Source organism: Heterodontus francisci, chromosome 5, assembly GCF_036365525.1.
Source record: "Heterodontus francisci isolate sHetFra1 chromosome 5, sHetFra1.hap1, whole genome shotgun sequence".
NCBI lineage: Eukaryota > Metazoa > Chordata > Chondrichthyes > Heterodontiformes > Heterodontidae > Heterodontus > Heterodontus francisci.
This window is the reverse complement of record NC_090375.1, coordinates 105,105,828-105,166,775: the sequence shown is the minus strand read 5'-3', so window position 1 is coordinate 105,166,775 and position 60,948 is coordinate 105,105,828. Positions and strand designations below refer to the sequence as shown.

Sequence of the window (60,948 nt, the reverse complement as noted above, 5' to 3'; positions counted from 1 at the left end):
ATCTGTTAGAGAGGGGGATGTCCACAGGGGACCCCTGCACTACCTGCCTGGTGGTCACCCATTCCCTTTCTGCCTTTGCAGCATTTGCCTGCAGTGTGACCACCTCACTGAATGTGCTATCCACGACGATCTCAGCATCGCGGATGCTCCACAGTGAATCCACCCGCAGCTCCAGCTCCGAGTATGTGGATAACCAGTAGCTGCAGATGGATACACTTCCTGCACACATGGTCGCCAGGGACACTGGAAGTGTCCCTGATTTCCCACATAGCACAGGAGGACTGTATCACAGGTGCAAACTCTCCTGCCATGACTTACCGTTAGATTACTTAGTTACTCCCTTTAATTAAAAAATACTAATTACGCTAGGCATCTTGTTCTACTCCAAACACTACCCATTACAGTTTAAAGTCCTTAATAAATCACATTAATGTTAAAAGTTTCTGGTCAATGGTAACTCCCAAGATGTTGATAGTGGGATTTCAGTGATGGTAATGCCATTGAACATCAAGGGGAGATGGTTAGATTCATTCTTGTTTGAGATATTCATTGCCTGGCACTTGTGTGGCACGAAATTTGCTTGGCACATATCAGCCCAAGTCTGGATGTTGTCCAGGTCTTGCTGCATCTAGACATGGGCTGCTTCATTATCAGAGGAGTCATGATTGGTGCTGAACATTGTGCAATCATCAGCAAAAATCACCACTTCTGACCTTATGATGGAGGGAAAGTCATTGATGAAGTAGCTGACGATGGTTGGACCGAGGACACTACCCTGAGGAACTCCTGAAGTGATGTTCTGGGACTGAGATGATTGACCTCCAACAACCACAACCATCTTCCTTTGTGCTAGGTATGACTTCAACCAGTGGAGAATATTCCCCCTGATTCCCATTGACTCCAGTTTTGCTAGGGTTCCTTGATGCCCTACTCGGTTAAATGCTGCCTTGATGTCAAGGGCAGTCACTGTCACCGCATCTTTGGAGTTCAGCTCTTTTGTCCATGTTTGGAGAAAGGCTCTAATGAGGTCAGGAGCTGAATGGCCCTGGCAGAACCCAAACTGGGCATCAGTGAGCAGGTTATGGCTGAGCAAGTGCCATTTGATAGCAGTGTCGATGACCTCTTCCATCACTTTGCTGATGATTGGCAGTAGTCTGATAGGGTGGTTATTGGCCGGGTTGGATTTGTCCTGCTTTTTGTGTACAGGACATACTTGAACAATTTTCCACATTGCCAGGTAGATGCCAGTGTTGTAGCTGTACTGGAACAGTTTGGCTCAGTGCACGGCAAGTTCTGGAGTACAAGCCTTCAGTACTATTGCCAGAATGTTGTCAGGGCCCAGAGCCTTTGCAGTATCCAGTGCCTTCAGCCGTTTCTTGATATCACATGGAGTGAATCGGATTGGCTGAAGACTGGCATCTGTGATGCTGGGGACCTCAGGAAAAGGGCGAGTTGGATTATCCACTCAGCACTTCTGGCTGAAGATGGATGCAAATGCTTCAGCCTTATCTTTTGCATTGATGTGTTGGGCTCCCCCATCATTGAGGGTGGGGATGTTTGTGGAGCCTCCTCCTTCTGTTTAGTTGCACACCATCATTCACGACTGGATGTGGTAGGACTGCAGAGCTTAGATTTGATCCATTGGTTGTGGGATCGCTTAGCCCTGTCAATTGCATGCTGCTTCCGCTGTTTGGCATACATCCTGTGCTGTAGCTTCACCAGGCTGACACCTCATTTTTAGCTAGGCCTGGTGCTGCTCCTTGCATGCCCTCCTGCACTCTTCATTGAACCAGGTTTGGTCCCCCGGCTTGCTGGTAATGGTAGAGTGGGAGATATGCCGGGCCATTAGGTTAATTACTCACCACTGACCAAGCTGGCCGAGTCCTAAAGGACATACCTTCTCGACATGGTCTGCGTCAGGTGGTGAGGGAACCAACAAGAGGGAAAAACCTACTTGACCTCATCCTCATCAATCTACCTGTCACAGATACATCTGCCCACGACAATATTGGTAGGAGTGATCACTGCATAGTCCTTGTGGAGACAAAGTCCCATCTTCACATTGAGGATACTACCATTGTGTTAAGTGGTATAGATTTCAAACAGATCTAGCAACTCAAAACTGGGCATCCATGAGGCGCTGTAGGCCATTAGCAGCAGCAGAATTGTCTTCACCTAATCGTAACAATCTTTTCTGGCTCTTCAAATCTCTCTCCTCCTTCAAGATGCTTCTTAAACCTTTTTAAGCAATTTTTTGTAGCCACCAGTCCCAATATTTCTTTTGGCTTGATGTTAAATTTTTATCTGATTACACTCCTGTGAAGTGCCTTAGGACGTTTTACTATGTTAAAGACAAGTTGTTGCAGATCAGTATTTCATTATTTTGATAGATTGTGCAATGAATTTTCATGAAATGGATTGCATTGTGATGCAGAGCGGCTTCAAGCCAATGTGAAACTGGTGTAAGACACACCCGAGCTTCCTTAACACACCTGTTGGAGCCTGAATGGTTTTGGCCACATGTAGCATTAGGAAAACCAGCCTGCCCCACCACCATCCAGTTTGTTCCTGCCAATTGTTCATATGTGCTTGCACTCCTGAAATCTGTGTTGGTTTTTTCCAGCAAATGCTGACAGGCACCAGGCACAAAACAACACTATCCATGTAAAATGTTGGCAAATGTAGTTTTAGTCTTCTGCCGCCTCTACTGATATGAAGGTGAAAATCAAGCAACCGCATCACCAACAGCACGAATTGGATATGGCTCAGTTGGTGGCACTCCAATCTGTGGATTCAAGTGCTTGGAGTTATGTACAATAATCTAGGTCGGGGTCAGCAACCCTTAATCTTTTACAGAGTAAAGCTCCTTCTGTACTGTCCTATCAAATATTCCCAGGGTTCTATACAGAGTAAAGCTCCCATCAAAAAAAAATCACCAACGGCATTTTGGAAAACCAATGAAAAGTTTAAATTTCTACATGTCCACCACTGCGCTTAAACCTGTAGCTTGCACAATTGGGCCACTGAGAGTCAATGAAGTGAAAGTCAAAGCAAGAATTCGAACTTTACCTTATCTGCCCAAGACAGGAGAATTGCAATACAACAGAGAGTGATTTATGACAGTATAAACTATCGTCGCCATTCAGCTGCTGCTGACGTGTTTCGAACAAAGGTCACTGGTTTCTCGCAGCATTTGCGCGAAGGGAGCGATTCGTGTGAAGGCGCAACTGGGTGCCAGTAAACAACGGAACAAAAATGAACTTCTTTCTGGAGACGCTTCGCATGCTGTTTCTGTCGCTGTACTACACTCTGGAAGCCCTAGTGCGATTGGTGGTGCCGGTGCGGAGGAAGAATGTGAGCGGGGAGATTGTGCTGGTGAGCGGGGCTGGCAGCGGCATCGGGCGGCTCATAGCACTCGAGTTCGCCCGTCTCCATGCTACGCTCGTGCTCTGGGACGTCAATGAGGAAGGCAACAATGAGACTGCCCGGCTGGCCCGAGAGAGAGGAGCATCCAGGGTCCACACCTACTTGTGTGACTGCAGCAAGAAGACATCTGTGTACGAAATAGCCGACCAGGTCAGGAAATTGCACTGCGACTGAAAGCTTGCATTATTTTCTAGAACGGGAGGAGGGGTTAAGGATAATGTACACGGGCGATAATATTCACCCTTTATTTGCCATTGTAACAAATACAAAAGTGCTGGAAATATTTGGCTTTAAGACCACTGTATTTGTGTACTTTTTTGATTTTAGTTTCGAAATCTGGCGTTTGTCACACCCCCGCCCGGAGAAAAAAGACATTTTAAAAGGAATAGTAGATCTGAACCGACGACTCTTCACCACTTATTTTCGGTCAACACCCAGATATCTGGTCATGTGAACCACAGCACTCGACTGCAAGTGGACTATTTCACAAATTGGTGTCGAGACCCAACCCTTTCCGTGCACTTCCAGCATGGTCTGTTTCAAAAGCACAGGGGGAATCATGGCCAATTTTCCATTCCTTTTTTTTCGTTTTTGCTTTTATTCCATTCCTTAACCCAGGATACCAAAGCCAATTTGTGAAATGCTCTCATGGGGAGAGTCCCTGCCCAATAGCTTCAGAAAAATAACTTGCATGTGCCCATTGCCAGCCTTTGCAAGAGGGATAAATAAAATCAGCTCAAATTCTTAAGACCTTTAGGGACTCAGACTTTGACCCCTAGATGCTTTTCAGCCTGTTGGTCACTGGCTCTCATACAGCATTCTAGCCCACTGTTTTTCTCCCAGGCTGAGGATAAGGAAACTCCTGCACTGGCTGTACCCTCTGTCTGCCCATGACCATGATGCAGAGGACCACAGAATCATAGAAAGTTTAAGGCACAGAAAGAGGCCACTTGGCCCATTGTGTGTGTGCCGGCTGAAAAACGATCCACCTCTTCTAATTCCACCTTCCAGCATTTGGTCCATAGCCCTGCAGATTACGGCACTTGAGAAGCATATCCAGACTCCTTTTGAATGAGTTGAGGGTTTCTGCCTCAACTACCCTTTCAGGCTGTGAGTTCCAGATCCCCACCACCCTCTGGATGAAAATATTTTTCCTCATCTCCCCTCTAAAAAACCAATCACTTTAAATTTATACCCTCTTGTCACTGACCTTTCTGCTAAGGTGAATAGACCCTTCACCTCCACTCTATCCAGGCCCCTCAAAATGTTGTACATTTCAATCAGATCTCCCCTCAGCCTTCTCTGTTCCAAGGAGAACAACCCAGCCGATTCAAACTTTCCTCATAGCTGCATTTTTCCAGTCCTGGCAACATCCTCATAAATCTCCTCTGTACCCTCTCTAGTGCAATTACATCCTTTCTGTAATGAGGTGACCAGAACTGCACACAGTACTCGAGTTGTGGCCTAACCAATGCGATATACATTTCCAGCATAATCTCCCTGCTCTTGTATTCTATACCTTGGCTAATAAAGGAAAGGATTCCATATGCCTTCTTAACCACCTTATCTAAAGTGAATGTTGGTCCCTTGGAGGATGTGACTGGGGAGTTAATAGTGGAGAACACAGAAATGGTGGAGACACTAAATCAGTATTTTGTCTCAGTTTTCATGGTGGAGGACACTAGTACCATCTCAATAGTAACAGGTAATGCAGAGGTTATAGAAAGGGAGGAACTTGGAACAATCATCATCACTAGGAAAATATTAATGAGCAAACTATTGGGATTGAAGGCAGACAAGTCCCCAGGGCCTGATGGCCTACATCCTAGGGTCTTAAAGGAAGTGGCAGTGGAGATAGTGGATCCAGTGGTTATAATATTCCAAAATTCCCTGGATGCGGGAAAGGTTCCAGTGGATTGGAAAAATGCTAATGTAATGCCCTTATTCAAAAAGGGAGGGAGGCAGAAAGTAGGAAACTATAGACCAGATAGTTTAACATCTGTCGTTGGGAAATTGTTGGAATCCATTAATAAGGAAGTAATAACAGGACATTTAGAAAGTCAAAACGCAATCCATCAGAGTCAGCATGGTTTTATGAATGGTAAATCATGTTTGGCTAATTTGCTAGAGTTCTTCGAAGCTGTAACAAGTAGAGTGAACAATGGGGATCCTGTAGATGTAGTATATCTGGACTTCCAGAAGGCATTTCATAAGGGTGGGGGTGGGGGGGGGGGTGTTAGTGTGTAAAAGAGGAGGTGGCATTGCACTGTTGATCAAGGAGTCAATTACAAAAGGTCCCTTGAGGGCCTTTGCTGTCAAAATCTGACACTCATGGGGTTCGCCCTGGTAGATTAAATTGTCCGCCAGGTACGTAGTAGTTCTTTTTCAGGAGATCATATAAAGGGGCTGCCTTTAAGGTAAATCCATCAATATAGTTCCTGCAATACCCAAGGAGGCCCAAAAATGATCTCAGACCCTTTAATATTTTGTGGTAGGGGAGTTCGAGGATTGTCTATACTCGCTTCTGCTCTATCTCATGCTTTCCCTGTGTTACTATTCCCAAATAGGAAACTTTTTCTTTCATTATCTGTGCCTTTTTAGGGTTAATTTTCACTCCGACCTTTTGCAGGAGTCGAAGGAGCTCCTCCTTACTCTGTGGCAACCGCTGGAGGGATATCGACGGACTATTATGAAATCCCTGGGAGTGACACGTCCAGGTGTATTGTCCCTGGAACGTAAACGCAAATTTATATTGACACCCTTGTGCCAGCGATATGGACCAGAACCCATTGCTAATATCCAACACAGTAAACCACTTCGACTGTTTTTTGTTTTTTTTTTTGTTTTCTAAAACTTTGGTTGTCCTCTAAAATGTCATATAAATTTCCCCTTGAGTGCTTTAAATAACCACTCATATCAATTAAATTTTGTTTATTGATTCTATTTTCTTATGCCCAGACTTGGTATTGCATTTTTTTTTACATTAAAGACAGAAGTGCTTGCAACTGTCTCTCCTTCTCAAGCATTTTGTCTCATTGATAAAGATGCTGTGACATTTGTTGTCTGCGGTTAAGTTCTTAAATTCTTGAAGCTGCTGGATCTCTTGCAGTGGTATCAGTTCTCTTGTGGCCTTGGAACCTACCCTCACTTGCTTAAAAAAACACAAAGAATCCATTGTGGCTTTGCCCCTGAGCCCAATGGGTTAATTTATTTAGAGATACAGCACTGAAACAGGCCCTTCGGCCCACCGAGTCTGTGCCGACCATCAATCACCCATTTATACTAATCCTACATTAATCTCATATTCTTACCACATCCCCACCTTCCCTCAATTCCCTTCCCCTAGGGGCAATTTATAAAATGGCCAATTTAGCTATCAACCTGCAAGTCTTTGGCTGTGGGAGGAAACCGGAGCACCCGGCGAAAACCCACGCGGTCACAGGGAGAACTTGCGAACTCCGCACAGGCAGTACCCAGAATCGAACCCGGGTCGCTGAAGCTGTGAGGCCCCAAATTTGTCAAATTATATCTGTCAATTTAGAAATTTGAAATTTAATGTCCAATATATATAAATTTTACTTTCAGCAATGCAAAAATTGTGTGGGGGATTAATTGGAAAAACGATAGCTGCAGCGGAGTTAATTTCTTTGCTTGTCTCCAAGGGGGTGGAGCAAAACCTCAGCTGCATCATTTTACGTAACTTTTTTTTCTGATCGAAAAGAATTACACTCCATTTTAAACTTTTTTTTCAATTCTTTTGGTATTCTTAGGGTTTTAAAAACAACAAAATCATTAGTAACATTATCAACTTCAAAGGAAAGCATCTCCATCAGGAAATACAGCATTTTAGATTAAACTCCAATTGCTTCCAAACTTTTAGCATCTTTTGTGAGAAGTTTCTAATCCAAGGATTTTTTTTATACAACAAAGATGATTCCGAATTCCAGTTCATGGCAATAAACGTTTAAAAATCAAAACTGCCAATGTTATATGAGCAAGTCTTATGACTGGAATTAAAGACTCCTTCAAAACTTGACATAATAAACTTGAAAGTTCATTGTGGCCACAAATGAAATTTCCAGTTTTTCAACTTAACAGGTCAGCTAACCTTAATAGTATAAACTTAGTTCAGACTTATTAACTTATAATACTTACTAACTACACACAGAACAGAGTAGCATTGTTCATTGCCTTTTCACAGTTGCAAAACCAACTTTTAAAATAAAAATAAAACTTTAACTTAAAATATAATTTATTTTTATACCCCATTCCTGGGTGCACAATCTTAAATTGAAATGAATACACTCAACAATCCCTTTTCACACTCATTCAATTCCAAACAACTTCGAAAATTGATTCCTGTAATGGGTTATGAATTCACAGTACCAAATTCTGTGTCAAATTCCCTGTTCCGATGCCAAGGAACACACAGGTTCAACTAGTTCACAAGTAAAACATGACTCAAGTTTCCCACGTGTAAAAATAGAACAAGTAACAGACTCAAGCTTTCAACATTAAGGCCAGATAACCAGAGTTAATGACTGTCAGTTCTACAGAACACAAGCTGCACATCTCAAGGATATTCATTTCATTTGTGGAAGCTTCCAACATTCTCACATTCGAATCAAAAGATGCAGTAACTTGGTTTTACTCAGTTGAAAGTTCACTAAAACATAGTCTTTTTATGTCACTCTGCCATAAACTTAGTCATTGAGCCCTCTGGCCCCCAGTTATTAATGGGCCATAGATAAGGCCAGGGTGAGGGCCGAAGGTTCGATTGGGGGTTCGGGGAGTGGTCATCCCAAGGACTGTAACCATCATCATGGTACTTACTGGCCTTATCTGCCAAGTCCGCCCGATTAAAGTCATCATTGTCATCATCCTCCCTATCCGCAAACGTGCATATTATACCCCTTTGCGCTGAGAGTTGAGACTGCAGTTTACTTTTCTCCTGCTGACATTTGGTATGATCTGCTGACTGGTACACCCACTCCGTCTGTGAGTGGTGCATAACTGTCATTGCTGTCTGTAAGTCAGAATATGTCTGTTCCGCTCTTGTGAGCTGTTCCTTCGCCTTGTCCGCTTCCGTCTCAGCCTTCTTGCGACTGGATTCAGCCTTTCCGGCCTGAGACTGGAATTGGCTTAAATGCACCACCTGTGTTGCACTACCTGTTTCTGCCTTCACGCCACTCATTTTTTTCTTTTTCTAACTTTTTTGCAACTCCTGCTTCAACCTTTCATTCTCCCTTTCCTTTTCATCCAATTCTTTCATACAAGATGCTATATTAGGTGCCCGTTTGGCTTGGATACGTGCATCCTCCCAATGCTGTACCCCAATGGACCCCTGGCCCATGTACTGCTTAACTACAAACTCTATCCATGAGGGCCACTTGCCTTTCAAATATATCCGGAGTTCCAACTTCCACTGTGGCCTGACCAGGGCCATAATTACTCAACCGTTGTCCTGTCTTATCTACTCAATTACGCAGTTACTCAACCGTTCACTAATCCGATCTGTCGATCTCATAACTTGGTTTATTAATTAGTTCAAACTCGGTGAGACTATTCAAAATAACTTTAAATAGCACTACAACTGAGTCCCTTTCGGGCACCAATTATGTTGTGCCTAATCCGCACTTACCCTTAAAGAATCCACGGAAGCTGATTGGTGAAAGGTATGTCAATATTTTATTCACACACTAAATCACCAAGTACAAGCTCTCACTACTTGCACAGTATACTACCCGTCAAGGCACGAGGTGATCAGTCTCGGCCTTGCGGCTGCTCTTCTGTTCTCTGAGCCGTTGGCTTGGGGTGTCTTCTCGAATGTTCTTCCCCGGGGTTCTCGTACCTTCCCTAGTTTCAGTCAGGGATTAAATCTTGTTTCCAAGACCCTCCCGTCTTACTCATAGGGGTCTGGTATAATGACATAATGATAATTCCTTATTTGGTTTGGTGAGAACCTGGTCAGCACTTTTTCATTTCTTTACAGTTTCCCATTGTCTGCTGGTGAGTCTAATTGTATCTCGTGTCCATGCTGACTCCTTTATCTGGTACATGCAAGGACAGTGACTGGAAACATCTTTCTGTAGAGCCTACAATTTCTTGGCCGTCTGTGTGCTGTTGCTCCTCTCTGCCAAGCCCCCCTATGTTTCAACACACTGTGTAATTATGTGTAACTAGCCCCTTTGTTTCAACAAAGTTCTTCTGTGTTTTTACTGGGTCTACACTAGTGATGTGCCACAAGGATCTGTGTTGGGGCCTCAACTATTTACTGTATTTATTAATGACTTAAATGACGGGATAAAAAGCCACCAATCCACATTTGCCGATGACACAAAGATAAGTGACATTGTAAACAGTCTAAATGGAAAAATAAAATTACAAAGAGATAGTGATAGATTAGGTGAATGGGCAAAACTGTGGCAAATGGATTTGGATGTAGTTAAATGTGAGGCCATCCACTTTAGATCTAAAAAATATAGAAGAAGGTAATTTCTAAATGGTGAAAGGCTAGAAAAAATGGATGTCCAAGGAGACTTGGGGGTCCAGGTACATAGATCATTAAAATGTCATGAACTGATACAGAAAATAATCAGAGGCTAATGGAATGCTGGCCTTTATATCTAGGGGACTGTAATACAAGGGAATAGAAGTCATGCTTCAGCTATCCAAAGCCCTGGTTAGACCACAGCTGGAGTATTTTGAGCCGTTCTGGGCATCACACCTTAGGAAGGATATATTAGCCTTGGAGGGAGTGCACCGTAGGTTTACCAGAATGAAACCTGGAATCCAAAGGTTAAATTACAAAGAGAGATTGCATAAACATTACCATTAACATTGTCTTTGCCTTTGTCACATGACATCTTTGTTATTTAATCTGTCCTGCCCTCTGCCATATCACACATATTCCCTTTTGTTGTCTTCCCGCCACCCCCCCCCCCCCCCCCCCACTTCACTGCTTTTAACCTATTACCTCTGCCAGTTCTGATGAAAGGTCACAGACCTGAAACATTAACTCTGCTTCTGTCTTCACAAATGCTGTCTGACCTGCTGAGTATTTCCAGCACTTTCGGTTTTTATTACATAAACTAGGGTTGTATTCCCTGGAAGTTAGAAGGTAAAGTTTTCAAGATATTTAGGGGAACAGATAGGGTACATAGAGAGCAACTGTTTCCCCTGGTTGGGGAGTCTAGGACTTGGGGGCATAATCTAAAAATTAGAGCCAGACCTTTTCAGGAATGAAATTAGGAAACACTTCTACACACACACAAAGTGATAGAAGTTTGGAACTCTCTTCCACAAATGGCAATTGATGCCAGGTCAATTGTAAGTTTTAAGTCTGTGATTGAAAGATATTTGTCATCTAAAGGGATATGGGGCAAAGGCAGGTAAATGGAGTTAGGTCTCAGATCAGCCATGATCACATTGCATTGCAGAACAGTCTTAAGAAGCTGAACTGGCCTACTCCTGTTTTTATGTTCATTTGTTCCTAAATCATATTTCAGCAAAGGTTTCATTTTTGTCTAATTCAAATACTTAACTTATTGCTGATGTCCAATGATTGGTGCAATATCCTGGATCGAAGATGATAAGCTGCTGAAGAATGGCTGTTTACTTAATTTTTATATTTTATGTTTCTGATTCTTCGTATACAAGATAATGTAATTGGAAGTATAATTAATGTTCTAAGCACTTCATAAACTATTGTGCAAATGAGTTAAAGAAACAGTGGAATAACCCTAGTCAATACAGGAAAATGCATTTTTATGTAAAGCTCTTGAAGTAGAGTTAGATGTATGTGTTGTTATTTAACTTTTTTTTTGACAGGTGAAAAGAGAGGTTGGAGATGTCAGTATTCTGATAAACAATGCAGGTATTGTTACTGGAAAGAAATTCACTGATTCACCAGATGCCTTGATGGAGAAAACCATGGAGGTGAACACACTTGCACATTTTTGGGTAAGTATTCCAATACTGCTAATTCGTGGACAATTTGAATCATAGTCTTAGAGTTATACAGCACAGAAACAGGCCCTTCTGCCCATCGTGTGTGTGCCGGCCATCAAGCACCTAACTATTCTAGTCCCATTTTCCAGCACTTGGCCCGTAGCCTTGTATGCTATGGCGTTTCAAGTGCTCATCTAAGTACGACTTAAATGTTGTGAGGGTTCCTGCCTCTACCACCTCTTCAGGCAGTGTATTCCAGATTCTAACCATCCTCTGGGTGAAAAACTTTTTCCTCAAATCCCCTCTAAACTTCCTGCCCCTTACTTTAAATCTATGCCCCCTGGTTATTGACCCCTCCACGAAAGGAAAAAGTCTCTTCCTATCTAACTTATCAATGCCCCTCATAATTTTGTATACCTCAATCAGGTCTCCCCTCAGCCTTCTCTGTTCTAAGGAAAACAACCCTAGCCTTTTCAGTCTCTTCATAGCTGAAATGCTCCAGCCCAGGCAACATCCTGGTGAATCTCCTCTGCACCCTCTCCAGTGTGTGATGCCCAGAACTGTACACAGTACTCCAGCTGTGGCCTAACAAGTGTTTTATGCAGCTCCATCATAACCTCCCTGCTCTTATATTCTATGCCTCGGCTAATAAAGGCGAGTATCCCATATGCCTTCCTAACCACCTTATCTACCTGTGCTGCTGCCTTCAGTGATCTATGGACAAGTACACCAAGGTACCTCTGACACTCTGTACTTCCTAGGGTCCTACCATCCATTGTATATTCCCTTGCCTTGTTAGTCCTCCCAAAATGCCTCACCTCACACTTCTCAGGATTAAATTCCATTTGCCACTGCTCTGCCCATCTTACCAGCCCATCTATATTGTCCTGTAATCTAAGGCTTTCCTCCTCACGATTTACAACACCACCAATTTTCGTGTCATCTGCAAACTTACTTATCATGCCTCCTATATTCATGTCTAAATCATTAATGTACACTACAAACAGTAAGGGTCCAAGCACTGATTACTGTGGTACACCACTGGTCACAGGCTTCCACTCGCAAAAACAACCCTCTACCATTACCCTATTTCCTGCCACCAAGCCAATTTTGGATCCAAATTGCCCTGGATCCCATGGGCTCTTACCTTCTTAATCAATCTCCCATGCGGGGCCTTACCAAAAACCTTACTGATGTCCATGTAGACTACATCAACTGCTTTACCCTCATCTACATATCTAGTCACCTCCTCAAAACTCAATCAAGTCAGTTAGACACGATCTCCCACTGACAAAGCCGTGCTGGCTTTCCCTGATTATTCCCTGCCTCTCCAAGTGGAGATTAATCCTGCCCCACAGTATTTTTTCAAATAGTTTCCCAACCACTGATGTTAGACTCACCGGCCTGTAATTAGCTGGTTTATCCCTGCTACCCTTCTTGAATAATGGTACCACATTCGCTGTCCTCTGGCACCTCTCCCGTGGCCAGAGAGGATCTGAAAATTTGTGTCAGTGCCCCTGCTATCAGCTCCCTTGCCTCACACAACAGCCTGGGATACATCTCATCTGGACCTGGGGATTTATCCACTTTTAAGGCCGCTGAAGCATCTAATACTTCCTCCCTTTCAATGTTATTATGTTCAAGTATATCACAATCCCCCCTCCCTGATCTCTACACCTACATCGTCGTTCTCCACAGTGAAAACAGATGAAAAGTAATAATTTAAGACCTCACCTATATCCTCCGGTTCCACACACAGATTGCCACTTTGGTCCCTAATGGGCCCTACTCTTTCCCTGGTTATCCTCTTGCCCTTAATATACTTATAAAACGCCTTTAGGATTTTCCTTTATATTGACCACCAATGTTTTTTCATGTCCCCTCTTCGCTCTCCTAATTACTTTTTTAAGTACCCCCCTACACTTTCTATACTCCTCTAATGCCTCCGCTGTTTTCAGCGCTCTGAATCTGCCATGAGCCTCCTTTTTTTTTCTCCTGATCCAATACTCTATACCCCTTGGCATCCAGGGTTCCCTGGACTTGTTGGTCCTACCCTTCACCTTAATGGGTACATGTTGACTCTGACCTCTCACTATTTCCTCTTTAAATGCTTCCCACTGGCCTGATGTAGACTTTCCAACAAGTAGCTGCTCCCAGTCCACTTTGGCCAGATCCTGTTTTATCAAATTGAAATCGGCCTTCCCCCAATTCAGTACCTTTATTTCTGGCCCGTCTTTGTCCTTTTCCATTACCACCTTAAATCTTAGAGTTATGGAATCAGAGCTCAGGAATCTTGTATAGGCCGTTATTTGTCAGTTTCAATAAAATGTAAGATATAAAAGCCAGGATTCGTTGCATTTTATTTTATCTTTGGCCAGATCAATAAAGATAGTTTGTAACTTCTTTGGTTTCTCTAAGAAGATCTAACTTAAATGTGTACGTATTTTTTAAAGAGGAGGGATACGGCCACCAGTTTTAATTGTGGCTACGATCCAAAACACTCTCCTGCACAGAACTTTCAGCCTATTGGTGTGAATCAGAGGTGACATCATTGAAAGTGGAAGAGATTCCTGAGTTTGTATCAGCCCTTTTCACACCTCTACTTGTGCAACTGAAGCTCCGGTTATAATGCACTACAAATCTGAGTTATGCTGGTAGTTGTTCATGCATACATATCTATTTTTCCACTGCCCATCACACTTACTAAAAACTTTTAAATTCTGACTTGATACTGCGCTGGAACAATTGGATCTCTACTTGGATCTAAACCAACTTTAATCTGTCTGGAAGCTTTTTAACTTCCAAATCTTCCTTGTTACATTCTTAAGATATTCAACCTTCTAACCTCCTTTGAAAACTTGCTGAATTTATACGACCCAACCTCTGGCATTAACTATCTTATGCTGTAAGAAAATCCCACTTCTTGCAACCTGACCAATCATAGTGATAAATTTAGCAACAATGATCAATTTCAAAGATGTCAGTTAAACAAATATGTCTTAGAAACTATTATTAAAAACAAAATACTGCAGATGCTGGAAATCTGAAATAAAAACAAAGTGCTGGAAATACTCAGCAGGTCAGACAGCATCTGTGGAGAGAGAAGCAGTTAATGTTTCAGGTCTCTGACCTTTCATCAGAACTGCTGCCTGACCTGCGTATTTCCAGCACTTAGTTTCTAAAACAAAAATAAAAACAATTGTTGGCAATTTTATTTTTTCTCAAAACCCTCCTTTTGTCCCAATGTATAAATCACCTGGGAGGAATGCAATACTCAAAATCTTTTCCAGACCTCTTGTCATTTTGTTAGATGAAAGGACCATGACACACAACTTTCCTTTTGACCCTGTCAGTAGTAACAAGCTCATCCTGGTACTGGCATAGTAATAGGCAGAAGCGGCTGCCTCAAAGTATATGCATGTCTTGTTCTAATGAAAAATTTGAACAACAGGTGAAGCTAGCTGCTTCACGCTGCTACTATACAGTCGCAACACATGTGGTGTTCACACTAACAGGATGCAGCCATCAAGCCAAAAAGGCGTCTTGCCTGCCACACAAATGAGTAATGTGATATGTGAATTTCAATGCCAGTGTGATGCTAGGTATATAGGCCGTGCATCCCAAAGACTGGCAGATTGTATCAAACAACATGCCACTTCTGCTGTTTGCAACGGGCAAGGTACACGCCCTACACAACCAGCCCGTGCTTGCAAAACTCAAAACCGTGTCCAACAGTAGACAGTTGCGCGATTGGACAACATTTGCTAAATAATCCTCCGTGTGCTAAGAATTACACTGACAACCAATTTAAGATTGTCAGTCGGGCTTGCCGTGTGGCGCATTTGTGCGTACTGGAAGCTACACATATTAATACACAGGGCCCTGTTCTTTGCAGACAGAAAGAACATGTACAAACAATGCGCCTATTTCAGCTGAACAAAATAAGTGACAGGCATTTCCTGGTTCATTCCTCAGGGCAATGCCTTGACCAATCAGTCAAGCTGCCTGGTTTAAATTTCAAACAAAGCTTGGCAGTGAACTGTCAGTCACCGTAAATTGGCAGTGCCTATACCAATCAATCAGCACTCTCTTTTTATGCAGTATAAAGTTGTTGTTTTCCCTTATATTGGTATTTTTGCATAATGTCCTGATGAGTGCAAGACGAAAAGCTTCGACAACATTACTCTATTTTCAGCAATAAAAATGATGAATTCTTGCATCTCTTATGTTTTCCTTGAATAGGGCATAGTCAAAGCCTTACCTTTGCTATAGGAGCATGAGGTCCTTTTTTATTTCACCTTCCCCCTGCACACTGCTATCAAACATGGACCTGCCAAGTCCTACAGTAGCCTTCCCTTTCAGTTCCAGCACAGAACCACAGGTGAAGGTTATCTACATTCATTTCCAAAAAGACATGCCAACTGAAACAGGAATAAAACAACACATGTAGCTCTGACTCTCTATGGGTATGGGCATTGCTGGCATGTATTTCACACTTTCGACAGTCGTCCTTTCCCCTAGCAATGCTCCCCTTTTTAATGAGCATGTGGCTCTGGACTCCACAGTACTGCTGACCTTGACCTCAGTTAAAACTGCTTTTAAACTTATGTTGGACTGCTGAGTGTCAGCGTCCCAATGTCACCTTCAAACCCTCATGCAAGACAGAAAGCAACAACGAAAAGACTCAGCCCACCTAGTATATAATAGCATCTCTTGTTATTCCTTTCCAAGTCCTAGATGCAGTGGCCACTACACAAAAGATCACAAATACCCACATAGAGTCATAGAGAGAGATACAGCACTAAAACAGGCCCTTCAGCCCACCGAGTCTGTGCCGACCAACAACCACCCATTTATACTAATCCGACATTAATCCGATATTCCCTACCACATCCCCACCATTCTCCTACCACCTACCTACACTAGGGGCAATTTACAATGGCCAATTTACCAATCAACCTGCAAGTCTTAGGCTGTGGGAGGAAACCGGAGCAACTGGCGGAAACCCACGCGGTCACAGGGAGAACTTGCAAACTCCGCACAGGCAGTACCCAGAACCGAACCTGGGTCGCTGGAGTTGTGAGGCTGCGGTGCTAACCACTGCGCCACTGTGCCGCCCACTCCAGTATGCTGATGTCTGCATGCAGTAGACATCGGTAAACTCCATAGCCCTTTGATTCTACAAAACAGCCCAACTGTGGGACCAAGAGAACCCACAATACACAAACCTCTTTATTCTTTCTTTTGGGCCTCCTTATCTCGAGAGACAATGGATATGCGCCTGGAGGTGGTCAGTGGTTTGTGAAGCAGCGCCTGGAGTGGCTATAAAGGCCAATTCTGGAGTGACAGGCTCTTCCACAGGTGCTGCAGAGAAATTTGTTTGTCGGGCTGTTGCACAGTTGGCTCTCCCCTTGCGCCTCTGTCTTTTTTCCTGCCAACTACTAAGTCTCTTCGACTCGCCACAATTTAGCCATGTCTTTATGGCTGCCCGCCAGCTCTGGCGAATGCTGGCAACTGACTCCCACGACTTGTGATCAATGTCACAGGATTTCATGTCGCGTTTGCAGACGTCTTTATAGCGGAGACATGGACGGCCGGTGGGTCTGATACCAGTGGCGAGCTCGCTGTACAATGTGTCTTTGGGGATCCTGCCATCTTCCATGCGGCTCACATGGCCAAGCCATCTCAAGCGCCGCTGACTCAGTAGTGTGCATAAGCTGGGGATGTTGGCCGCTTCAAGGACTTCTGTGTTGGAGATATAGTCCTGCCACCTGATGCCAAGTATTCTCCGAAGGCAGCGAAGATGGAATGAATTGAGACGTCGCTCTTGGCTGGCATACGTTGTCCAGGCCTCGCTGCCGTAGAGCAAGGTACTGAGGACACAGGCCTGATACACTCGGACTTTTGTGTTCCGTGTCAGTGCGCCATTTTCCCACATTCTCTTGGCCAGTCTGGACATAGCAGTGGAAGCCTTTCCCATGCGCTTGTTGATTTCTGCATCTAGAGACAGGTTACTGGTGATCGTTGAGTCTAGGTAGGTGAACTCTTGAACCACTTCCAGAGCGTGGTCGCCAATATTGATGGATGGAGCATTTCTGACGTCCTGCCCCATGATGTTTGTTTTCTTGAGGCTGATGGTTAGGCCAAATTCATTGCAGGCAGACGCAAACCTGTCGATGAGACTCTGCAGGTGCTCTTCAGTGTGAGATGTTAAAGCAGCATCGTCAGCAAAGAGGAGTTCTCTGATGAGGACTTTCCGTACTTTGGACTTCACTCTTAGACGGGCAAGGTTGAACAACCTGCCCCCTGATCTTGTGTGGAGGAAAATTCCTTCTTCAGAGGATTTGAACGCATGTGAAAGCAGCAGGGAGAAGAAAATCCCAAAAAGTGTGGGTGCGAGAACACAGCCCTGTTTCACACCACTCAGGATAGGAAAGGGCTCTGATGAGGAGCCACCATGTTGAATTGTGCCTTTCATATTGTCATGGAATGAGGTGATGATACTTAGTAGCTTTGGTGGACATCCGATCTTTTCTAGTAGTCTGAAGAGACCACGTCTGCTGACGAGGTCAAAGGCTTTGGTGAGATCAATGAAAGCAATGTAGAGGGGCATCTGTTGTTCACGGCATTTCTCCTGTATCTGACGAAGGGAGAACAGCATGTCAATGGTCGATCTCTCTGCACGAAAGCCACACTGTGCCTCAGGGTAGACGCGCTCGGCCAGCTTCTGGAGCCTGTTCAGAGCGACTCGAGCAAAGACTTTCCCCACTATGCTGAGCAGGGAGATTCCGTGGTAGTTGTTGCAGTCACCGCGGTCACCTTTGTTTTTATAGAGGGTGATGATGTTGGCATCGCGCATGTCCTGGGGTACTGCTCCCTCGTCCCAGCACAGGCATAACAGTTCATGTAGTGCTGAGAGTATAGCAGGCTTGGCACTCTTGATTATTTCAGGGGTAATGCTGTCCTTCCCAGGGACTTTTCCGCTGGCTAGAGAATCAATGGCATCACTGAGTTCCGATTTGGTTGGCTGTATGTCCAGCTCATCCATGACTGGTAGAGGCTGGGCTGCATTGAGGGCAGTCTCAGTGACAACATTCTCCCTGGAGTACAGTTCTAGGTAGTGCTCAACCCAGCGGTCCATCTGTTTGCCTTGGTCAGTGATTATGTCCCCCGATTTAGATTTGAGGGGGGCGATCTTCTTGATGGTTGGCCCAAGAGCACTCTTCATGCCATCATACATTCCTCTGATGTTTCCGGTGTCTGAGGCCAGCTGAATATGACTGCATAGGTGTTGCCAGTAGTCGTTTGCGCAACGCCTAGCTGTTCTTTGTGCAGTACTTCTGGCTGCTTTAAGTGCTGCGGATGTTAAATCGCTGGAGGCTTTCTTGTAGTTCAACAGTGCAATGCGCTGTTTATAAACCTCTTTATATTTGTATAAAAATATGGCAAAAGATTCTTTAGTTATCATGAAAACATAACCATGATTGATCATGGTCCTTATTGTGATTTCTATAATTTTTAACATTTGTAATGAATGGCCTATGATTTTTCCCTTGAATTTGCCATGACAGAATTGCAGCACATAGGATAATAGACAAAAACATTACTTAAGAAATGTAGATGTCATAACATATGTATCCAATTTGCTAGCATATTTGGCAGCATCTGTGAAATGTTAACTCTGCTCCTCTCCACAGATGCTGCCAAACCTTTTGAGAATTTCTAGCGTTTTCTGTTTTTATTTCAGATTTCCAGTATTTCCGCAGTATTTTGCTTTTGTATTACCAGGTTTTACTGGTTGTGTACTGGAACTGAATTAAAAACCACACAGGAGTCAGTTGAACCCTGTTCAGTCTTCCACATGGGTAGTGCTGGATGCTGATTTCCATTCATGAAAAATATAATGGCATTGCCTGGGGAGAGACAGCATATTATAATATAAAAATAATATTTTAACAATGCGATTGATTGTGAAACTAAATCTCAAATGTGATTGACATTAAAAAAGTAATCCAAGTTAAACAGCTTTGAATGTTTTCCTCTTAGTTTAAAAGTATTTGCTTAGAATATATAGCCCTAAAATGAAAACGCCCTATTTAATTTTCCTGTTCCTTCCCCTTTTTATGGGGAGGTGTCTGGCTTTCATTCCAGGGGTAGCTGCACAAGGGTATACAGTCAGGAGGGAGTGGCCCTGGGAGTCCTCAACATTGATTACAGATCCCATGTAGTACCATGGCATTAGGTCAAACATGGGAAAGGAAACCTCCTGCTGATTACCAACCACCACCCTCCCTTAGCTGATGAAACCGTACTCCTCCAGTTTGACCATCTCTTTGAAGAAGCACTGAGGGGAGCACAGGCACAGAATGTCCTCTGTGTGGGGGACTTCAATGCCCATCACCAAGAGTGGCTCTGCAGCAACACTACTGACCGAGCTGACCAAGTCCTGAAGGACATATCTGCTAGACTGGGCCTGCGGCAGGTGCTGAGAGAACCAACAAGAGGGAAGAACCTATTTGACCTCACCCTCACCAGACTACCTGTCGCAGATACATCTGTCCTTAACAGTTTTGGTAGGAGTGATCACCACGCAGTCTTGGTGGAGTCGAAATTCAGTCTTCGCACTGAGGATACTGTGCTTCATGTGTGGCACTTTTGGCATTCTTCCATCTGTGAAAGATGATGGACACGCATCAAACAATCCATTTAGGTGGGTGTCTTCTCTTGGTGCACCTTTGCTGATGGCTATGAAGGCCAATCCTTGAGAGGCAGGTTCTGCCACAGGTGCCACATGTGAAGCTGCCAAGTGACGCTGTGAGTTGCTTTTGACGTTGCCGCCTGTTGCCAAGCTGCTGTAGCAACTGGTCTTCGTGGTAGGGCACGCCAGTCTACAGAATATGTTGTAATTTCCCTCTTTTGCCAGCTAATTACTCCCAGATGCGATTGTCGACATTTAGAACCTTCATGTCACGCTTGCAGGCATTGATGAGCTTAGTGACTTCCAAGCTTCAATCATCTATGAAGCAGCAGAAGCATCATTTGGTAAAGGTGGAACCAAGGGCTGGTTTGAGACCTACTCAGCAGAGATGATATCTGTCATTGAGGCAAAAAACAAAGCCTACATGATGTACAATATAAACCCAGCAGCAAAGACATTGTATGACTTGAAAGTAGCCCAGACAGCCGTGCAAAGGGGAGGGCGATACTGCGCAAACAAACACTGGATCAATTTATGTAAAGAAATCCAAACTGCATGTGACAAAGGAATTCTATGAGCTATGTATGAAGGGACCAAAAGGATGCTTGAATAAAAACAAGAAATGCTGGAAATACTCAGCAGGTCTGGCAGCATCTGTGGAGAGAGAAGCAGAGTTAACGTTTCAGGTCAGTGACCCTTCTTCAGAACTGGCAAATACTAGAAATGTAAAAGGTTTTAAGCAAGTAAAGAGGGGGTGGGGCAAGAGATAATAAAGAAGGTGTAGATAGGGCAAGGTCACAGAATAGCTGACCAGAAGGTCGTGGAGCCAAGGCAAACAATGGTGTGTTGAAAGACAAAGCCTTAGTGCAGATAGGGTGTTAATGGACTGAAAATTGACCAGCCGCAAGTACAAACATGTAAAAAAACAGTGGGTAAGCAAACTGAACAAATTAAGATGAAATAAATAAACACAAAAAAAAATTTTTTTTAAAGGAAAAAGAAAAACAATAACTGAAAATAAAGGTAAAATGGGGGGCCCGTCGTTCTCTGAAATGATTGAACTCAATGTTCAGTCCGGCAGGCTGTAGTGTGCCTAATCGGTAAATGAGATGCTGTTCCTCGAGCTTGCGTTGATGTTCACTGGAACACTGCAGCAATCCTAGGACAGAGATGTGAGCATGAGAGCAGGGGGGAGTGTTGAAATGGCAAGCAACCGGAAGCTCGGGGTCCTGCTTACGGACTGAGCGGAGGTATTCCGTAAAGCGGTCACCCAGTCTGCGTTTGGTCCTCCCAATGTAGAGGAGACCACATTGTGAGCAGCGAATAGAGTATACTACATTGAAAGAAGTACAAGTAAATTGCTGCTTCACTTGAAGTGTTTGGGCTGGGATAGTGAGGAGAGAGGAGGTAAATGGGCAGGTATTACACCTCCTGCGATTGTAGGGGAAGGTGCTGTGGGAAGGGGACGAGGTGGTGGGGGTAATGGAGTGGACCAGGGTGTCATGGAGGGAATGACCCCTTAGGAATGCTGACAGGGGAAGGGAGGGGAAGATGCGTTTGGTAGTGGCTTCACGCTGGAGGTGGCGGAAATGGCAGAGGACGATCCTTTGGATATGGAGGCTGATGGGGTGGAAAGTGAGGACAGGGGGAACCTTGTTGCGGTTCTGGGAGGGGGCGGGGGAAGAAGGGTGAGGGTAGAGGTGCAGGAAATGGGCCGGACACGTTTGAGGGCCCTGTCAACCACAGTGGGGGGGGGGGAATCCTCGGTTGAGGAAAAAGGAAGAAATATCAGAAGCGCTGTCATGGAAGGTTGCATCATCAGAGCAGATGCGTCGGAGACGGAAAAACTGGGAGAATGGAATGGAGTCCTTACAGGAGGAAGTCTGTGAAGAAGTGTAGTCGAGCAGTAGGATGCTTGACCCTGTCATCACCAAACATGCTCCCTGAAGTCGGCAGATGAAGTACTCACCAACAGAAGTAAACAGATGTCCTGCTGGGCTGAACACTACTGTGAACTGTATTCCTGTAAGCCAGACATCTTAGTCTATGCTTGATGCTCTCCCGCAACTTCCTGTCATGGATGGGTTGGATGAAGAACCCTCAACATGAGCTCAGGAAGGCCATCGACTGCCTGGCGAAAAGACGGGCACCCAGCAAGGACAGAACCCCAGTCGAACTGCGCAAGCATGCAAAGTGATCTATTACCACACCTTTGACCTTCTCCTCTGCTGAAAAGTAGGCTCTGTTCCACAGGAGATGCATGACACCAAAATCATCACACTGTGACACTACCACCATGCTAAATGGAATCTAATCAGAACAGCAGCTCAAAACTGGGCATCCATGAGGCGCTGTGGGCTGTAAGCAGTAGCAGAATTATATTCAACCACAATCTGTAACCTCATGGCCTGGCATATCCCTTACTCTACCATTACTGTCAAGCCAGAGGATCAACCCTGGTTCAATGAGAAGTACAGGAGAGCATGCCAGGAGCAGCACCAGCTATACCTAAAAATGAAGTGCCAAGCTAGGACTACATGCATGCGACAGACAGAGCTAAGCGATCCCACAGCCAATGAATCCGATCAAGGCTCTGCAGACCTACCACAAACAGTCGTGAATGGTGGTGGACAATTAAACAACTAACTGGAGGAGGTGACATCACAAACATCCCGATCTTCAATGATGGAGCCCAACATGTCAGTGCAAAAGTCAAGGCTGAAGCATTTTTAAACATCTTCGGCCAGAATGCCAAGTGGGTGATCCATCTCAGCCTCCTTCTGAGGTCCCCAGCATCACAGATGCCAGTCTTCAGCCAATTCGATTTACTCCACCTGATATCAAGAAACTGCTGAAGGCACTGGATACAGCAAAGGCTATGGGCCCTGACAACTTCCCAGCAGTAGTACTGAAGACTTGTGCTCCAGAACTAGCTATGCCCTTAACCAAGCTGTTCCTATACAGCTACAACAATGGCATCGACCCGACAAAGTGGGAAATTTCCCAGGTATGTCTTGCCTACAAAAAGCAGGACAAACCCAATTTGGACAATTATTGTCCCAGGAGTCTGTTCTCAATTATCAGGAAAATGATGTAAGGTGTCATTGACAGTGCTACCAAGCGGCACTTACACAGCAATAACCTGCTCACCGATGCTCAGTTTAGGTTTCGCCAGTGCCACCCAGCTCCAGACCTTATTACTGCTTAGTCTAAACATAGACAAAGAGCTGAATTCTAGAGGTGAAGTCAGAGTGACTGTCTTTGACATCAAGGTAACATTTGGCCGAATGTGGCTGTTACAACCTCAGTGAAGCTGTTAATGTTAAAACAAGTGATATGAGCTCGCCAGACCAATTTAACAAATTACATGACAGGATTTTACCTTTTTAAGTCTTTTATTATAAAAAACTAAACTAAAAATCACTTAATTAAATAGAACTTTGTAAATAATTAATATTCCAAATTACAGGCAAACATAAAACACCACACCACATTTTTGTCAGCTCCTTGAAGCAAGATCTTTGCAGCTAAAAGTCCCAACTCCTCCCAGTTGCATTGGGTTGGATTTCCAGACCTTCTGAAAGTCAGTGTCCTCTTTGCTTCTTCCAAGCACTTTCGACCTTGACTTCCGTGAATAAGGCGATCTCTGGTGATCCCATTCATCTCCTCATCCTCCTCCTTCGCAAACCTCAACTTTCAAATCGGGTTTGAATCTTAGCAACTTTTTGCTGTATAAGTGGGTGTTCGCTCTCTCGCTCTTTCCGCAAACCCCCTCCCCCCCAACCACCCCCCGGCGAGGCTGCCACCGTTGATCATTGTCTTCCTTACAGCATACAGGTTTCCCAAAGTCTGTAGAATTTTTCCAGAATCAGAAGGTCAAGAGCCATTTGTTTTTTTCTATATGCAAAGCCCACAAATCTGACTACAGCTGAGCCACCCAGGCTTTCCTTTGTTTCCAGGTGTTGGCAATTGCAATTCGTATTTACATTTTCAGTGCCACTTACTCCTTGTTTACAATCTGAAAGTCTGGGAGGGTGAAGCCCTTTGTCCGTCAGGTGTTATTACCTTGCATTCACTACTTTCCAAAAGGGTCTTTGATCTGGGCTCATTGTTGTTCTGGTAACCAAGATTCCTGTCTTGACTATAAGCAGAGTTGATGTGAAATCACCTGACTTCTTTGACTCCATCTTAAACTACATTAAAAATCACAGTTTCATAATCATGCTATAAAGTCCAGCATTCATAACATTTGCATTGCATTAAGGAGCCCCAGCAAATTGACAACAAAGGAAATCGGGGTAAACGCTCCACTGGCAGGGGTCATCCTAGTACAAAGGAAGAAGGTTGTGGCTGTTGGAGGCCAATCATCTCAGTCCCAGGACATGACTGCAGGAGTTCCTCAGGGTAGTGTCCTCGGTCCAACCTTCTTCAGCTGCTTCATCAATGACCTTCCCTCTATTATAAGGTCAGAAGTGGAAATGTTCGCTGATGATTGCACACTGTTCAGGACCACTCCCGACTCCTCAGATACTGAAGCAATCCATGTCCGCATTCAGCAGGATCTGGGCAACGTTCAGGCTTGGGCTTATAAGTGGCAGGTAACAAGTGCCAGGCAATGACCATCCAAACGAGAGCATCTAACGATCTTCCCTTAATGTTCAATGGCGTTACCATCGCTGAATCCCCCACCATCAATATCCTGGGGTTTACCATTGACCAGAAACTGAACTGGACCAGCCACTTAAATACTTTGGTTACAAGAGCAGGTCAGAGGCTGGGAATTCTGCAGTGAGCAACTCCCTTCCTGACTACCCAAAGCCTGTCCACTATCTACAAGGGATAGGACAGGAGTGTGATAGAATACTTGCCTGAATGAGCACTCAACAGCACTCTGGAAGCTTGGCACGATCCAGGACAAAGCAGCCTGCTTGGTTGGTAACGCATCCACCACCATCAACAATCACTCCCTCCACCAACGGTGTACAGTGGCAACAGTGTGAACCATCTATAAGATACACTTCAGCAACTCACCAAGCCTCTTTCGGCACCTTCCAAATCCACGATCTCTACCATCTACCACCTGCAAGGGCAGCAGACGTATGGGAACACCACCACCTGCAAGTTCCCCTCCAAGCCACACACCATCTTGACTTGGAACTATATTATTCTTCCTTCACTGTCACTGGATCAAAAACCTGGAACTTCCTTCCTAACAACACTGTGGATGTACCTGCGTCAAATGGACTGCAGCACTTCAAGAAGGCAGCTCACCACCACCTCCTCGAGCAATGCGGAATGGGCAGCAAAGGGAAGGGAACTGGGGTTTCAGTTCTCTCTCTCAGTTCTGTCTCTAACAAGAGTAAGTATATCCACAAATCTGTATTGGTTCCTGTTGCTATTCTCATAAACAAGGAACAAGTTTAAGGAAGTGCCATAGCACAATTAGAACGACTAAAAACATAGCAGTTTCAAAGTCAGGTCTTGACCATGTTGATTTTTTTTTTATAAATTCATATCCGCTAGTTTTAGACAATCAATTCAATTTACCTGCTCATTTCCTAACTTTGCGATAACCATTTTAGAATTGACACTCCAAGCAAATTATTCCTTTTAAGGGTGTAAGATTGTAATTTGCGTGTTAGGTCAAAGATGCTCTTTTAAGGGCTTGGGGTCCCTTGTCAAAGAAAGTAGAGGAAGATATATAGAACGAATGAGAAAGAGGGACATGATTTTTCTAATTGGGCCTCCAGAACATTCCCCGGACACAATAAAGAGGAAAATCCATCCTTATTTCTGAAGATAGTCCCATGTAGGCTTATGCAGAAGATGCAGTGCCCCAAGGAATTTGGAGGTGGTCCTGCTTTTAACTTGCCAACATAAGAAATGGGAGGAGGAAGAGGCCAAAGAGCCCCTCAAGCCTGATTTGCCATTCAGTAAGATCATGGCTGACCGTCTATCAATTCCACTTTCCTGCCGTATCCTTATATCCCTTGATACTGTTAGTGCCCAAAAATCTAATGATTTCAGTCTTCAATATACTCAACAACTAAGCATTTGAGGTCCACTGGGGTAGAGAATTCCAAAGGTTCACAACTCCTGAGTGAAGAAATTTCTCCTCATCTCAGTCCTAAATGGCTGACCCCTTTATCCTGAGACAATTACCCCTAGACCTAGACTCTCCAACTGCGGGAAACTGACTTTCAACATCTATTCTGTCAAGCCCTCTAAGAATTTTATATTTTTCAATGAGATCACCTCTCATTCCTCTAAACTCCAGAGAACATAGGCCCATTCTACTCAATATCTCCTCATAAGATGGCCTTTTCTTCCCAGGAATCAGTCCAGTTGTTGCACTTCCTCTAAGGCAAGTATTTCCTTCCTTGCATAAGGAGACCAAAACTGTACACAGTATTCCAGGTGTGGTTTCACCAAAACCCTTTTCTATTTGTACCTCACTTACCACTCCATAAAAACATGTTCGATCCACCTACTGCCTGCCTTCCATCTCGCCGTCCCATCTGGAGGCAACCTGAGTGACTGCCCTTTACATCAAGGCAGCATTTGACTGAGCATGGCATCAAGGAGCCCGAGCAAAACTGGAGTCAATGGGAATCAGGGGGAAAATTCTCCACTGGTTGGAGTCATACCTAGCACAAGAGAAGATGATTGTGATTGTTGGATGTCAACCATCTCAGTTCCAGGACATCACTACAGGAGTTCCTCAGGGTAGTGTCCTGGGCCCAACCATCTTCAGCTGATTCATCAATGACCTTCCTTCAATCATAAGGTTAGAAGTGGGGGTGTTCACTGATTGCACAATGTTCAGCACCATTTGCGACTCCTCATACTGAAGCAGTCTGTGTAGAAATGCAGCAAGACCTGGACAATATCCAGGTTTGGGCTGATAATGGCAAGTAATGTTCACCCCACACAAGTGCCAGGCAATGACTATCTCAAACAAGAGAGACTCTAACCATCTCCCCTTGACATTCAGTGGCATTACGATTGCTGAAATCCCTATCATTAGCATCTTGGAGGTTACCATTGATATAAACTGAACTGGAGCAGCCATTATTTTTTTTAAAAATTTTGTTTAGAGATACACTACTGAAACAGGCCCTATGGCCCACCAAGTCTGTGCCAACCAACAACCACCCATTTAAACTAATCCTACGTTAATCCCATATTCCCTACCACATTCCCACCATTCTCCTATCACCTACCTACACTAGGGGCAATTTACAATGGCCAATTTACCTATCAACCTGCAAGTCTTTGGCTGTGGGAGGAAACCAGAGCACCTGGTGGAAACCCATGCGGTCACAGGGAGAACTTGCAAACTCCGCACAGACAGTACCCAGAACTGAACCAGGGTCGCTGGAGCTGTGAGGCTGCGGTGCTAACCACTGCACCACTGTGCTGTCCTATAAATACCATGGCTACAAGAGCAGGTCAGAGGCGAGGAATCCTGTGGCGAGTAACTCAACTCCTGACACCCCAAAGCCTGTCCACCATCTACAAGGCACAAATAAGGACTGTGATGGAATATTCTCCACTTGCTTGGATGGGTACTGCTCCAACAACATTCAAGAAGCTCGACACCATCCAGGACAAAGCAGCTTGCCTGATTGGTACCCCATCCACAGACATTCATTCCCTCCGCCACCAACCCACAGTGGCAGCAGTGTGTATCATCTACAGGTTGCACTGTAGCAACGCACCAAGGCTCCTTAGACAGCACCTTTCAAACCCGTGACCCCTACCACCGAGAAGGACAAAGCCGGCAGATGCATGGAAACACTATTACCTGCAACTTCAACTCCAGGTCACACACCATCCTGACTTGGAACTATATCACTGTTCCTTCACTGTCGCTGGGTCAAAATCCTGGAACTCCCTTCCTAACAGCACTGTGGGTGCACCTACCCCACATGGACTGCAGTGGTTCAAGAAGGCAGCTCACCACCACCTTCTCGAGGGCAATTAGGGATGGGCATTAAATGCTGTCCTTGCCAGCGACACCCACATCCCATGAATGAATGAAAGAAAACCTTCCTGAGCAAGATCTACCAGCAGACATCCTTTGGATCAAGGAATGGGAAACACAGGAAGTCACTAACAAGTTCCTTGTGACAAACCCCATCTGTCGAATGGCAGGCTTTGAACTACCACAGTGAGAGTGCTCCTTGCTAAACCGATTCAGGGCAAGCCAGGCCCCTGTGCAGCCAATCTCCAGCGCTGGGGCCTCAGTACAAACCCCTTTATGAATTTGTGGAGAAACACAAACAATGCTGCACATTACCGAGGAGTGTCCCCTCTACAGACTAAGTGGCGGACTAATCACCCTAAATTCAGTAAATGAGGCTATTGCTTGGTTCTGAGGATTTGCATTCACTAAATAATAATAATTGCAGCGACTGCTTACTCTTATATTCCAATCCCCTTAAAACAAAGGCTAACATACTGTTTGCTTCCTAATTGGTTGCTCTGCCTGTAAACTTCTTAATTCCTCTGCATACTAACAAATATTAGTGTCTCACGTTTTAAAAAATATTCTGCTATTTTCTTCCTACCAACGTGGATAATTTTACATTTTTTCCACATTTATACCCCATTATAGTCCATGTGCCACCTTCTTGCCCAATCACTTAACCTGTCTATATCCCTTTGCAGCCTCTTTGTGTCTTCGTCACAGCTTATTTTCCAACATCATTTTATCTAAACTTGAATAAATTCAACTCTGTCCCCTCATCGAAGTCATTGGTTAACAGAATCACAGAATTGTTACAGCACAGAAGGAGACCAGTCGGCCCATCGTGTCTGCACCAGCTCTCCAAAGGGGCAATTTACCTAGTGCCACTCCCCAGCTTTCTGCCTGTAGCTGTGCACATTCTTCCTTTTCAGATAACAATTCAATTCCCTCTAGAATGCCTCGATTGAACCTGCCTCCAACACACTTTCAGGCAGTGCATTCCAGATCCTAACCACTCCCTGTGTGAAAAAGTTTTTCTTGTCGCTGTTGCTTCTTTTGCCAATTACCTTAAATCTGTGTCCTCTTGTTCTTGATCCCTCCACCAATGGGAACAGTTTTTCTCTATCTACCCTGTCCAGACCCCTCATAATTTTGAATAGCTCTATTAAAGCTCCTCTCAACCTTTTTCTCCAGAGAAAACAGTCCGAACTTCTCCAATCTATCCATGTAGCTGAAGTGCCTCATCCCTGGAACCATTCTTGTGAACCTTTTCTGCACTCTCTGTAATGTCTTCATATCTTTCCTAAAGTGTGGAACCTAGAACTGGACATAATACACCATTTGATGCTGAACCAGTCGTCTTTACAAGTTTAACATAACTTACTTGCTTTTGTACTCAATACCTCTATTATTGCATATAGCTGAGGCCCAAGCACTTATCCTTGCAGCACCCCACTAGTTTACAACCTGCCAACCTGAAAATGATCTGTTTATTTCTACTTTATTTTCTGTCCGTTAACCGATCCTCATTCCATGTTAATATATTCCCAATTCCATGAGGCCTAACCTTGTGTAACAACTTTTTTTGTGGCATGTTATAGAATGCCTTCTGAAAATTTGGATTACTGACCTAAATTTTGTGTAGTTCTACTGCTTTTACATGATCATTGTGCATGTTGAATTGTTTTGCATCAATGCAAAAAGGGCAAAACTAGCACAGGAATAATTTTAGATTTGTTAGATTGTTTTATCTAACAAATGCATGTACATATTGAATACTGTTAGCTAAAAACTCAGACAAAATGTCTTGCTGAAATTACTGTCTTTCAGTTTTGTGCTTGATTTTGTTTTAAGCGGAATGCACTGACCCATTCTGTACTTCACGTTATTTTACTCCCCTGTTTTATTCTCTGATTTTGGTTTCTTTCATTTAACACAAATTTAATGTAAATAATCTGGGAAATTTTCCTATACTGGGGAAAAAATGAATTGTCAATACAGTATTCAAAAAAATATTTTTGTTCTCTTCCTCCTTTCGTAGTGCCTTTGTAGTTTGAAGTGACAACAATATGCCATCAGTTACAGTCCACTTAGTAATTCTGACGGTTAACTGTTTTTAGACCTATAAAGCGTTCCTGCCTGCAATGATTGCCAGCAACCATGGCCATCTGGTCAGCATTGCCAGTTCGGCAGGACTGTTTCCAGTCAATGGATTGGCAGGTAAGAATAGTTTCTGTGGTTTCTGGAGATACTGTGTCCATAATATTTAGATGGAGAATGGTGTACAGTGAGATGGGATATGTTTAGCTTTGAATTACTGTTTTCTACATTTCAGTTTGTGCATATTTTTGTAGTTTTTAGTGCTAAATTGTTGCTTTTCTTACAGATGTGCGGATGTTACACTTTTATAATAACGGGCATTATGCCATGTTACATATAGGCCCAGATTTTGCTCTCAACAGCAAAGGATTAGCATTCGCCATTGACCTCACTGATAGCTGCCCACAAACATTTGGTGGGCTTGTCAGTGGAGATGTCCTCTAATCTGGCATCCAATAATTCTAATATTGAATATCAATGCTATATGTGTTAGCAATAATTAGAAACATCACTTTTTTAAATTCTGAAAGCATAAAATCAATGATGCTTGTATACAGGAATTTCTCATCTGCTTAATGTGAGGTTTCTATAATCAAATTTATCTCTGAGGCATTGAATTGGAGGGAACCAATGGGAAGAGAGTAAACAATAAAAGCATACAAATATTATACATGTATGACGTAGTCATACTTGATGCTGCATTGTGCTGGACCAATAAATCACTGAAACTAAATATTCCATTTAAATTCCTTTTAAACTTCCCTACTGTTCTAGTACAACTGACTTCTGTTTTAGTGGAACTGATTAATTGCTACGTACTTTTGGTGAACAATGGCTTGCTTTCTTCTTTTGCAGATTATTGTTCAAGCAAGTTTGCAGCAATTGGTTTTGCTCAGTCTGTTGCACTGGAATTGCTAGTTTCAGGAAAAAATGGTGTCAAGACTACCATCGTGTGCCCATACTACATAAACACTGGCATGTTTGATGGCTGTAAAACCAAGTAGGTAGACATTTTAATTCATTAAATTTGTCATCTCTACTTTTAACTTTATTCACGCAAGCTTAAAATGTATTGCTAGAATGCATTATTTTTCATTGTTTAAAATTACAAATACGAGTTAAAGACAGGAATAAGTATAGCAAAGAATGAAGAAAATAAATGGAGTAGGAGGGGACAAGATCATGCGATTAGGATTATAGTTCTTTTTAAAATGAGGCTGCTATAAATATATCCATGAAGAAAGGGCTGCACAGGTAGCTGTTAGACTTCTGATAGATCTTTTCAGGAGGAAAAGTTCAAGATAGCAAAGCCAAAGAATTGCACATATCTTTGACTCTGTATTGGCGTTGAGATAAACCTGAGGATTGCCTTTCCTATACAAGGTTAGGATTTCAAACAAATGAAGAAAAACCAATAGATAATTATCCAAAATGAGCACGTGACAAAAATATACTATTATCTTCAGTTAAGTTTGTTCATATTTTTTATCTACCACAGTGCGCACATGGTTGGGATCAGAGTTATCGATTTTCTAGAAAATTTGAAAGGACTTCATATTGCATTCAATTTAATATTTACATCCCAGGGTGTAAGAACAGCAGTATGCCATTCAGCCCCTCAAGACTGTTCCACCATTGAATTAGATAATAGCTGATCTGTACCTCAAATTTATTTACATGCATTTGTACTATATCCTTCGCTCTTTACCCAACAAATATTTATTGCTGCCAGCTCCATCTTTAAAATTTCAATTGACCCAGTATCCACAGCCTTTTGGAGGAGGGCGTTCCAATTTCCACAGTCGTTTGTGTAAGTTCTAATTTTGAGATTAAGCTCCTTTGTTTGGGATTCCCCCACTAAAATGATAAAGGGATTTGGTAGGGTAGGTACAGAGAAATTTTTTTTTAAGACCTTGATTAGATCACCCTCAACCTGATAAACTCAAGGGAGTGCAAACCAAATTTATGCAACCAGTTCTCATAATTTACAACAGCTTGCATTTATACAGCACCTTTAACTCAGTAAATCAGCTAAAGGCACATCACATGAGCATTATCAGACAAAATTTGACACTGCACCACATAAGGGGGTATTAAGACAGATGACCAAAAGTTTGGTCAAAGAGGAGAGTCTTAAAGGAGGAGTGAGGTGAGAGGTTTAGAACATGGGGTCTAGGCAGCTGAGTGCAGAGACACAAATGGAGTGCTGAAGAAAATCAGGATGGCGCAAGAGGCTAGAATTGGAGGAATGCATACTACTTAAAGTTCTGTAGGGTTGGAGGAGATTAGAGATAAGGAGGGGTGAGGGAATGGAGGGATTTGAGCACAAGAGTTTTATATTTGAAGCGTTGCTGGACCAGGAGCCAATGTAAGTCAACAGGCACAGGGTTGATGGGTTAATGGGACTTGGTGCATGTCAGGACACCGCAGCAGAGCTTTAGATGAGCTAAAGTTACAGAAAGTGGAAGATCAGCCAGGAGATAATTAAATAGTTGACTCTAGAGCTAACAAAAGCACAGATGAGGGTTTCAGCAGCAGATGAGCTGAAACAGGGATGAAGAAAGGGGATATTATGGAGTAGGCAGTCTTGGATATGGACATGATATGGTGTTGGATGCTCAGCTCAGGGACACTTAGAATGCCAAGGGTGTGAGCAGTCTGGTTCAGCCTTAGACTGACTAGGAAGTGTGATGGAATCGGTGTCAAGAGGGCCGAAGACACTAGCTTTGGTCTTCCCAATATATAATTGGAGGATGTTTCTGCACATCCAGTTTTGGATGTTGGGACAAGCCAGGTGACAAATCAGATGGATTGGAGGGGTCATGAGAAATGGTGATGATGCAGAACTGGCTGTCGTTGAGTTTTCGGGATGACGTCGCTGAGGGGCAGCATGTAGAATCTCTGTTATCATTCTGGTGAAACTGTGCTGAACCCCTTCCTGAGGTTTGATGTCCAAAACTGAATGATGTATGTACGAGTACCTAAGTTCCACACTGCTCCTTAGCTCCTAGTAGCTCAACATTAAGAAAATATTCTGATTCGTCTTTTAACGCATTTCCCACATTAACCTCCATCTGCTATAGTTTTACTTGGGAAGCAATATGCAGATCATGAAGTCCTTAAAATAAAAGCAAAATACTGTGGATTCTGGAAATCTGAAATAAAAACACAAAGTGCTGGAAATATTCAGAGGGTCTGGCAGCATCTGTGGAGAGAGAACCAGTTCTGATGAAAGGTCACAGACCTGAAACATTAACTCTGTTTCTCTCTCCACAGATGCTGCCAGACCTGCTGAGTATTTGCAGCACTTTTTGTTTTTGTTTCTGGAAGTCCTTGGTTTGCATGGTCTGATTGATGTCATTGTAAATGAATTGGAACCCAGACAGCTGCCTGAGTACCAATAAGGAATTGCATATGAGTATGTGACTGGTTTCTGTTGAAACAAAGATGGTTTTGATATCCGTGTCAACTTAAATGCACAGACTTTGGGTTGTATCTGTTTTCCAGTGTTTTTGGTGACTCCATGGGCAAAGCATTATGTTCCAATTATCACAGTACTTCAACTGGCAGACAAACTTGCTATGCAGTTGACAAAGGTTGGTTATGGAGTCATAGGGCTGGATTTTATAGAGGCCTCGATGTCAAGATCTGTGGTTGGGGGGGGTGGGTGGGGAGGCATGAAGACTGCCCCGGATTGCTCCCGCCACAGACCTCGACGCCGGAAGGGCCCATCCCGATCTTGCCGGCATCGGCGAGGCCTCGTGGGGTGGTCCCTGCGCTGCTTGGCAATGGGACTCGTAATATAAATATTCAAATAAATTTACTTACCGGAGTTAATTACGTTCCCATCGCCTCCTGAAGAGCCACCACAATCATCATCCTGGCGGCCGGCACTGACGTGCCTTCGGATCCCCGTCCAGGCAAACAAGGCGCACCACCTGTGGGAAGGGAGGAGGAGGTAAGTTTCTCAGTGTGGCGGTGGGGGAGGTAAGCAGGGTCAAATTATTCTGATTGGTGGAGAGGATGGTGGGAAGGGGTAAAGTTTTAAAAAGTTTGTGAACTTTGGGGCGGGGAAAGGTCAGGTACGCAAGGCAAGTATGTTTGGGGGAGGGAGAGTGCAAGCAATAAGTGTATTGTTAATGGGGGGGCGGGTGTCGTGCATGTAACTTAAAACATTTAAATTAACTTTAAAGGCTGGAAGCCCTTTAAAAATGGCGCCTGCGCAGTGGCGCCGGATGCCGTTGCCGGGGATGGCTCACCCGTCCCCTCCACGTCATTGGAGGTGCCATCTACCCCGGCCATGTTAATGAGCCTCTGCGTATAATATCGCGCCGGCTCTGCAGAGTAAAACCAGTGGGTGTGGACTGACATCTTTTATGGTCGGTGCCGAGTAACATAAAATCCGGCCCATAGAGTCAATATGCCATAGAAGATGGCCTTTTGGCCCATTGAGTCCATGTCAGCTCTCTATAAAGCAATCCAATCAGTTCCATTTCCCCCACTCTATACCCTTAGCCCTGAAAGTTTATTTCCCTCAAGTCCTTTTCAAAACATTCATTGTCTCTGCTTCCACCGCCCTTGTACACAGAGTTCCAGATCATTACCACTTGCTGCCTGTCTCCTCTGCCAAAATGCATTAGCTCACACTTGTCTGTATTAAATTCCATCTCCCAACTGCCTGCCCATTCTGCTAGCCTATCTATGTCCTGTTGCAGATGCTTTCTTAAACCACCCCCCCCCCACCCAAAGAGAGGCAAAAAAGCAGAAAAACCCAAGACCAATATGGGTAAAAAATTCTGGAAAGTCCTTCTCCGACTCCCTCAAGTGATCAAAACGATTCCACAATGACCGTGTTAATGATAAATTCACTTACCTTTTATATGATTCAATCTCTGCATCAGCCAAGAACCAGTCCAGCTCCCTCTTGAAGGCTTACGGGGGGGGAGTCCTTCCTCTGCTGATAACATGCTGGTATTGCCAATTTCTCACCTTCACTTTAGCCACACCAAGTGCTCAGAAGCCTTTATTTCATTGAAGGAGAAGTCTTGATCTGGTAGTATGACAGCTTTATTGCTACTGTCTAGGTGCAGCTGATGGATATCACTTGCAAAAAAAACTTCTATTGTCAGCAAGGAGATCCTGATGAACAATGTTGGAGAAAACTTGTGCTCTCTTAGTATGTATTTTAGCAAGATTTCTAAAACTATTCTTTGGGATAGTTGACCATCTTTTTTTCTACTCTTGAAAAGTTGCATGACGTTTTGTGATGGACAAATTGTGAACAATTGAATCAAGGCTCTTGCCTCATAAGCTATTTTCAATTTCTGTGCAGGTGGCCACATCTTCTTCCCATTTTAGATCCAAATTACGCTGCCAAAAAGATTACGGATGCCATTTTACGGGAACAAGTGATTCTTGTGATGCCACGAGCCCTCTATTTTATGTTTGCTATTAAAAAGTAAGTACAGTTTATCTCTGTCTGTGATACAGTAGTTCTGCAATTCATTTTTATATTGTTTTTTTTAGCAGTCTTAAGTCTTGAATGTGATCAATGTACTAAAACTGCTTTTATAATATTATAATATAATTTTCCTTCTACATGATTCCTGTACGGCAACCAACTAGTGATTTTATTCAGTAGTGCACAAATACAACATTCAATCCGTGCAAGACCAATTTATAAGATACAACTTCATGTTGTAATTGCTGACATTATGCTGCATGTCAAAATTCTAGTTAATCTTTATAATTGGGGTGCTACTGCATGCAAGAACATAAAATGATGAAATTGTGTGATCTGCAGACAGCAATGATAATGGAGTGAAATGAAGTGGAAAATCATGCATGTAATATAGTTCGATTGTTTTGGATCTGATGTGCATATGAGGTGACTAAATTATTCCAAGGAATTATTTTCTGATACCAAAAACAAAGTATGACTGTTGGGCAGTTTTTTATTTTATAGACAAGGTTTATAAGCTCACTTTCTTCAGTTATGTACACTTCCACTTACCTGAAACGGTTCTTCAGTATAAGGAAATAAAAATTTCTCTAACAGATTTCAAATCTTTTGATTAAACAAAAAATATTTTTATTCCTTCATGGGATGCAAGGCCAGCATTTATTGCCTATCCCTAACTGCCCTTGAGAAAATCGTGGTGAGCCGCTTTCTTGTAGATACACCCACAGTGTTACTAGGTAGGGAATTCCAGGATTTTGACCTAGGATGGTGTGAGAGTTTCAGGGGAACTAGCAGATGGTGGTGTTCCCAGGCATCTTCTGCCGTTGTCCTTCTAGGTGGTAGAGGTTATGTATTTGGAAGGTGATGTCAAAGAAGCCTTGGTGGATTGCAGTCCATTTTGTAGATTGTACACACTGTAGCCATGGTGCGCCGGTGGTGGAGGGAGTGAATGTCTAAGGTAGTGGGTGGGGTGCCAGTCAATTAGGTTTCTTTGTTCTGGATAGTGTCGAGCTTGTTGAGTGTTTTTGGAGCTGCCCTCATCCAGACAAGTGGGGAGTATTCTATCATACTCGTCATTTGTGTTTTGTAGATGGTTGAAAGGCTTTGGGGAGTCGGGAGGTGAGTTAAACACCATAGAATTCCCAGCCTGTGACCTGTTGTTGTAGCCACAGTACTTATATGGCTGGTAGAGTTAAGTTTCTGGTCAATGGTGACTTCCAGGATGTTGATGGTGAGGGATTTGGCAATGGTAATACAGCTGAATGTCAAGAGGAGGCGGTTAGACTCTTGTTGGAGATGGTCATTGCCTGGCACTTGCTAAGCCTGTATGTTGTCCAAATCTTGCTGCGTGTGGGCAGGGACTGCTTCATTATCTGGGGAGTTGCGAATGGAACAAAGCACCGTGCAATCATCAGTGAACATCCTCGCTTTTGACCTGAGAAGTCAACGAGTGAATGACTTACAATTTTAGATCCTACAGATAGAACTGCTGTCGAAAATGTAAACAAAAATCAGAATTCCCCATTTATGGCAGGTGGTTTTACATTTTTCAGTTCTGGAAGTGAATGCTGGGCTACAAAATAAATAAAATATCTTAAAAAAAAAATAAGCATCACTGCCTTTAAATAGTTTCATGCGGATGTTGCTATTTACCACTAGGCTATTAAATTCTGGGGCATTAAGTCCAGGGAAGGTTCAGCTCTTCTTGGGTAGATTGGGATGCAACAAAAATTTGTGGTGAAAATACATCAAGAATTGTTTCCTTAGTTGCAATGTTGCATGTCAGACACACAGACACGATACTAAATTCAATCCTGGGGAATGAAACTAGGCCAATAATGGGAAAGGACCCAGAACTTTTAGCAGCTGACAGGTTTCCCAAGCAGAATAGTTAGAACTTGACAGGGCATTCAGGCTCCACACATCAACATCATGAACGGGAAAAGATATCGCTCCATAAATGTGATGTCATCAAACAGGGTAAGCAGCCATTCACATTGAAGTATTCTTCTAGGCAGAAAACCAAGAAATAAAACCATTGAGCCCCTTCACTCTTAATTTTAAATTTTACAAGTAGCAGAATAAAAAGGAAATGTGCACAGGCTTAAGGTAGAAGCTGGAATATCATAAAGTTAAAAATAAAATTGACGTTTTTATCATGGAGAAATACGACATTCAACAAATTTAAAATTGCTCTTTGAGGGCCAGTGAGGCTGTTTAACAGTAATTAAGAACCTAGTATGCCGTTTAAAAACCCAGTTGCATCTCATTCAACAAGGTGCAACTTTTAAAGGGTTTTTGCAGCATGACTAAAAGCGTAACAGTCGAAGTTCTTATCAGTTCCATGATTTCTAATTGCATTCTGGAGGGGGCCTCATCAGTGCAGCTTCTGGAGAAGCATAGAATTACTGACAGCAACTTCTGGATTTCCCCCATTTAACTGCACAAGTGTGGACTCCAGCTGTTGCTGTCAGTTTGAGGAGTAATGATGCCGAATGCTGATAGGTTCACCATCATTACTACTGCAAAGCCCAGGCTATTATGCGGCTTTTCATAATGCCTGCATTATTTGAAAGCCCAGAGAGGGTGTGAACAGGACTACCCTTTGCCACCATGGCTGATAACCCCAATTAAAAACAACACACACTGCCCCATCACAGCATTGATCACCTTTTCATGGCCCCACCCAATTAAAAATTTGTGACACAGGAGAGAAACAGTGATCAATATTTGTTTTGTGTTACTTGGACTAATTATGCGCTCTCAACTTTACACCAGTGTTTCCTCTACTGAAGAGTGCTTATCATGCTCTGTAATCTAAAGCTGTGCCTGAGTGCTCTTGAGTGGGAGGAGTAACTGATGTGCAAGTTGTATAGAGTGGTATGATGATGTTGGGATGGTGGTCACCTTAGACAGCTGCTGGAAGCCATGAGATGTTCCTGCAACAGATGATGTCATGTCCAACAACTCTTTTGAGATGCCTGCTGGTAGTAGACACCCCACCCCAGCTGGCTGACCAATGATCTGTATAAGAACTGCCAGTATGTTTTTTCTTATCAGCCATCTTTTCAGCTGATCATCCAGCCTGTCAAGTCCACCAGTGACATTTGTGTAAGTGGATCCCCATAAGTCTCAGTGGTGTCAGTCACCTATTTCTTGAGACCAAAATAAATAGGTCTGCCAGCATCTGTGGACTTGTTAACATTTCGTTAACTCGGTTTCCCTCTTCACGGATACTGCCAGACCTGCTGCGTATTTCCAGCACTTTTTGTTATTATTTCAGATTTTCAGCAGCTGCAATATTTTGCTTTTATTTCTTGAGAGCAAGTTGTTCTACACATATTCGGTTTTATGTGCCTATTCAGGTGACTGAAGTTTGCACTCACTCAGCTACTTTGAATTCCCATAAATTTCACGTTAGACACGCATTACTGCACATTCTTTGCCAGCTGCTGCAGGCTGCTCACAGTAGTTTTAAAGAATGTAGAAAAAAAGTCTTTTGCTTATATATTAACTCATGACTGAAGCCAGGTTCAGTAGGATACCAATGTTTTTTATACAGAATAGACATACCTTGTCTGCTCCCAACTTAGCCACCTCTGTATTCATCCCCTCCTGCAACTTCCAATAGTGCATCTTTCTCAAACTCTGTTGCTATATCTCTAGTGTGCTAGTCTCTATGCTTGGGGCAGAATAACTACTGTGAAATGTCAAGGTCCATGGTGTCACTTGCTCCCATCTAGTCTTGGAAGAAGATCCTCCAAGACAGTGTCTTCAAAGAGAAGGGTTCTGATAAAAGATCACAGACCTGAAACATTTATGTTGTCAGTCTCTCCACAGATGATGCCAGACTGCTGAGTATTTCCAGCACTTACTGTTTTTGTTTCAGATTTTCAGCATTTGCAGAATTTTGCTTTTATTATAAATTATTTTGTGTATTGTGCCCCTGGTTTGCAATTGTAGTTTCTGCCATGAAGATTAAGTCAGTGTAGAAAGGATAATAGTAAATGGGGATACTTGCTGGGTGATGTCAGTAAGCTTTCTAACTTTCCCTTGCACATCTCTGAGATTACTGGTCAAATAGGGCCAGGACCATCTGCTTATTGAAGGTAACCTGCTTAAGCATGGTTACAACACTGCCTGTCCTAGTCCCCCATCTTTAGCTGTTGTGCTACATTGTTCTGTAAGCAGAGTGCATTTAAAGTGATGTGAACAACTCCTGGAGAACCCTGATCCCATTTAACTTCCTTCCTATTGGCAGGACTTTGCAAATTAGGTTGCATGGTGTTTCAATTGGCAGTATTTCTGAGCTAAATTTTAAGTTGCTGGGTGTAATGTATTCCTATTGTAACCCTATGACTTGTGTTATATGAAAAAGTATCACAAAAATCACATGTTCTCTGCATGCTAGTTCCCTGTGGATGCAGGTGATAGCACATGAACACTGGAACCACAACCTACGGTAGCTGATGAGTAAACATATAAACAGAAGTGGGAGATGGGTACACTTACCTTGGCACTTCTCCTGATGCCACGGAAAAACTTGGACATTTGATCCAAGGTGCAACAGACATGGGAGACTGCATTCAATGTTACCTCTATCTGTGCAGTGGACACCTGTGCTTAAACTGATCGGTGGCCTTTGTCACTAACACATGCCACATTCTTTTGCTTTAACTTCTGTGTCAAAATCTCCAAGACATTACATGCCACATTCTTTTGCTTTAACTTCTGTATCAAAATCTCCAAGACATTGTTACTAAATGCAGATGTCTTGGCTACAGTCCTCCAGTGTGCATATTTCAGCAACTGGAGACTTCCAAATTTCCTTTCAGTGCATGACAGTAAAATATTAATACTGAGCAATAGCCCTTGAAGAGCTGCTGAATCATCCAACTTTGTGACTCTACAGGAGCTGTTCACATCATTTTAAATACACTCTGCTTACAGGACAATGTAGCACAACAGCTAAAGATGGGGGACTAGGACAGGCAGTGTTGTAACCATGCTTAAGCAGGTTACCTTCAATAAGCAGATGGTCCTGGCCCTTTTGCCTCCCATGCATGTTCCAGGTACAAGGAGTGTGGAAACGGAGAGAAGCATACCTTGCAAAATTTAGTGAGACTAGCTCTCCCTGCTGCTGGCATGGGAGCATCTGTGCCAAAGGCAATTTTTCTTTGCCTTTTTGCAAAATAAAAATTTATAACATTTAAAAGGAAGTTGGATAAGTATTTGTAAGAGAAGATAAAAGGATTCAGGATAAGTGCAAGGAAATGGAGTTGATGTCGATGACTTGGTTGAAGAGCTAGCACTATGCAGGCAAATGGCCATTTTCGTTAGATTGTATGAAGTTTACAAGGAATCTCTCAAAATCTAATGAATCAGTGGGACACATTTAAGACTTTAATACTACTTAGATGTTGATGACTATATTTGTGGCTCCTTAACTACACCATAATTCACTTTATCAAGTAATGGCTTAGAGTATCCATATCATTTTCAGAAGTGATATCAATTAATTTAAGACCTATACAACTTAATATTATTTAGGAACTTGAATCTACTAGTAACTATTTTCACAAGGTTAGAGCTCCTATTCTCGGTAAATATTGCACTGAGAAATGGTAGAGTTCCAGAGATTTCCTAATTAAAGCATCAAAATACTAGAAATATTGCAAGTTAATCTCAGAATTACAGTATTATGTAGTACTAAAAATAAGGTTTAATTTGTACTTGGATCGTACTTTTATTTGTGCTGCTTAGTGGTTTGTGGGAATAACATTGTAATTTTCAGACTCAACTCCTAGTTCTGTGTGGTTTGTCTTCAGCATTATCCCTGTGAAGACAGCGATTTGTTTGTAAGAATATACCCTCTTTAAAAAAAAAAATTACATTTATTCCATAGCATTAATTTCTTGTTAAAGCTAGGATGTCCACACTAGCATGTAATATTCTGAAAATGGAAAATTAGTATAGTTCGTTTTTAGACATAATCAAACTTTCTTTGAAATGTTTTCTGTTATATGATTGTTCAGTCAAAGCAAAGCTGTTACAGGGCCAATCAATTGTCACATCTAATTCTGTTTTTTTCTTCCCTATCTTCATCTTAAAATACACCTTAATCTAGTGCTTAATTCAAATTTGCAATATTTAACTCTCAACCAACATTAGTAAAACAGATTATCTGGTCATTAACTCATTGCTCTCTGCTGTGTGCCAGTTGGCTGCCAGGTTGCTCACAAAACAGTAATTACATTTCAAAAGTAATCCCTTGGCTATGAAGTGCTTTGGGATGTATAAAGTGCTATATAAATGCAAATTCATTCTTTCTACTATATTGTGATCTTTCACAGCCTCCGGTCTTCTCAAAGCCCTTTGCAATATTGGATTACTTTTGAAGTTCAACCACTTGTTATGTAGGCAAACGTAGCAACCAGCGTGCACACAGCCTGGACCCACCAGCAACAAATAAGTGGAAGGATGACCAGATAATCTATGTTGCTAATGTTGGTTGAAAACACCAGATGAACTCCTTGCTGTTATTGCCATTGGATATTTTACATCCACATCTGAAACTATCAGCCTAGATTATGTGCTTAATGTCCTGGAATAGGCCTTAAACCACAATCTTCTGAGCCAAGGTAACAATTAACTAGGAAGGAGAAGCTACAGGAAAATGTCCTCGGAGTCCCATTCCAATCTTGTGATCAAAGAAGAAAATTAAAATGGGAAGCTTGTTTTTTAAAAAAAAAGTTGTTCTCTGAAGTGCCAAAGATAAATGTATGGACTAGGTCTTGCATGAGTAGGGCATCCCCCAGTGCATAATGTTAGATTTTTTTTAATGAGAAAATTGTCATATAACTTGCCAGAAGTGCAAGTTGATGAAGAAGAAGGCAAAGAGGTATTTGGGACTTTATTTAGCTGCAGGACTAGAGAGATTTAAGGATCAAGAAAGAGACAGAGGAATGATGGAGAACACGGATGAATTGGAGTCAAATAGGTACAGAAAGGAAGAGAAAAGAAACAGAAGGAACAGCAAGAAGAAAATGCAAAATTTAATGACATTTTTTAAAACCCTGAACAATTGACTACATGTCGGAACGAGATTAAGCACTTTAAATGAATCTTATTCAGGCCCTGGGAAGTTGGTTGATTGACATTGTGTTAACAATATCACCTGGTTACTTATGCAAGGGGTACTTATGGTCTTATTTACCACTCTTAACTTTCTGTAGCAAGTTTACAGGACAATTATTGTGTAAATACAGCAAGTTCTTAAAAATAACAGAGCCTAAAGGAGACATATTGTGTGTGCAAAGCAAATGGTGGAGTGGCATAAATTGACTGGCAATTTATAGAGATTTGCAACTCATGATGTTGATAATACCCTGAACTTCTGGCCATTTTTAATTCATTTTACATCTTTCCCCCCCCCCCACCCACCATTATGGTGAGAAAGCATCTAGTCTCTTCATCTGATCTTTTGACTGACAACAATAACTTGCTGTGCTACCTAACCGTGTCCCTTCAATTCATGACTTTTTTTAAAATGGAACTTTCTGAGGGTATAATGACTGTGTGGCACTGGGTGATTTACAGAGCATGAAGGAGATGGAGGAATGGGAATAGATGGTGATCTACCACCTTCCTCCTGAGGCTAAGGAGAAGGCTTTCTAAGGCTTCATAGTTCAGGGACCTAGAATTCATGGATAGTTGCCCAAAAAGGAAGCCCTGACGTCAGGGTCAGGGGATGTGCAGCAGCTGACTGTGACTCAAGTCTACAGCTCTCAGATGCAGCAATATCAGGTGTTTTTGTTTGATCCATTGCAGACATCAGTAGAGTTTGTGGGAGCTTTATTTAATATCTGCAGCAGACCCTCACCTCAAGCTGACTGGCACCAGGAAGGATGCAGGTCACTGTCTTTTGAGGATTTCTGAACCTGATAGTTGCCATTAGACCACACATGCCATTGATCAGAGAAAGCACTGATACTGGATCATGGTTAATGCTCAAGTGTAAAGGCAACAATTCCTGCAAATTGCTGTTTTAACTTGGTGTTGGGCATTCAAAGTCTGGCTGTCACTATTCTAATCTACTTCTTCAGCAAAGCTGTTTGCATATTAACATAAATGCAATTGAATGATAACATGCAAATGAATGTTACATCACTAACCAGAGAAATAGTAATCCAGTGGACAATAGCAAAGTGAACCGTGTTCTAGCCTCATCAATATCCTAATATAGATTGGGATAATAGTTTAAAGGGCAGAGTGGGCAAAGTGTTTCCGAAGTGCGTTCAGGGGAATTTTCTTGATCAGTATGTTTCCAGCCCAATGAGGAAGAAGGCATTGCTGGATCTGGTTCTGGGGAATGAGGTGGGTCAAGTGAATCAAGCGTCAGTAGAAGAGCATTTAGGAAACAGTGATCATAATATCATAATGTTTAAATAAGCCATCAAAAAGGACAGGGGAACAAGCGAGAGTAAAAATACTTAATTGGAAGAGGGTCAATTTCAGTGGGGTGCGAATGGATCTGTCCCAGGTAAATTGGAACCAAAGATTGGCAGGCAAGATTATTATGGAATAATGGGATGCCTTTAAATAGGAGATGGTTTGGGTATAGTTGAGGTACATTCCCACAAGGGGGAAAGGTAGGGCAGGCAAAGCCAGAGCTCCCTGGAGGATGAAAGAAATAGAGAGTAAGATGAAGCAGAAAAAACGTGCGTATGACAGATGTTGGGTTGATGAGCTAAGTGAGTACCAGGTTGAATATAGAAAGTTCAGAGGGAAAGTAGAAAAGGAAATAAGAGACAAAGAGGAAGTATGAGTAGATACTGGCAACTAACATGAAAGGGAATCTAAAAGTCTTCTAAGGCATATAAGTAGTAAGAGGAGGGTGGAACCAATTGGGGACCAAAAAAGGGCATGGCTGAGGTACTAAATGAGTAACTGGCATCTGTCTTTACCAAGGAAGAAGATACTGCTAAAGTCATAGTGAAAGAGGAGATAGTTGAATTACTGGAAGAGCTAAAAATTGATAAAGAGGAGTTATTCGAAAGGCTGGCTGTACTTAAAGTTGATAAGTCACCAGGACCGGATGGGATGCATCAAGGATGCTGAGGGAAGTAAGGGTGGAAATTGCAGAGGCACTGGCCATAATTTTCCAATCCTCCTTAATTACAGGGGTGGTGCCAGAAGACTGGAGAATTGCAAATGTTACATCCTTTGTTCAAAAAAGCATGTAAAGATAAACTAAGCAACTACAAGACAGTCAATTTGACCTCCATGGTGGGGAAAGCTTTTAGAAACAGTAATCCGGGACAAAATTAACAGTCACTTGGGCAAGGCAGAATTAATTAAAGAAAGCTAGTACTGATTTGCTAAAGATCAATCGTGTTTACCTAACTTGACTGAGGTTTTGATGAGGTAACAGAGAGGATTGATGAGGGTAATGAGGTTGATATATTTATGGACTTCCAAAAGGTGTTTGATAAAGTGTCACAAAATAGGCTTGCCAACAAAGTTAAAGCCCATGAAGTACAAGGTACAGTGGCAGCATGGAGTTGAGTGACAGGAAGATGAGAGTATAGTGAACAATTGTTTTTCAGACTGGAGGAAGATAAATAGGGGTCATTACTCGGTCCGCTGCTTTTCTTGATATATGCATTAATGACTCAGACTTAAGTGCACAGGGCACAATTTCAAAATTTGCAATGATGCAAAATTGGAAGTATCCTGGACTGTGAAGAGGAGAGTGATGGACTTCAAGAGGACATAGACAGGCTGGTGGAATGGATAGACATGTGGCAGATGAAATTTAATGCAGAGAAGTGTGATACATTGGTAGGAGGAATGAGGAGAGACAATATAAACTAAAGGGTACATTTCTAAACGAGGTGCAGGAACAGAGATCTGGGGTATGTGTGCACAAACCGTTGAAAGTAGCAGTTTGAGAAAGTAGTTAAAAAGGCATACGGGATTCTGAGCTTTATAAATAAAAGCATAGAGTACAAAGGCAAGGAAGTTATGGCATACCTTTACAAAACACTGGTTCGGCCTCAACCTAGGGTATTGTGTCCAATTCTGGGCTCTGCACTTTAGGAAGGATGTGAAGGCTTCTGAGAGAGTGCAGAAAAGATTTACGAGAATGGTGCCAGGGATGAGAGACTTAGGTTACAAGGATAGATTGGAGAAGCTGAGGTTGTTCTCAAAGTAGAGAAGATTGAGGGGAGATTTGATGGAAGTGCTCAAAATCATGACTGGCCTAAACAGAGTAGATAGAGAGAAACTATTCTCATTGGCAGACGCGCTGAGAACCAAAGGAAACCAATTTAAGGTGCTTAACAAAAGAATCAACAGTGATTTGAGCAAAAACGTTTTACGCAGCAAGTGGTTAGGTTCTGGAATGCATTACTTGCATTATCTGTGGCAGAGGCAGATACAATTGGAGCTTTCAAAAGGCAGTTGGATAATTATCTGAAGAGAAAAAATTTGTAAGGCTACGGGAAAGGGCGGAGGACACGACATGGTAAATAGCCTCCTATGCTGTAACCATTCTATGATTCTACTTCTAATCAACTGTTACCTACTATTGATACAGGAACAATTGGTATATAGTTGCCTAGGTCACTTTTTCTGCCTTGTTTGAACACCCTCGGAGCTACGAACATACAAATGAGGAGCAGAAGCAGGCCATTCGGTCCATCTACGCCATCTTAAAATTATTCAATGACTCTGCCTCCACCACCTTCTGAGGCATAGAGTTCCAAAGTCGCACAACACTCAGAGAAAAAAATTCTCCTCGTCTCTGTCTTAAAAAGGCATTTTTAATTTTAATTTTAAACAGTGCCCCCTAGTTCTGGACTCCCCCACAAGAGGAAGCATCCTTTCCACATCCACCTTGTCAAGACTGTTCAGGATCATATATACTTCAATCAAGTGTTATGACCAGGTGAGAAAGAGGTCTAGGGTTCCCTTTCAGCCTTCACCTGGTCTTAATGTAACAGGGTTTAATTTTAAACACACCATATCTTTAGCTCCCCCTTTTCCTCCCGGGCTACCTTTAACCTACCCTCTTGATCACATTTTCCCCTTCCTCTTCTAAACTTTTGCCAGCCCTGTGCCTGCCTGTCCCCTTTTGTTCTCGGCGGGGGTCCCTTACAGTTCACCAGTCTCTGTTGCAGGTCGTCCTAACACTGGTAAAGGACTTAGGGGTGCAGGTTTCACTGTAGGTTGGGGTTTCCCCTCAACCTGGCACATGTTGCAACTCTTGCAGTACTCCACCACATCTTTGTGGAGTTTTGGCCAAACAGCTGTCTTATGCCAGCTTTAGTCTTTCTTTTATTGGCATGTACAGCCACTGTAATCTTGTGGGCCCTTCTTAATATTCCTCTCCAGTACCTCTGTGGCACCACTAACTGGTGAACCACTGTCCAGTCCTTGCTCTCAGGTCTGTGAGGGGAACTCCATTTCCTCAACAGTATCTCATTCTTTAAATAGTAGCAATCAGGGGCTCCCTCTACTTCGCTGCCAGAGTGGGCAGCCTGTGCTAGCTCTCACAATACTGGGTTGGTTTGCTGAGCCTCAACTAGAAAAAATTCATTCCCTGGGTCTACTAACTTTCCAAAGAAAGGCTCAGACAGACAGACAGACCTGCTCATCTGCCTGCAGTGCTAATTCAGTCTCCTCTGGGGAGTGATTTGATCATGGCCTGATTCACTACACATTCAGGGAAATTGCAGGGGTCCGTCTCCTGCCATGAACCTGTCTCTCTGACCTCCTCCAGTCTTTCTTTCACTACTGGGTGGGGAGCTAACACCTTTACCACCACCAGATCATTACCCAGGAGCAGGTCAACTCCGTCCACAGGCAAACTAGGGACAATCCCTACAGTCACCAGCCCCGAAACTAGGTCGCACCCCAGGTGCACCTACAGGTACAGGCAGACACTGCCCTCCGATACCATTCACCACCATTTTGGTGTTCACTGCACTCTCTGGGGGAAAGGTCAGGCCTTTTCCCAGTAAAAGGGATCTGGTGGCCCCTGTGAACCTGAGAGTCACTATGGGCTTGCTGGCCTCACTTGAGGGGTATGGGGTTACTTTTCCTTCAAACACAAAACCCTGAGAACCTTCAGCAATCCTGTTAAATTTTCCTGTGCTTGCAGTAATAAGCTTCCTGGGTCTCACTCTTACTGCAACTAAAGCCACAGCTTATTCTGCTATGTGTTCCATCAGGGTCCTGTCTTCACTGAGCAGGTGTGCCCTGATCAACCCTACCGGTTTTCCCTTTAGTTTCTAGTGGTCAGTATTTAAATGCCCTGCTTTATTACAATGGAAGCACACAGGTCTCCGGGTCTCACTCTTGCTCACAGCACCTTCCTTTTTGTCTGGAGGAGGGCCACCTGTGTCTCCTGCTTTCCTTTCTGTCCCAGGAATGCCTGCACTCCTATCCCCTTCCCATTCTTGGTCCTTTTCAGATTTGTGGGGGTGATTAAGAAAAGTTCTCCCCTGAGAAACCGACTTATAAATTAAAGCAAACTCATCAGCCAGAATAGCTGCTTGCCGGGCTCTCTGAACCCGCTACTCCTCTACATGGGTCTTTATGGAGATTGGGAGAGAGTGTTTAAATTCCTCTAACAGAATTACTTCTCTGAGATTCTCAGAGCTGAGCTGTAGTTTAAGAGCCCTCAGCCACTGGTAAAGGGCCAGCTGCTTACTTCTTTCAAACACCAGATAAATTTAATTAGCTTGCTTCTTGAGGGTTCTAAACTTTTGGCGATAGGCTTCGGGTACTAATTCTTATGCCCTGAGGATAGCATTTTTGGTCAGTTCATAATTTGATGAACTGTCATCTGGCCACAGGGAATAAACCTCATGGGCTTTTCCGGTTAGTTTGCTTTGCAATAAAAGAGTCCAGATCTCAGCTGGCCATTTTAGCTGCCTTGCCAGTTTCTCAAAGGACACAAAAAAAAGTGCCTCTACATATTCCTCATTGAAATTTGGAATTAGTTGAGTTAGTTTTAACAATTTTGTACTCAGCCCTCAATTACGCTCCTCCATATTGGCCATGCTTTCACTGGGGTTACTCTGTCTCCCCCGAGTTAACTCAGTCTGCTTCAGCGCTCTTTCTTCACATTCCTTCTGGAAAATTCTTTCTCTCTCCCTCTCCTGCCTTTCATTTTTTTCACGTTCCTTCTGGAAGGCACTCTCTTTCTCCCTCTCTCTCTCCTCAAATTCAGGTTTCCTCCGTTCCAGTTGTATCTTGGCTAAGAATACCCTGTCAGAGTCTGCTTCGAACCCTGTTTCTGCTTCTTCAGATTCAAGGGAAAAATGGATGGCCACTAGCCTTAGGAGTTCAGACTGCTCAGCCATTTTCCTCAACTCCTCCATATACGGTGCTTCTAACTTATCCCAAGTTACTTCACCCTGGCTTGGGAAGCATCTAGCTTCAGATGCAGACATGTTAGCATTCAAGTACACGCAACCACAAGAAAACCTGTATTGAAATCTTGCTCTTTTTTTGATTAGGAACAATTTAGCTTCCCACTTCCAGTTACTGTTGTTTGTCTGTGGGTCAGTCTCGGAGGCTAGCACCCAAATTTCTGTTTCGACCAGATGGGAAAGAGGTCTAGGGTTCCCTTTCAGCCTTCACCTGGTCTTACTGTAACCAGTTTTAATTTTAAATGCATTGTTTTTTTAGTTCCCCCTTGGTGAATCCTTGTTCACCGCTCTCCAATTATAAGGCAGAGAAACCAGCACAAACAAGTTTTCTTGGGTTTAAAGAAGAAAAGTTGAAATTTATTCAATTTAAACTTAAACTCTAATTCGGTTAACGTCTACGGATACACGACATATGCATATGCGATAAACACTTGCAAATAGAGACAGAAAAGAGCAGAAGAAAAATAAATTGGAAAAGTTTGAGGCAATATATGAAGGGTTGTTGTTACAGTTCTTCGAGCTCACTGCAGAGCCCTTGATTGTAAGTCGATCTTGCTTTTCGTTGGGGCCCAGTATTATTCTTAAACCTTATTCGCTGAGGAGACTTTTCTCTCTTGGGGTTCATGTGTCTTCAGAGGCTTGTGAGAAAGAGGTGGGAGCAGACAGACAGGAAGTCTTCATTCCAGGAGGCTTCTGCATTCTGCAGGCTCTCAGTTCAAACTGCACAATTCAAAAACCTCCAGGTTGCCAAGCAGGTTAGTCGCATGACTAACTGGTCTGACCACGTCCTCCATTACCCCCACCACCTCATCCCCTTCCCAAGGCACCTTCCCCTGCAATCGAAGGAGGTGTAATACCTGCCTATTTACCTCCTCGCTATCCCAGGCCCCAAACAGTCCTTTCAGGTGAAGCAGCGATTTACTTGTACTTCTTTCAATGTAGTATACTGTATTCACTGCTCACAATGTGGTCTCCTCTACATTGGGGAGACCAGACGCTGACTGGGTGACCGCTTTGCGGAACATCTCCGCTCAGCCTGAAAGCATGACCCCAAGCTTCTGGTTGCTTGCCATTTCAACACTTCCTCCACCCCCCCCTTGCTGTCATGCTCACACCTCTGTCCTGGGATTGCTGCAGTGTTCCAGTGAACATCAATACATGCTCGAGGAACAGCATCTCATTTACCGATTAGGCACACTACAGCCTGTCGGACTGAACATTGTGTTCAATAATTTCAGAGCATGACGGCCCCCCCCATTTTACTTTTATTTTTAGTTTTTTCTTTTTTATATATATTTTTGTGTTTATTTTATTTTATCTTAGTTTGTTCAGTTTGCCTACCCACTGTTTTTGTTTTCATGTTTGTGCTTGTGGCTGTTTATTTTTCAGTCCATTAACACCCTATCTGTACTAATGCTTTGTCTTTCAACACACCATTAACATATTGTTTGCCTTTGCTCCTGGTCGGTTATTCTCTGTGACCTTGTCCTATCTACACCTTCTTTGTTATCTCTTGCCCCACCCCCGCTTTACTCACTTAAAACCTTTTACATTTCTAATATCTGCTAGTTCTGAAGAAGGGTCACTGACCTGAAACGTTAACTCTGCTTCTCTCTCCACAGATGCTGTCAGACCTGCTGAGTATTTCCAGCATTTCCTGTTTTTATTTGGCCTGACCACGTCTTGGCTCTATCTATTGTATCATCTCAGCAGGGAATAGAATGCACTTCCCTACCTTCAATGTCTGTTAGTATGTAAATGTTTTTTTCCAGCCAAGGTCTGACAGTCCTTTTAACAGGCCTTCTCTTCTTCCCAGCAACAATTTGAAATTTGTCCATGTAGGTGCCTGCAATTCACAAGTCTTCCCTCACTCCCCTAAACTCCAGTGAAAACAAGCCCAATCTGTCCAACCTTTCCTCATAAGATAACCCACTCATTCCAGGTATCAATCTCATAAAAATCCTCTGAACTGCCTCCATGCATTCACTTCTTTCCTTAAAATAATGAGAACAAAACTGCACACAGTATTCGAGATGTGGTCTCACCAGTGTCCTGTATTACTGAAACATAACAACCTTACTTTTATTTTCAATTCCTCTCGTAATGAAGGATAGCATTCCATCAGCTTTCTTTATTACTTGCTGTACCTGTATACTCATTTTGGTGACTGTGCAGTCATGTACTGGAACACCTAGATCCCTCTGCACCTCTGAGTTCTGCAGTCATTCTCTGATTAACTAGTACTCTGCTTTTTTACTCTTCCTGCCGAAGTGAACAACGTCACATTTTCCCACATATGCTCCATCTGCCAGATTTTTACCCACCCATTCAACCTTTGCAAATCGGTCTGCAAGCTAGTCTTCCATCTACCAAAAGCTGCCTAATCGGAGCAAGTAATTATTTTGTACATAAAAGGATCTTCTGCTCACTTTCAAATTTGGCCTCATTAGCATGTTTTACAATATTCCCACTTTTCTGACTGCTCTCATGCTGTAACATACTAAAATAATTTCTGTCTATTCTTTTTTCCAGGTCTTTCCTTGCCCCTTTGACCACCCTCTTGTTGGGTTTCTGCTTATTCATACCAGCAAATTCTTCCATCATTTTTAATGTTTTTTAATGTACCCCAGAATACTGAGGGAAGCAAGGGAAGAAATTGCTGTGGCCTTGACAGAAATCTTTGCATCCTCATTGGCTACAGGTGAGGTCCCAGAGGACTGGAGAATAGCCAGTGTTGTTCCTTTGTTTAAGAAGGGTAGCAAGGATAGTCCAGGAAATTATAGGCCGGTGAGCCTTACGTCAGTGGTAGGGAAATTATTAGAGAAGATTCTTCGGGACAGGATTTACTCCCATTTGGAAACAAATGAACTTATTAGCGAGAGGCAGCATGGTTTTGTGAAGGGGAGGTCGTGTCTCACTAACTTGATTGAGTTTTTTGAGGAAGTGACGAAGATGATTGATGAAGGAAGGGCAGTGGATGTTGTCGATAGGGACTTCAGTAAAGCCTTTGACAAGGTCCCTTATGGCAGACTGGTACAAAAGGTGAAGTCACACGGGATCAGAGGTGAGCTGGCAAAATGAATACAGAACTGGCTCTGTCATAGAAGACAGAGGGTAGCAGTGGAAGGGTGCTTTTCTGAATGGAGGGCTGTGACTAGTGGTGTTCCACAGGGATCAGTGCTGGGACCTTTGCTGTTTGTAGTATATATAAATGATTTGGAGGAAAATGTAGTTGGTCTGATTAGTAAGTTTGCGGACGACACAAAGGTTGGTGGAGTTGCGGATAGTGATGAGGATTGTCAGAGGATATAGATTGGGCGGAGAAATGGCAGATGGAGTTTAATCCGGACAAATGTGAGGTAATGCATTTAGCAAGATCTAATACAGGTGGGAAGTATACAGTAAATGGCAGAACCCTTAGGAGTATTGATAGGCAGAGAGATCTGGGCGTACAGGTCCACAGGTCACTGAAAGTGGCAACGCAGGTGGATAAGGTAGTCAAGAAGGCATACGGCATGCTTGCCTTCATCGGTTGGGGCATAAAAATTGGTAAGACATGCTGCAGCTGTACAGAACTTTAGTTAGGCCACACTTAGAATATTGCGTGCAATTCTGGTCGCCACACTACCAGAAGGACGTGGAGGCTTTGGAGAGGGTACAGAAGAGGTTTTCCAGGATGTTGCATGGTCTGGAGGGCATTAGCTATGAGGAGAGGTTGGATAAACTCGGATTGTTTTCTCAGGAATGACGGAGGTGGAGGGGGTGACATGATAGAGGTTTACAAAGTTATAAGTGGCATGTACAGAGTGGATAGTCAGAAGCTTTTTCCCAGGGTGGAAGAGTCAGTTTAGAGGTGATGTGCGAGGCAAGTTCTTTATACAGAGGGTGGTGAGTGCCTGGAACTTGCTGCCGGGGGAGGTGGTGGAAGCAGGTACGATAGCGACGTTTAAGAGGCATCTTGACACATACATGAATAGGAAGGGAATAGAGGGATACGGTCCCCAGAAGTGCAGAAGCTTTTAGTTTAGACCGGCATCAATATCGGCGCAGGCTTGGAGGGCCGAATGGCCTGTTCCTGTGCTGTACTATTGGTTGTTCTTTGTTATTCTGTATTACGGTATCGTAAAGCTTATCCATTATGGTTATTAAGCTGACTGGTCGGTAGTTACCTGGTTTATTCTTTTTGGACTAACTTTCATCAAGTCCTTTTCACCTGTCACCCCTGTGCTTGCTGACCTACATTGACTCTTGGTCTGACTCCAATTTAAAATTCTTATCCTTGTTTTTCAAATCCTGCCACGGCCTCGCCCCTCCCAATTTCCGTAACTTCCTCCAGATCTACAACACGTTGTTACTTACCCCTCTGAGATCTGATTGCTCCTTTTTTTTTATTCGTTCATGGGATATGAGCATCGCTGCCAAGGCCAGCATTTGTTGCCCATCCTAACTGCCCTTGGGAAGGTGGTGGTGAGCTGCCTTCTTGAACTGCTGCAGTCCATCTGGTCTGGTGCAGATACACCCACAGTGCTGTCAGGGAAGGAGTTCCAGGATTTTGATGCAGCATCAGTGAAGGAATGGCAATATACTTCCAAGTCAGGATGATGTGTGGCTTGGAGAGGAACTTGCAGCTGTTCACATGTGTCTGCTGCCTTGTTCTTCTCGGTAGAAGAAGTCATGGGTTTGGAACGTGCTGTCAAAGGATGCATGGCGAGTTGCTGCAGTGCATCTTGTATATGCTATATACACACTGCTACCGCTGTGCCTCTGTGATGGAGGAAGTAAATGTTTAAGGTGGTGGATGGGATGCCAATGAAGCGGATTGCTTTGCCCTGAATGGTGTTGAGCTTCCTGAGTGCTGTTGAAGCCAGACTCATCCGGGCAAGTGGAGAGATGGGACAGTGCCCACCCAAAATGGGAGACCACAATCTACAGTGGTTTTGTTTCAGATCCTCCAAAGGATCGTCTTGATTATGCCTTAAAAACGCTTGGGATATTCTGCAGCAGGCAAAGAGGCCCCACATATAGAAGTTACAACTCAGAAGTATACTGTGTCAATATTTACCCCTTATGTGAGGAAAGAGTTCCGGCATATTTAGATGTCTTGTTCCCATTTCCAATCAGCCCCTTTTCTCTCCTGGACCAATCAATACAAACATACAATTAGGAGCAGAAGTAGGCCATTTGGACCCTCTAGCCTGCTCCACCATTCAATAAGATCATGGCTGATCTTTTTTTTTTAGAACATTACAGCGCAGTACAGGCCCTTCGGCCCTCGATGTTGCGCCGACCATCTGACCTACACTATTCCATTTTCATCCATATGTCTATCCAATGACCACTTAAATGCCCTTAAAGTTGGTGAGTCTACTACTGTTGCAGGCAGGGCGTTCCACGCCCCTACTAGTCTCTGCGTAAAGAAACTACCTCTGACATCTGTCCTATATCTTTCACCCCTCAACTTAAAGCTATGTCCCCTCGTGTTTGCCATCATCATCCGAGGAAAAAGACTCTCACTATCCACCCTATCTAACCCTCTGATTATCTTGTATGTCTCTATTAAGTCACCTCTCCTCCTCCTCCTCTCTAACGAAAACAACCCCAAGTCCCTCAGCCTTTCCTCGTAAGACCTTCCTTCCATACCAGGCAACATCCTAGTAAATCTCCTCTGCACCCTTTCCAAAGCTTCCACATCCTTCCTATAATGCGGTGACCAGAACTGCACGCAATACTCGAGGTGCGGCCTCACCAGAGTTTTGTACAGCTGCATCATGACCTCGTGGCTCCTAAACTCGATCCCCCTACTAATAAAAGCTAACACACCATATGCCTTCTTAACAGCCCTATTAACCTGGGTAGCAACTTTCAGGGATTTATGTACCTGGACACCAAGATCTCTCTGCTCATCTACACTACCAAGAATCTTCCCATTAGCCCAGTACTCTGCATTCCTGTTACTCCTTCCAAAGTGAATCACCTCACACTTTTCCGCATTAAACTCCATTTGCCATCTCTCAGCCCAGCTCTGCAGCCTATCTATGTCCCTCTGTACCCTACAACACCCTTCGACACTATCCACAACTCCACCGACCTTCGTGTCATCCGCAAATTTACTAACCCACCCTTCTACACCCTCATCCAGGTCATTTATAAAAATGACAAACAGCAGTGGCCCCAAAACAGAACCTTGCGGTACACCACTAGTAACTAAACTCCAGGATGAACATTTGCCATCAACCACCACCCTCTGTCTTCTTTCAGCTAGCCAATTTCTGATCCAAAGCTCTAAATCACCTTCAACCCCATACTTCCGTATTTTCTGCAATAGCCTACCGTGGGGAACCTTATCAAACGCCTTACTGAAATCCATATACACCACATCCACGGCTTTATCCTCATCCACCTGTTTGGTCACCTTCTCGAAAAACTCAATAAGGTTTGTGAGGCACGACCTACCTTTCACAAAACCATGCTGACTATCGCAAATTAACTTATTCTTTTCAAGATGATTATAAATCCTATCTCTTATAACCCTTTCCAACATTTTACCCACAACCGAAGTAAGGCTCACAGGTCTATAATTACCAGGGCTGTCTCTACTCCCCTTCTTGAACAAGGGGACAACATTTGCTATCCTCCAGTCCTCCGGCACTACTCCTGTCGACAATGACGACATAAAGATCAACAACAACGGCTCTGCAATCTCCTCCCTGGCTTCCCAGAGAATCCTAGGATAAATCCCATCTGGCCCAGGGGACTTATCTATTTTCACTCTTTCCAAAATTGCTAACACCTCCTCCTTGTGAATCTCAATCCCATCTAGCCTAGTAGGCTGTATCTCAGTAATCTCCTCGGCAACATTTTCTTTCTCTACTGTAAATACTGACGAAAAATATTCATTTAACGCTTCCCCTATCTCCTCTGATTCCGCACACAACTTCCCACTACTATCCTTGATTGGCCCTGTTCTAACTCTTATCATTCTTTTATTCCTGATATACCTATAGAAAACCTTAGGGTTTTCTTTGATCCTATCCGCCAATGACTTCTCGTGTCCTCTCCTTGCTCTTCTTAGCCCTCCCTTTAGATCCTTCCTGGCTAGCTTGTAACTCTCAAGCGCCCTAACTGAGCCTTCACATCTCACCCTAACATAAGCCGCCCTCTTCCTCTTGACAAGCGCTTCAACTTCTTGAGTAAACCACGGCTCCCTCGCTCGACAACTTCCTCCCTGCCTGACAGGTACATACTTATCAAGGACACGCATTAGCTGCTCCTTGAATAAGCTCCACATTTCGTTTGTGCCCATCCCCTGCAGTTTCCTTCCCCATCCTACACATCCTAAATCTTGCCTAATCGCGTCATAATTTCCTTTCCCCCAGCTATAATTCTTGCCCTGCGGTATATACCTGTCCCTGCCCATCGCTAAGGTAAACCTAACCGAATTGTGATCACTATCGCCAAAGTGCTCACCTACATCTAAATCGAACACCTGGCCGGGTTCATTACCCAGTACCAAATCCAATGTGGCATCGCCCCTGGTTGGCCTGTCCACATACTGTGTCAGAAAACCCTCCTGCACACACTGGACAAAAACAGACCCATCTAAAGTACTCGAACTATAGTATTTCCAGTCAATATTTGGAAAGTTAAAGTCCCCCATAACCACTACCCTGTTACTCTCGCTCCTGTCGAGAATCATCTTTGCTATCCTTTCCTCTACATCTCTGGAACTATTCGGAGGTCTATAGAAAACTCCCAACAGGGTGACCTCTCCTCTCCTGTTTCTAACCTCGGCCCTTACTACCTCAGTAGACGAGTCCTCAAACGTCCTTTCTGTCGCTGTAATACTTTCCTTGATTAACAATGCCACACCCCCCCCCCCCCCCCAGGATATTGGTACCCCTCTGGTTCAGGTGAAGACCATCCTGTTTGTAGAGGTCCCACAAAGATGGGGAGGAGTGATGCAATGAAATGAATTCTAAAATTGTGGTACTGGGAGCCAACATAGGACAGAAATGATGGCATCATAGGAAATAGGAGTAGGCCATTTGGCCCGTCGAGCTTGCTCCGCCATTCAAACAGATTATGGCTGATCATCTACCTCTACGCCATTTTTCTCCACTATCCTCATATCCCTTAGTATTCAGAAATCTATCTATTTCTGTCTTGAATGTGCTCAACGATTAAGCTTCCACAGCCCTTTGAGGTAGAAAATTCCACAGATTCACCACCCTTTGAATACAGAAATTCCTGCTCATCTCAGTCTTAAATGGCCTTTCCTTATTCTGAGACAATGTCTCCTTGTTCTAGACTTCCCAGCGAGAGGAAACATCCTAACATCCACCCTGTCACGCCCTGTAAGAATTTTGTAAGTTTCAATGAGATCACCTCTCATTCTTCGAAACTGTAGAGGATACAGGCCCAGTTTCTGTAATCTCTCCTCATAAGACAATCCCGCCATCCCAGGTATTAGTCTGGTGAACCTCCATTGCACTCTTTCTATGGTAAGTATATCCTTTGTTTCAAGGATTTTGGTTTTTTAAAATTAAAACTTAAGATTCTATGTTTTTAAAAACTGAAAAAGGATTTTCAGTGGACATTGAGACATCTGAAAATAATTGAACTTTATGGATGTTTTAAAAGGAAGTTCAACTGGAGTACTGCATACAGTTCTGGTCACCACATTACAGCAAGGACATAATTGTACTGGAGAGAATACAGAGAAGATTTTCAAGAATGTTGCCGGGGCTTGAAAATTGCAGCTATGAGGAAAGATTGGATAGGCTAGGGTTGTTTTCCTTAGAACAGAGGAGGCTGAGGGGTGACTTAATTGAAGTGTACAAAATTGTGAGGGGCCAAGATAGAGTAGACAGGAAGGACATGTTTCCCCTAACAGAGAGCTCAATTACAAGGGGGCACAGCTTTAAGGTGATTGGTAGAAGGATATGAGGCAAACCTTTTTCACCGAGGGTGGCTGGAATTCACTGCCTGGATTGGTGGTGGAGGCAAAACCCTCAATTCTTTAAAAAGGTACCTGGATCTGCACCTGAAGTGCTGTAACCTGCAAGGCTACGAACCAGGTGCTGGAAGGTGGGATTAGAATGGCGTTTTTTTTTCAGCCGGCACAGACACGATGGGCTGCATGGCCTCTTTCTGTGTTGTAACTTTTCTATGATTTATGGTTCTATCTCAATGGCAGCACCTTTGACAATGCAGCATTCTTTTAGTTCTGCACTAGGGTGTCAGCTAAGATTATGAGATTCTGTCTTGAAGATGCATTTTAACCTACAACATTGTGACGGTAATGTTGAGTGCCACCTATTGAGCTAAACTGACATTGGTGTTTCGCCAAAACCGTTGTTTTATATTTAAAAAATATGAAGTCACTAGCCTGAGCTAATAAAAATGATAATTTTTCAGCTCTGATTCCAATACATTTAATAGACAAAACCAAGATTAAATTAAAGACTGATTGCCATTAAAATAGGACAGATTGTACTAAGATTATCAAATAATTTCAAATACTACTTTAACTCCAGTTGTGTTATGTGTATAACAAGCTAGTCATGGACTTTTTTTCTTTCTCTTTGTTAATTGATGGCATTACAAAATATGATTGTAGTCATCAGTTTTTTTTTTCTTTTTAAACAGTATGCTTCCGGTGAAAATTGGAGTTCTTATTGGAGGCTATTTCGGCGTGTTCCAAACCATGGACAATTTCAAGGGTCGCGTTAAAAAGGACTAACATGATCAGCAGAATCAGTAAAAAAAAATATTTTATTTCAGAAGTACATGTATTATAATGCATTATAATACATTTTTGGGTGTTACTTTATCTTGCTATTAATAAGACATCTGTATCGGGTTGCAATATTATTTACATTCCAAAGCACTTTCTATAGATGATTTCAAGCTTGTGGAAAATGTAATGCATCTATTCCAGGCAATAAAATATGTGACGATGGCAGAGGTGTTTATTAAAATCAGAAAAGGTGTGACATCCTCACTTTAATAACCTTAGAAACTGATGAAATAAAAATGACAGCAATTTTGAAAAAGCGGTATGTTTAGAAAGCCATCTCTAAAATCCACAATTTAACTCTATAACTTTTTGAGTAGCTGTAACTGTAACTCAATGTGGCTAGCCTATCAAATGGTCGATCACTGGTTTCCACTGTTTAGTCATGATGATGGTGGGATGCATGTTGAAAGTTAACAGGAAACTGAGCAATAAACTGAATCTGCCAGAATCTTTCCTGTAGAACTGTTTTCTGCAACCCCCCACCCCCAAAAAAGGGAATGCAGCTGGTGAGAATTTTTTTTTAAATCAGCTGTTGTTTATTCATGAGCTTGAGGGAAAAAAAGATAAAACAGCGTACTACTGGAGGGAATTAAAATGACCAGCAAAGTCAGAGTTGGTAAATGTAATGCACTACTGCATTATATTTGACCCCAGGATGAGCTTCCGACCACATATCCACGTCATCGCTAAAGACCGCCTATTTCCATTTCCTTAACATCACCCAACTCAGCTTATCCGCTTTGGAAACCCTCATCCATACCTTTGTTACCTCTAGACTTGACTATTCGAATGCTCTCCTGGCAGACCTCCCAGTTTCCATCTTGTATTCATCCAAAGCTCTGCTGCCCACATCTTAATTTGCACCAAGCCTCGTTCACACATCACCCGGTCCTTGCTGACTTACACTGGTTCCTGTTCCAACAATGCCTCAATTTTAAAATCTTTATCCATTTTTAAAAATCCCTCCATGACCTTGCCTCTCTCTATCTATGTAATCTCATCCAAACCTTCAAGTCTTTAAAGTTTCTACACTCTTACAATTCTGGCATCTTGCTCATCTGAGTTTAATCCCTCCAGCATTGGCAGCTGTGATTTCAGCGGCTTAGGTCCTAAACTCTGGGATATCCATCCTTAAACCTCTCGATCTTTTTCACCTCCTTTTAAGATGCTCCTTAAAACCTACCTCTTTGATAAAGCTTTTATTCATTCTCCCTGATATTGCTTTCTGTAACTCTCAAATAATTTTATTAATAATACTCTTGTTAATCACCTTAGGACATTTCATTAAAGATGTGATGTATCTGAAAGTTGTTGACAGATCAATTGAGTTTCTTGTTATTTAATGATCGACAGTGTTACAACCAGGCTACCCTCTCGCCCTTCCTCTTATTTGACTGCAAAAGGGTCTATTCCCTTTTAGACGGTGGTTGTGCTTACCACCTCTGGGTGTTTTACCTTTTTCCTTTACTGCGATTGTGAAAGAACCAATTGGACAGGTTTTCTTAAGTTTAAACAAGAAAGAGGTAAGCTTATTATACATAACACTCTAACCCTACACAAATAGATTACAGAGGAAAAAATAGAGGTGGTTGGATTAAAGTCCAGAATAAATGGAACTTAAATGCACAGTCTGTGAAGTGGATGATCCAGTAGTCTTCAACTGAAGCTTGTATTCTTGAAGTCCTCGCTGGTCAAAGTGCACTTTGTGGTTGGCCTGCTTTGCTCAGGGTTTTCTTGAAGACAGAATTGTAGTTGGCTTTCTTCCCCTGGTATGCTGCTGTAGCACTTTTATAGGCTTGGAGGGTCCACAGTCGGAGATGGTTTCCAAACTTGATGTTTTCTGGGGAGAAAGGGGAAGCATGCAGCTTTCTCTGCTGCTGCAGTCTCAATTAGTCCTTGTCTTCTGAGTGTAACACAACTTCTGTTTTTCACAGATAGACTGTCACATAGTTCTCTTCATCCCCTTTGTTTTTGATGAGATACAAGGTTCAGAATTGGCTCCACAGGTTCTAGGGTGCCAATATTTACACTCTGATGGGTTTGCTCTTTCAAAGTCCATGTGTCAGGATGGCCTTGGCTGCCGTACTAATGAAGCAATCC

At 43.1% G+C, this 60,948-nt stretch overlaps 1 protein-coding gene across 2 annotated transcripts; it reads left to right on the top strand.

Annotated features, from left to right (window-relative positions):
- Window positions 1-3,154: 3,154 nt before the first annotated feature.
- Window positions 3,155-59,010, top strand: sdr16c5b (short chain dehydrogenase/reductase family 16C, member 5b). Of its 2 annotated transcripts, XM_068031869.1 has the most exons (6): window positions 3,159-3,576; window positions 11,257-11,388; window positions 30,167-30,266; window positions 31,002-31,146; window positions 35,479-35,604; window positions 58,698-59,010. In XM_068031869.1, the coding sequence occupies exons 1-6, from the start codon at window positions 3,256-3,258 to the stop codon at window positions 58,789-58,791; spliced, it is 918 nt and encodes a 305-aa protein (XP_067887970.1). In that variant the 5' UTR covers window positions 3,159-3,255; the 3' UTR covers window positions 58,792-59,010. The 2 variants fall into 2 exon arrangements, with proteins under 2 accessions (XP_067887971.1, XP_067887970.1); XM_068031870.1 differs by lacking the exon at window positions 11,257-11,388 and having other exon boundaries at window positions 3,155-3,576.
- The last annotated feature ends 1,938 nt before the right edge of the window (window positions 59,011-60,948 follow it).

Coding starts and splice junctions, on each gene's coding strand:
- sdr16c5b (XM_068031869.1), top strand. CDS start 3,256: ATGAACTTCTTTCTGGAGACGCTTCGCATGCTGTTTCTGTCGCTGTAC. Junction 3,577..11,256: donor TGTACGAAATAGCCGACCAG/GTCAGGAAATTG, acceptor TTTTTTTGACAG/GTGAAAAGAGAGGTTGGAGA. Junction 31,147..35,478: donor TTTGATGGCTGTAAAACCAA/GTAGGTAGACAT, acceptor ATTTCTGTGCAG/GTGGCCACATCTTCTTCCCA.